The sequence below is a fragment of the Strix aluco genome, chromosome 2 (genome assembly GCF_031877795.1).
Source record: "Strix aluco isolate bStrAlu1 chromosome 2, bStrAlu1.hap1, whole genome shotgun sequence".
Taxonomy (NCBI): domain Eukaryota; kingdom Metazoa; phylum Chordata; class Aves; order Strigiformes; family Strigidae; genus Strix; species Strix aluco.
In genome coordinates this window covers 16468136-16540224 of record NC_133932.1, presented here as the reverse complement: position 1 = coordinate 16540224, position 72089 = coordinate 16468136, and positions in this window count along the sequence as shown.

Here is a 72089-nt window from a genome sequence, read left to right as displayed (position 1 = left end):
TCCAAAGCATAGGGAAATAAAAGGGAAAGGGGAGGAAGGAAGGATAAGGAAAGCTAAACAAAGAAAGACAGGCATATCTGAGGTAAACATGAAGGGGAAATCAATAAAAAATGTACTCGGTGATCAAGATCCCCACTAATTTGTATGACCGGCAGGCTCCAAATCAAATTAATATACACTGTAACTTTGGCATGCAGTCCTTCAAACACATGGCAATCTTTGCAGAAGAACCTTTGTGATTTGAAGGCTTGGTATTGCTGGCGCAGCGGACACTGGATGCGCTGTGCAGTGATTTGTGGTAAGCATGAATCACTGTCGTGGATCAAGGTAAAGCAGCCAAGCCTGGTAAATAAACACACACATTTAGCCTGTGGTAAATCCTACTGAAAGCAGAAAGAATCCACACTACCACTTTTTTTTTTTTTTTTTTTTTGCTACAGGAGACACTATGAAGGCATAAGTTGCATCTCCACATTTTACAAGCAGCAACACTGGAAACACTACTGCTGTTTCTGAAACAGAAGTAGAAACAAACAGCATTTCTAATAGTAGCCCTATTTATGTTCTCACCTGAGCAGGAAAAAAACCCCCATCTTTGTGCCTTTGGACAATGTTGTATTTAGAGGTGCCCTCTTCCTTCTCTGTCTCTGTGTGTAAGTTCTAGTTGGGAACCCCCCTAAGGACTGCAAAGTTTTCCCTGTCTGAACTTTGAAACTATATGTACAACATGGCATCAATGAAGAGTGACATTTTTCTACAATATGGGTAATAATGTTCAACTTCTTAAGGAACAAAATGAAATTTCATTATCAAATTTTCAGTTTTGAGAGAGAAATTGCTTTATTTCAGGCTATCATTAAAAACACGTGGACCACAGGATCTGCCTGTGTTAATAATGCCCTTCTTTTGACATAAACATAGGAAAATACCTAACTTGCGGGTTTTTACTCCATTCTGTCAGCTGAATGAGTACTGAAGTGTCATGACTGGCCTGCACTTGCTCCACAAGCTTATTCAAATCACACGTGCTCTGAGCCACTGAGGTGTGGGCATATCGCAGCTATGAAATCCCACTCTTCTCCTTAGCCTGGTCTTGGGTCCCATTGTGTGTAATACGTCCTGTCAGCTTCTAAATTAGTCTTCAGGCATATGAAAATGACTTCCCCACTTGCAGAGTGCCGGGCGTATCATCAGGAAACAAGAAATAAAAACCTCAAAGAGGTATTTCATGCCACACAGAGTGAACTTTTTCTACTAGATCCATCACTTCAATTGTTTGCTACGGGATATCAGGCCAGATTCTCAGTAAATCAGCACAGCTTTGCTATGCGTGACAGAGCTGCCCCAAAACTGAGCTGCTAATGTTTATGTGCAGGAACAGTCTAAATGTCACTCTTATGTCTGGCTCATGATTCAGAAGACCATAACTGTTTGACATAGCCTGTGTATTTGTTATTTTAGGGGGCTGCTTGGAAGGAGATGGCAAAGGTTTAGGAGTCAATGATCTCCATCAGCTCTACAAACAAGGCAAGACTGCTGGGCTTTGTTTTCTTTTGGGAACTTTCCAAGCATCAGTACTTTGCAAGTTACCCCCATAGGCAATTCAGTGTCTGTTTCAAGTTAATGTGCTTTGTTTTTCAGGCCACAAATAAAATCAGAACAAAGTAAAAGTTCAGATTTGTTTGAAAACAACCCAAATTGTGTACCGTGTGAAAAGAAAGGTAAAAAGAGGGTCAGGGAAGCTGGGAGTAGAAAGGGCATGGGATAGGGAAAAATCTCTCCAGGGGAGGGAAAGTGATTTTTAATACACAGAAGAAGAATAAACTGAAAATAGGAGAAAAAGATAATAGTTAGAAAGTCTACGTGAAAATCACTTTGAAATACTGTAGAACCCTTTCTCCTGGTGAGGTTTTGGTCTCATTCACAAGAGGATTAAAGGGACCAAAACTGCTAGCTCTCGTATTACCATTGTGTTACAGGTACATGAAGCAGATGACAACAATATGGTCAAGATACCGGGCCAAATTCTGCTCTTGATTACAGTCATTCAACTAATTTGAGAACCTTGTTCAACATGGTCTTTTAATTCTCTGATTCCTAAAAAAGTTATAGCTACAATGGAGGACTTGCATTAATCAGTTATCAAACACACATATACCTTTGTTAAAACAAACATAACTATAGAAGGATTTAGAGTGAATTTTTTTTCATAACAGCAAAGAGCTGTTAAAGGAGGTACCTTTCTTTCTGAATTTGTCAATATGGTGTTGTGTTAGCTGATTTTCCCCATATCTTATACTTGCTTTCATCACACAGCTCTTTTCTCAAGATGGCACCAGAGTTAGGCTGCTAACTTATTGCTTGGAAGATCTAGTTTTACAATTCTCCATCCCTTTACAAATATTGGATGAATCTGGAGACAGTGTTCCCCATCTGTCAGGTAGGGATTACATTTTCCCTACAACATAAATAGGGCAAAGGGAAGAAAATGTATACTTCAGTGACAAGCTCTGTTAGTACCTTTTCTGGATTAGCATATTTTCTCTCCTGTGTTGAATGTATTGCTTTGTGAAGTCAGCCTCAAAAATTTCCATTGACTACCATGGAAACTTCATTGGGCCAGTAGTAGCCATAGTGATACCAGATGGTAAGAAGCTATGCATATGACTGTGATAGAGAATTGCTCACTGAATACTAAATTCAGATTAGTGCACTGGATCCAAAGCAATCAGAGTTGAGCACAAATGCAGACAAGGAACAACCCCTCAACACAAAGCCTAGTTAAAAATGATGCAAATATTTTGTGAGAAATTAAAGCAGGGTAAAATTATATTCAGTGATAAAACCACTTATCCACTTTCAGTGGGGTAGTTTCACCCTTTGATTCACTGGACAGGGTCATCTTTCCATGATGTTATGCAAAAGAAAGGAAAAGAGAAAAAAAAGGCAAAAAGAGCTGATTTGACTAAGATGAATGCTGAGCAATGGAACTGGCATGCTCAAAGATCTGTAAGAGATGGAACTTTTGAAATCGATGTCACTATTTCAAGACTGGCTTCAAATCAGCGGTGACCCATAGCCATTATAATACTTTGGTGAGATTTTGGTAGCCTCCATCAATTGAGTTTGGGTTCTTAATCCAGTTAATAGCAGATGTTCACATCAAGCAATCCAAAACCCAAACCTGCACTCTCAGGCAGTTGGAAGAAATGAAAAAAATAAATCTCAGTTGTGAGAGTGAAAGGAACTGTGTCCTTGTCCAAAGCCAGAAATTAACAGGGCCAAGACTTCCTTCCTATGCTGCTCTGTTTAATAGTAAACCTCAGTGCCTGGATATTACAACAAGGTTAGTCAAAGAGAAATTCAAGACAGATGAATGTGTTAACTGTCACCTGGGATAAGAAAGTTGGTAGAACGGAGAGAAATTTTTATTGCTCCTGTAAACTGTGTGACTATGCACTAGTTTTTGGTTTTGTTGTTTCTTTTTCTCTGAAAAACTCAGAAAACTCTGCTTATGTAGAAAAGCAGCACAAGCAATGTAGGCTTCACCAGGCAGAGGAAAATTTGCAATGTCCAGTTATCACCTTGCCCAAGCATTTTATTTCCTTTGCAAGAGACAGAGAAACAAGTCCTTACCTTTCAAAAGACCTCTTGCTAGCACCAATGAAGAAATGCAACTGAAAAGCAAAGCAACATTTTATATCCTTTCTTTTCATGATAAAGTTTCAAGTTTTCTTGTATAAGTAAGAAGCAGTGGTAGACAAGGAGTGAAGCATACAACACTCTCCTCTCGGACTAATGTGCTATTAAAAAAATAATAGAAAAAGAGCCATTTCAGTAAAGCTGCAATAAGAAAAAGAAAAAAGGAAGCTTTATGTGCCATGGATACAGCTAGAGGAACAGTCAACAAGGTGTGATTAACAACAGTTTGAAAATGTTTCTCGACACACAAATTAAATGCGTGGAGCAATATATTTTTGGTATTGCTCTTAAAATTAATCTGTGAATGATCTCCTCAGATGAGCTAGGCACCTACCCCATGTCTAAAGGTATTTATTTCCACAAGAAGAGACACTGATATAATGGCAATTTTGTGCAATGCAAATCACACTAAACCACTGATTTTTTAAGTTCAGCAGCTGATCTTGCATGGTTGCTTACAAATGCAGGCAAAGAGACCACACTGATTGCAGCAGTAAACTGAACTCATATCTCACATTGGCTTGAAGATGCAGTTTGACAAGTGCTGTTTAAACAAACCTGAGCACGTCAGTTATTTTCAAATGATTTACTCATTATAGTCTCTCACAACATAAAAGCCAACAATCAGTCATTAGCACACAGCAAAGGAAATTTTCCCAGGGTATTATGTATCGTGTTTGGACAGTTAGAACTCACTGCTATTATTTATTCACGCCACTATAAATTATTCTTCTCAAAATGAACCCGAGTCACGTTAAAGCTGACTTGGAAAGTACCAGAGGCCTCTCTTTTCCTGCAGCATGTATATTTCCTTTCTAATAAACTTCCTGCCTAAAAATGGAAAACCAAAGGCTAGTGGAGCTTAGGTGTCTAAAATCAATGCCCTGGCGGCAGAGGGGAAAGCAGTTTGGTTAAGATTTGCTGTATCCCTTTCAAGGCTTTAAATTTGTTGGGGGATTAAATTGTTCCAGTGCTGCAAAACAGCACTGCTGAAACATGTGAATAAGTTTCATACTGGTGTAATCATCAGATTATTTTTTCACAGGCTTTTTCCTTCCTCTTTTTTTTTTTTTTTTTTTTTTAAAAAAAATACGTATTTTGTCTTGTCAAACAATACTCAACCAGGCATTCTAGATACACAGTAGTTTTGAGTAACTGTGCACGGTGTCACTTACAACAAGGAAACCAGAAGCAGTCAACCAGACCGAGTCAGCCCTCTGCGCAGTGAAAAGGCTTTTGGGACACAGATGCTGTTCACATTCCCTGTGTGATGCAGTCTACTAGAAACTGTGCTGTAACACCAGTTCATTTTACGTAAGCCTCCTAATAGGTAACGATGTCTTCTCATGGACATTGTTAACAGAGGCTGGATTTAAACCAGGGAAAATGAGGTCTGAAAAGCTCCCTGGGAGTCGTTATAACCAGCCAGAATCTGGTACTGAATTATCATTAAATTGAAGTGATTTCAAGTGTCTCTGTGGTGGTTCATTCCCACAGATGCTTCCACAAATAGTGGATGAAAAAGTTTTCCCTTGACAAAAGTAGGGAAAAAAATTTAAAAAAGCCAACCAAAAAAAAAATCCCGAAAAACATATTTTGGAAGGACATGATTTTGAAAGACAGCTAGCCAGAGGTACCGAGGATGAACTCACAGGAGAGAAACTGAGTTGCACTCATAGGTTCAAGGGCTCTTCTTGGGCTCATCCTGCTCCCACTGCAATAAATGAATAATGTAATGCCCTCTGAAGTTACCAACGTTGTTGCAGAGTTAACGTGTTTTTCAACAGATTGCCCTTAAGCACAGACTATGTTATGCCTCTCAGCTTCCACAACAGTGGTACCCAGCATGTTGTGGGGACTGAGTATCCTACAGAGGCTGGTCCAAACCATGAACAAGTTAGAAATTTTCAGTAAAAAGTTGTATTTTTCACTGTGTTCAGTACTTCCCCTAAATTACAAGAAATGTAGACATAAGCGAAATTTTGGTCAGAACGCAGCAGACCATCTCAGCTCTAATATGTTCCGAGATATTTGTGCTACAACTTCTGTATCTGACATATGCAAACACACAGGTCAGAAGCACTGCGTACTGGGGCTAACTGCCTGCTCAGATCTGTGACAGCTTTATTGTCATACCATGGGAGAAGTAGATACCTCCTTTGAAAATAAATTGAAAATGACTTTGTTGTTATTTTAGGAATCTCTGACATTTCTTTGGGATTTTCTATTTGCAGCTCCACCAGACGCTGCTGAGAGAGAAGCAGTTCTATTGACAAGTTGCCCCTGGAGCATGCTGTAAATGGGATGTCGCACCTCACTTAGACATTCTGGAGATACCTTCTTGTTTCATTTATTTGGCAAAATTTATATCACAGATGCAGGAAACATACACATTGAAGAAAATTATTATTGTTACTTAACTCACATAACATAAACACTGCTGAAGGTATTGGTAAATAAGAGTGGCTTCCACTGATTGCTGCTGCCATAAAACATCTTTTGAGAATTATTTCTCCAGAGCCTTCAGCGATATGAAACAAGCAGTTCTGATTTAATCTTAAATATGTATGTATTTTAATGTTTTGATAATTTCTTCTATGCTAAGACACATCTCTCTCTCCTTTTTGTTTCAAGACAGGGCCAAAACCAGCTGGCCATTGTCCAACTCAGGTTATTCTAGAGTTATCTTTATCTGTCATTAAAGTTTGAAGAGACAGAAGCTCCTACAGACTAAAATCAAACAAGATCAATTTTTGCAAGCTCAAGAAAATCAAATAATGTGAACAAGCATTGACAGACAGATCTTTGATGGATATAAGTTGTAACCAATGGTGTACACAAATTAAGGGCATGGCCCTTGAGCTTTGGTATTTTTTCTGTAGGACCTTAGCTTTGAACTCCTGAGGTCCTTATTTACCCATTTCCTTGCGGAGAATGTTTCCCACTTAAATAAACATTCTCAGGGCTCTTTACATAGGACAGAAAGTCTAGGATTCAGATTCACTTATGATCTTGCTGAAATTAGTCATTTATTCTTTCAATTAATTGTTCAGCTATAGTTATATGTTTCCTATCATTCTACTGGGTTTGATTTTTTTTTTTTTTCATTCTCAGGACATGATCTTTGCAGGAAAGGGCTGCACAACTAACACAGCTGCTAAAGAATGATATCACTCATTAGTTTCACACCGGAAAAGTAAATATGCTAGCAAATGTCTTACACGTCTGTGTTTATTTGTGAGCAATAACTAGTTTGGAGAATGTCTAGGCTGTGACTTAAGTGCAATAAACGAAAACAAGACAAATGTCAACACCTTGGTTGACAAATGCAAAGCAAAGCAAATGGCTTTATCCTGAATTGAAAGTCACTTTTTGCGTGTAGGAGAATGCTTGCAGTTCCACTTGCTGCAGAGGAAAGCCAGGAGCACAGTAACTGAGATCTCCAGCCACATCTCACAGTTTGTCCCTCCCATCACCAACCTGGGTGGGATGCAGCTGCCTAGATGTTTGTTTATGAAACTCCCAAGCTTTGCTCATCAGGCTATGCTGCTTGAGTTTACAGCCAAGTCCTCCCCTGTGACCCATCCGAGTGACTGGTGGAGCCTGTGGGGAGCCAGGAGAGGGAAGACTTTTTCCCCCTGTGCTGAATAACAACGCCATTTTCAGCACTTCATTAACTATTGCAGCTGCAGTAGAATCACTTTAAGTGGGGAAAAGAAAAAAAACAAACACAAACCCCAGCAGACCTCCAAACTGAACTACATGCTCTGAAAGGTGGTTTAGCCAGTGGCTCTTCTCCCTTCTCTGTTTCCACTGCTGAAGAGCTCTCAGGGACAGGGTGGAGCAGGGCATGCCTGGAGCCATGCAGAGCTCCGTCCCTGATGCTTGCTCCTGTCACACAAGAGACCCTTCTTGGCCATGCTGTCAACTGGGACAGATGTACTGGCAGAGAAGTAGAGGACATTTGGTAATATCCCTTAAAGAGATGTAAGCAGCATTTCTAGCTTTATTTCTGAGGTACTAGGTGATACAGACACTGCCATATAAGCCCAAAGTTATCTCAAATGAATTTGTTTACAGAGAAGATACCATCGATGCTGCAACAGTAGCTGCCTCCATCACTAAGGAGATCACAGTTACTCACACCATTTTCAAACCTCTTAAAAACACTCTTTTCATCCCAGTGTTTACAGCTAACAGACATACCAGATCCAGCAAGACACCACCTTCCCTCATCTCTCCAAGTTTCAGTATCAAATCAGTCACTGTGGTCTGGGTTTCTTCAAAATTTGAATTTTAGAATGGACCATAACTTTCTGTGATCTGCCTGCCCCACTGGCACATGGCCCATAGTCAAAACCAGCTCTTGACAGGCCTGTTATCATATCTAGTTTGCATGTCATCTGGTTTTGAATTTTCCCTAATCACCTTGACCTCAGGCCATGAAATAACACTGATCACTATGGACAAAGGCAGTGCAACAGTACATACTTCTCTCATATTCTCCCTCTAAGGCAGCCCACCTTCGACCTGTGAGCATCATCTTCAGAGGATGCAGAAAATCAGGCCATAGTTTGGTGTATGCAGCCATTCCAGCCATGGCTCCTCCATTTATTACTGTCAGTGGAATATTAATTCCAGAGTTTTAATAAGAGGGTTTTGTGATTTCCTGACTACTGTGCAGCTGAGATAAATTGGAGCTATGAGTACATAATGGTTTAAAAAAACCCCAAACCAAACAAAACTTAGATCAAGCGATTCCAATGAGTTTGGATGGTCAGAACATGAACCATAAGTAAGTAGCTTGTTCTCAGGATAATGAAACTAAGGGGTTTACCTCGGAGCACACAATAGATTGATATTCATGCAAGGAAAAAAAAGTACGGAGCTGTGAACTTTCAACCATTTAAATATTTTGCAAAAACCCTGGGGTTTTTTACATTTTTTGTGGCTTTTTTTTGTTTTTTGGTTGGTTTTGGTTTTGTTTTGGTTTGTTTTTGTTTTTGTTTTTTTTAATAAGAGCTGTGCCTGGACCATTCACTTTGCATTAGTGAAAGAATTATGCACCCTAGCTGAGAATTACACTGTGAAGCGAAGCTTTAAATAGAATACAGGATGCGCTGGATTAGGGAAAATTTAGACTACACAAGATCTCAATTGTTTCTTTCAGTGAATTTGCTGCAACAGGACTTTCTTCCTAATCCTGCCAGTTGAGACTTTCTGAGTCTGCATCCTTAAAGCTGTTTTTATTATTATATAATAATAATAAAAAACCCCTCATAAACCTTGATTGAATACAGAACTAGGCAATTCAGGGATTTTCCTGTCACATATGAGCTCACCTTTCTAAACAGTTGTTAAAGCATCCAGCCACGCATGGTGTCAGGATAGGAACCTGCAGAGCCAATATCTTACAGCCAGCCAGTCATCAGCAGCAGCAATAGAAGAAAAGAAAATCAGTGAGGTGGTTCTCACAGGAAGCTTTCATTTGGTGCTCACCTCTAAGTGGTTACAAGTATGTAATCGCAGTTGTAGATACACACCTGCCAAATTATGGTTGGATAAATGAACTACTCTTATAGGGAGCCACGCCATTCAGTGAATCTACCAGGATGAAAGATGAAGATGGTGATGATAATTATGGAAATAAACAAAGACAAATAAAATATATACTAAAATTTGAAAGGGACCCAAATGGACAGACACTTGTTAGCTGTTCTAAGCTGTGGAAGTGCCCCTTTAATGGAAACTAAATATCTTCAAAATGTCTATTTATTTTTACTCTCTCTTACACACACACACAAAGTCCCAAAAAATCAAGCTGTGTTTATCTCTACTAACTTCTTTTGGATTTTGACAGTCCAGTTTTCTTTATTTGATTTTGATATTTGCTAAGAGCACCCAGCTGGCAACTGCAGAAAGGCAAGTATCCTGATTCCCAAGCAAAGGGACCACATCGTGTTGGCAATGGCTGTCTTTTCCACACTGACCTAGAAGGGAGAGCTCTTGGGAAAAGAGGGTTGAACGTAATGTCACACGAATGTCGTATTTTTGCAGCTGAACTGTACATCATCCTCTGCACAGTGTTTTTGCAGCTGGAATACCTAATTTATCTTATTATCCACACCATATAGGATCTCATGCAGAATGTTGTTATGGATGTATCAGGGCAATATGAATGTATATAAAATATTATAGTACATTTTGCCTTCTTTTTTTGTTGTTGTTGAGGGGAAAAAATGCCTCATTCAAAGTGATGCAGGGCAGAGAATCACCTATTATAGATATGTGTCTGCTGTAGTGACACAAACAGCCTTACCATCTTACTGAGCTTGCTACCCCACTGGGTAACTTAGGTACTGGTAGGTAGCTGTACTAGTTATGCAAGGATTGAACACATGAACTGATGTGGCTTAACGGGGGCCAAAATCTCAGTGAGGGGCTCTAAACACACAGTTCGACTCTCAGCTAAACAACAATAGGGAACAGGATTGTTGGCAGAGGAGCACCAGTCTCAGTGCTCAGACCCTAAAGCTGCAGTTTTAACCACGTGGTAAATGTGGAGGAACCCGCTGCAGGCAACGCATATCAGTGACTGCAAATTTTGCAGACTGAAAGGCTATGAGTTTGGAATTTGTTCCTTCACCTCATGTTGAATTAAAATGTTTTAGAAAGCATGAGAAATGCTGTTTTTAAAGGCCAGGAATTTTCTATGGCAAGTTCAGAGTTTTCCTGTGGCTTAGAAGTGTCCCATTGTATTCAGCCTCAAGGGTGCCAAAGGGGAGCACAGTGCCAGTATTTTGGGGGAAATTTCTCTAAGCTCAGGTTGATACCTGTGGTTGATCTTCACAAAAACAATACAGAATATGTGTTTTTTGCATCTCTGATGCTTCATCTGCACAAACAACCAAATGTTAATCACAATTTTCCTATTTCTAAAGGGATGTCCATCGATCTGAGCACTGCACAAACACGTTATAGACTGCAACTTAAATGTCACATTGCAAAAACCATCTGCTTACCTACCAAAACTCAACATTCCTTGCCTGCCCCAAATTTCCGGGCACACTTTCCCAGCCCTTAATTTAAAAAAAAAAAAAAAAATCAACAACAAACAAAACATGAAGACAGCTATACCTATTTATCATTGCTGCAGTGGGCTCATCACACTGATGGGACAGTGGCACCACTGTGGGATGGAGGTTGTGTAACTGGGTCCCTTCTGCATTGCAGGGAGCTTCATTTGTCACTCAAATTTCAGAGAAAGACACAGATCATAGATGTGCATCTGATTAAGCTGTGATGCCATAAGAAAAAGATCTGGTGAAGCTACATGGATAGAAAATGAAGAATAACTTTTCCTGGCCATTTACCCCTCTGAAGCATTAGCAGAGAATACTGAAGAGAGCCCAAAACAGTTTCACACCAGGATCTAGCTGCCCGGTCATTGCCAGAGATCTTTTGAGTCAGGATTACTGCCTGTTCTTCAAAATACACCTTGGGATAAAAAAAAAAAAAACACAAACCAACCCCAAACTCATTAAAATATCTACAGTTCTATCTGCTTATCTTCACTTACATCAGCTAGTTTTCCCTCAGATTCTCATCTTGTTTAGGTCACTATGGAAACTGCATAGTTTTTAATTTGCAAAGAAAAGACTGTAGTACTAAATGCTAATTGAATATTGATAGCTTCGGAGCCTCCCAAATGTCTTTTTACAGACTCATAGAAACATTTACTAGACATGGGAAGAGACTGAAACTTGTGGAAAATGGAGGGAAAAGAAATCACCTTCCCTACTCCCTTGGCTTCTATTGGAGAAGATGAAATACATTTTACTTTACAAATAACTAGTTTGAGAAACATAATCAGGTTTGAGTTTAGGTTTTTTTCCTTACCCATTTCCAGTGTTTTCCATTTAGAAAATATAAGAGTCCCATGGACATAGATACAAAAATCCTCAAACCCGGAAATGATAGCTCTTTTTTTTTCCTTTGCTCCAATTTGACAGTGAATTTCTCTAAGGGCTTCTAGATTTAGCCTCACACACTCTTTTCCCCTAGATGCTCTGCTATGCCTCTGATGTGAATTCAGAAGCTGCATCTAATTTTAGATGCAAGAAGAAGAGACTGTCTGAAAAAAAGATTATATAAAAAAGGGCAAACGAGTCTCCTTTAGCACCTGAAAAAGGGATGATGGCTCTTAGACCATCACATGGAAGACTGAGGGATGCAATGCACAGGCAAACCAGGAGATGTAACAGCAGGTTTTCACTTTCTATACTATGACTATTAATCTCTTTAATAGAAGCAAAGCCCTTTCAGGGCTGACATTGATATGAATTTTGCGGGACACTCTGCTGTTCCTGGCTTAGCACCACTAATTAATAGGTCTTCGGCTAAGTGGCAGGCTAAGCCCCTGTGGTTATTAGCATGGCAGCTCTAGCTTGAGGAGGTGGTGCCAAGTCATTAGGTACTGTGATATTACAGGCTCAGCGTCTCCAGTGCGTTGGCCCGATGTCCAGGAGCTGAAATCTGAGAGTGCTAACATCAGCAAGTCTGGCTCGTTAGTCTGATGCCAAAGCCATTGTGTCGTTATTGGCTCAGCACTTCTGCTTGCTGAGATAAGGTCCACACACACATCTCACTGAGCTCCCTTGCTCAGCACAGTCATCCTGCTGAGTTAAAGCAAAGTGTGTGTGTGGTTTCTTGCTGAACATGTGTAGTTTACTGTTTTGATGCCAAGAGGCTAACAAACCTAGACAGCTCAGCTGGTCCTTCCTGAAACCTGACAAGTCCACGGACATGACTGGCACAAGCCCTCTTTAGTGTCTGAGGGCAGGACTTACTGACAATGGATATGCTTTCAAGCCAGAAACCCTCATTGCTTCTAAGGAATTTAGCTCTTACACTGGCCTAGGTAGAAAAAGAAACCCTGAGCATGAACTGCAACTTGTACTGCACTCTCTGAGAGGTGATTACATCACCTGACAGTAGGATTACCTGAAAGCTACAAGCCTTTCCTAAAACAGTTTCTCAAACTGCAATTTTATTCCACTTGAGACTGAGCAGACAGACCCCTATATACCTGTGGCAAGTCCAATACCATGTCAGAATGACCCACGCCCCATCAAGTCTAGACATGTAAAGCCCTCTGTACTCCTTGCCCGGGGTCACTTGCAAGTGCCCCTCCAATCCATTCTCCAGGGCAGCTAGCCTTGCCAGCAGACTTTTTTTTTTTTTTTTCCTATGTATGTATGCCTTTACCTGTGCTGTAGGGTATAATATTTAAGATGTAACTTATATGTTCAAAACAAAACATTACCTTTGCTATGTTTACATGCTAGTTTTCAGCAAAAGAAACAAGTGTCAAGTGTCTCTTGAACTTTTAACAAAGCAACAATACCAAGCACATTTCCTCTGACAGCAGGGAAAAGCAAAAACCTGGAGGACCTTTCTCCTTCCTTGCTTGCTTCTGATGTTTGATGGAATGAGTAATTATCTGCATTCATTTGTTCAGTCTAAACTGGGAGAAAGGCTTCCTGCTTGCAGGGGGTGGATGGATCATGTTAGGCCATGTCCTGCAGGTCTGGAGCCTGCCAGGGGCTGACCGCTGAACGCGCCCACTCCTGCTGACCACCATCAGCGCAGCCTCTCTGTTCACCTCAGTCAGGAGCTGCTACCACCCCCGGCTAGAGGTAGTTTTTCATCTATTGAGAATGGCTGGATGGAAAAATGCCTAGCACTTTTTAAGGCCAGGATGGGCTGTTACAGCTGTCAACTCTAACTCTGTGAATACCACCTCAGGCCCTGATGGCCACACTAAAAGTCTTGTTTCAAGATGATGATTTCTTATTATAGAAAATCTGTTAGGAAGTTATCAAGTCTTGCTGTAAATAAATACGTCAAGTGAAAGTGAATAGACTAAGCATCCAGGGAGGTTGTTCTGGTAGATATTTATATTCAACATTAAAAATTCACACCAGATTTCAAGTTTGAACTTGCATTTCCTAAGCTTGCAGAAATTGCATCTTGGAATACCTCTGCTAAATTAGACAGCTTGTTAGGATCAGAGAGATCCTCTACCAGGATGGTGTTATCTGCCATCTGCTGTGAAAGAGGCAGGTCAGGCATTTTGCAAGTGCTCTCCAGGCTTGGGGAATCATGTCTGAAGCTGCTTGCTCATGCACAGACAGCTATCACCAGGCTAGAGGGTTACTCACATGCAGGAAAGAAAGACGACATTGCAACAAACTGTAGCATTTCGTGGGGAATTTCAAGACATAAGGAGAGAGAAGGGATGAAAGGCATACTAGTAGTCTTTTTTTTTTTTTTTTTCTTTTTTTTTTTTTTCAGGGCAGAAAGAGAAGCATTCCATCCACAAACCTTTCCTGGGCAATGTGAGACTTTCAGTCCTTTCCAAATATTCTAGACCAAATATTCCTCACTAAATACCTGCATAGACCAAGCATGAATCTGGAACAACCCTAAAGCTGTGAAAGGAAGATGGGTACCCATTCCCTTTCTTGTTCAGCTGGAAGTGCAGTGCATTTTGGGGGAGAGGGGGAGAGGAGAATGAGGCTTGAAAGTGAAAAGTAAAATGTAGTAATGGAAAATATTTAATGAATTCCAGATGATTCACCAACCGCTCGGCTAGAAATGCAGAGGGGAGCTGACAGACAGAGAAGGAAATGCAAATTAGATAAGCAATAAAGCAGCAGAACTGCACGACCACAAATTCTCTTCAGATTTCTCAGAAGCCAGAGTGTTTAGACTTGACTTTGAATTGACATAATGGGCACATTTTATTTGATGTCTTACTAGCAACCGAGCCAAATCACAGTGCACTTTAGCGCTCCAGTGTTCTAATAAGCATTTGCTTCAAAGCAGCAGTTCAGATCTCCCTGTGAATTTTGTCAAGTACACATCATATCAAAAGATAAGCATTTGCCAAAGCCTTTCTTCAGCCACAAAGAAGAGGGAAGGTTTGTTTAAAGAATGTCAAGTTGCACCTGCTGGCTCACACTGGGAGGATGAAAGGAACGACTGGAATTTCTGTCACTGTTGAATTTTATTTTTCATTTCTTAAAGTATTTTTATCAACGTGAAAAGACTTGGTGTATTGCAAAAGCGGAATGTTGCTGTAAGCCTATTCAGAGCCCTTCAGATGGGAAGATAATAGATTAGGGGCTAATAAAGTGGTACTAGTCTGTGAAGCAAAAGAGTGGAATTAGGTTGGCATGTTAATAAGATGTGGATGCCATGCATGCTAAAGCAGCCTAAAGTATTGCACGGCCTTTGCTATGCCTGAGCTCAGACTTTCAATACATTAGTCCATAAATTTACAGTAAATATGAGATTGTCCTTTTGCCCGCATGGGCAGAGCAGTCGGGGCTCACAGGCCTTGTGGGGTAGTTAACTTCCCACTAGATATGATGGGTGAGAGGAAGTTTTGTTCCTATGCTTTAGCTTCACCCAGAGTGATTTTACCAGCACAGAAGAGGAGGCAGCAGGGAGTGGCTGCAGACGGCATCCTCCTCCCAGGGCAGGCAGGGAAGCACGGCTCTGTGATAGAGCATGGCTGAGACCTGCCCTTTGTACAAAATAAATTCAAAGGCATGTAGCGTAAGCCAGTACACAAATTCAGATGTCCGTGTTCCCTGAGCTCAGTGTCTGTTTGTGGTATAAATTATGAGCATGTGCACAGAATAAAACAGTTGTTTCTATAAAACAATAGCTACTAGGGGGATTAAAAAAAAAAAAAGGGGGGACCTACATAAGGGTAGATTTGTTTGAGCACAAGTGTGCTGCATGGGCTTAGTCCTTCTGTGCCTGTTTCCATTTTTGCTAGCCAGGGAGAACATCACCTCTGTTCCTAGTGGGGGGGTTTGGCAGTGTGAACTCTAAAAAGAATGAGGTGCTGAGATCCTTTTGCAGCTGAGCCCAGAGCCACAGCAAAGACTAACATTAAGTAGGATAGTCTACAGTGAGATGCAGATACTAGACCTATTTAATAAACCTAAGCTATTATCTCAAGAGCACATGGAAGGTCAGGAAATAGAAAACGGGGCTGCCTTCCCTGCAGTCCCAAACCACTTTCCCTTTCACTGTGCAGCAGGGGATTACAAAGAGTGGAAAGTAACATTAGGCAGCATAACTCCAATCAGCTAGTCTGAGAACAAGGGACTCAAAAAATCAATTAGAGAGGCTTCTCTGGTTTTTGTCATCTACATGAACAATTGTCTTCAAAATTGTTTCCCATGTTTTGTCCTTTTGCTGTTATGAAGTCTATTCTCAAGTTATTGTCCCTTTTCATCTATGCACTACATCAGGAAAGAACAAGTTGCTCCTGATTTGCAAACAACTGCTTAAAAGCTGCTGATTACTTCAGAAGTTACCTTGCTTTCACTTATCAGGAGATTGTTCATAGCAAGTGTCTCCTAAGTCCAGATGGTTATAAGGAGATGAAAAAAAGTTACCAATTCAAACATAATTTTTTTCTTTTGTGGTGTTAAAATGGAGTGCTATAAGCAGCCCTCAGAAACCAGCTGTGCCCTGGAGATAGTTTATCTTTTCTAAAATATCAGCAGAGGAGATAGGTAACACAGAGCTACCGATGGCAACACGCAGAGCATTTCTCTGTTAAGTTACTAGCCCTAATTAGAACTTGGCTCAAGCCAAACCCTTGGATCAGGTACAGCAAAACTCTGCTGCGGTTTGAATCCAGACACAATGTTTAGACATGATCCAATTCCCAGTTCAGCCTAGCATCATTGTGCTCACTTGGAAGGGGATGGGACTCATCTCTAATTCAAGCCAGCCTGATCGGAGGCTATCCAAAGTTGCCATCTGCTGCCTGATCTGTGGCCTGATGAAAAGAGTTTGCTGTTCTGTCTTGCTCTTCCAGAAGGAAAGCAAAGCACCAGCAATTTCTGCAGCCGGTAAGAAAAAAAATAAAAGTGAAAACCCCAAACTAAATAGTACCTACATCCAGTTTATCCAGCATTGTTTTTTACTGTTTCAGACTTATAAACAGGCTAAAACATCTCACACATACCTCCTTGGTGTCTTGAACCCATTCCCAACATGTTTACATTTCTAACCATATATGGAAAATTTTACAGAATTCACCCAGGAATTACTCATTTCATTCATCCACGTGCCCTTCAGCTTTTTAAGTAAACATTATTGCAAATGCCTAAACTGAGGACTACTGCCATGAACTTGTCTAGCTAACAATGTTACAGGCTGTCACATGGTGGACAGCTCTTGTCATCTCTCATAGCCCATTGCCTTAAACCCAGCACAATGTCCTGCACCACAGGAAGATTTTGCAAGACATGATCTTCCCTGGGCTCCCTACAGGACAAAAAAACCCCTCTTTTCGCCTCACCTCCCAACCCATATCACCTTGCTGTTTGCTATGCACTACACCATACAGTCTCATTTACACTTCACATTAGTTTGCTACACTTTACCCTAATGGGTCTGCCAAGAGGCACAACCCTATCCCAAACAGCAAGCTTCTGCCGATTTTCCAATCTTAGGTTATGGAGATGCAGAAAACCCTGTGTCCATCATCATAACCCTGGCAATCTGCACCCAGATGTACCACGCTAATGGGAACAGGATGAGGAGCTTCTAAAAAATACTTGTAACAGAAAGTAAGGATAATAGAGGTGGAAAGGGGAAAGGAAGGAGTTTGAAAACAACAGAATATACCAGAAACCCAACCACTCTTCCTGCCCTGCTGTTCCTGGATGTACTGAGAAGCAAGCAGAAGAGTAATAAGCTCTCCTGCCACTGATTTTTTTGGTTTTGTTTTTTTGTTTTTTAAGTGCAACCATGTGTTTTTTCTGTTTCTGATGAACTCAGATGTTTTTAGTAAGTCTGTTTGATGCCGAATCATTTTCATTAAACTTTTCTATTTATGACCTGAATTTCTCTGGTTATAAGTTTTACGTGACTCAGTGTCCCCAGATTGCTTTTAGCATCCACCAAACAGTTTTGTCAAGCTGTGCCAAGGATGCAGGAAAACTAAAGACAATGCCGAAGTTGTATATTGTAGTAATGACCTTCATTAAATAGATAGGAAGATAGAAGAGACGTTTTATTAGCATCCTCATTAAGAGAAATGATGCAATGTCAGCCCACGGTTTAAAACATACCATACAGCAGAGGAACCTTAGCATGACTCAGACATGGGATAAGCTTTGGCTGAAGCTCACAATGTGTTTGATAATCAGTTCAATCAGTCAAGGGGTTCCAGACAAATCTGCAAGTATTTTAATTAACCTTAATCTGCATTGAGGGGAAGGGGTGGGAAAAGACCAAAAATTTAATGGGAAAATACAAGCCGGTTCTGGTTTGCTCACATGTTTTGTGTTAGTTTTCAAGTTTCTCATCATGGTAACTGAATGCATGACTCAATGGTTTTTGTTTGGGTTTTTTTTTTTGCCCCTCCCCCCCTTTTTTTCTTCTCTCTAGTGACAACAGTTTAAGCAATTGTGTTTCCCATCCCCACTCCACCTTTTAAATTACATGTGCAATTCTGGAGGGTCTTTCTAAAGAGGGTTGTTGCCAACATTCTAGCTTGTAGCATCACAGAACAGCACATCTCAAGTCCTGACACAGTTTAAAAGTTGACAAACTGCAGCATAGGATCTGAAATCCATGAGCCAGCTTCTTTAATAAAGAAAATTCCCATGGAAGAGCATCCTGTGACAAGTCCACCGTCCTAAGGTGTTCTTAGCTTGTATGAATTACTCCACTTTTAATTCTTTTTAAAACTACTATATCTTCTTTTTCACACATTTCTGGGCTTGGGACCTTCAAAGCATGACTAGTTTCGTTGATAAGTTATGGAAGTAGATAAAATATCATGATGTTCTAGCATTTTCTTTTAACAGTTTCCAAGCATTTATGGAAAATTTTTTTCTCATTATATCCTTTAAATCCTGTTTGGTTTTCCTTACAAGTCTCTAACTAAATAAAAAATATTTAGCTCAGTCACACACTCATCCAACAACCTTTTTCTAAATTATGACAGAGCGATTCTATTTCAATTGCAACTCTTTCAAGGACCTTATTTACAGCTACTTTACACTGGGCTCCTACATAGTCATTTGCACATTTTTTGACTTGCTCGTGGCAAAGTCAACCTACATATTCAGAGGGACCACTCATCTACCATTTCTGGGTGTCCGGCAAATGGACCATGGCAAACAACAAAATACCTCAGCCTAGACAAAAGTTATATCTGGAGACTTAAGTAAGGAAGCCCTGAAAGAAGGATTGCCATATCTACACACTGGAATGTGCCTACATATACAAGAATGCCTGATTGTGCACATAAATCAGACTATACACCCACACAACCAGCAAGACTCCTGTATGTCCTACATACAACAGATACACAGATACCTGCTTATGTAAGTTAAGAGCATGCAAGGTGAAAATGAAAATTAAAGGGCCTGTCCCAGAAAATGTGGCTTGTACTGATTATCCTATACAATTTCATTAGGTCAAGGCATTTTCCATTTTATCTTTAAGAACATCACTTCTGATACGAACTATTTGTTTTCTTTTGGTCTGGGATAATGGACCCATGTTGGGATTAAAACTGAAAAACCAACGGATGCACCTTTTTTTAATTATTATTATTCTTTTAAAAACATTGTAATTAGAAGAGTTGCCAAGCTCACAATGCAATAAAAAAGTAATTTGTGACAAGACATAGGAAGCATTGCTAAATTAATTTTTATGATCTAAAAACCCTAGTGACACCAGGGGGACCAATCAAGGGACACCACACTGTTTGTCACTGTTGTACAGATTTTAACACAAAATTATGTCCCTCAGAGAGTTACTGAGAAGCTGGTTATTTTGTGAAGTTGTCATTGCATAAAATAAAGAACGTTTCTCTGTTTCAGTCATACCCATAGTCTGATTTCAGTTATTTCCAACATATGTGAAGAGCTTCCTTCAGAGATTTGTTTGTTTTGCCAGCTTTTCAACAAGAAAATAACATAAATTCAAACTTTTTAACTGAAATGTCCAATTTTCTTCTGGTTTTAATCTCAAGAGATCTTGCAGGGAGCTACTATCAGAGGATGTTATGAGCAACTTTAAAAGTCCAAGTGAAAGTAGGGTGGTTAAGTGATAACTTGGAAATCTGATGGGACAACTGGTGGCTATAATCTCCAAATACTTTCAGTGTTTGTAGGAAATTTTAAGAAAGCAGAACTGAAAAAAAAACCCCACCCCCATAATAACTATTGCCATATGTGTGAGAAAACATGATAGATGCATTGTGTTTATGATTTCTGAAGATCATATTGCCTCTAATTTATTTTTGGTAACTTAATGGGGACAAGTACTTACTGATTATTTATCCTATTTGAGATTTGCTGAAAATGACTGTGCTGCAGCATAGTTTCTGCTAGCAACTGGCTCCATAATCATCAAAATCTATTCTAGGCTAAATTACAGAAATTAATGTTAATCCTTTCTTTGCAGAGAATTTCTTGCCTGGTTGTTCTTCAACATCTGTACCACAAAAGCATGCATTTTTTTCTTCATATAGAATTAGATATTTTCTGCCTCCTTCTTAAGGATTTAAAAACTTTTAATGCAGTTTGGACTTTAAAGGGAGCTATAACTTTTACACTGACAGCATATTTGCTGTGGGCAATTTATGGACCAAGATCCTTCTGTGCAACTCAAAGAGGTTTCAAGATTTTCAAAATGCTACTAGCAGCTGTATCAGCCTTTCTGTTTCTTGGAACTTGATGAGTGTGGACAGATTGGGAGATGCTTGGAAACTTGCTTGGTGAGTTCTGATTCAGAAAGCTAGTATTTACCAGGTTGGGAAAAGAAGAAAAAAACCAGAACGGTGAGTTTTATCACTTTTACTGCTTTGGCTGGATAATCCTAGAATTAATACTTTCAATCTGTAGTAATTCTTTACTGTTTGATCAAAACACATGCTTGTTGTTCTGTCTTAATGTAAATAGGAATTATACAAACGTGTTAAAAAAAACCCCAAACACCCAAACCTACTATTGCAGCATTAAAACTAAAAGTGAAGTATCTGAATTACAGTTCCCTTTACAATATTGACTCATATTTGCATTATGATACAGTCTGTAATTACATACCCAATTTTCTCCCCTAATAGAATACCACCTATATTCATTACACAGGACAGAGGTGTCATTGAGGATTGACTATTTGACATTTTCCTGTATCCTTGTTATTTGGAATGTGGCCGTATGTTGCTTTCATTGCATACGGTTTAAATTCTCCTTTTAGTCTATTTATATTATCTTAAAAAATCTTTGTACTTCATTAAAACACATTACTAGATAGAGATTAAAAGATCATCAAGGCTAGTCCACTACTGATGCAGGCATTTAGTTATTTTAGCAGTGGTATGTCTGTTTTTGTCTCTTTACTTCTACTGGAGGGTATTGCATAATTTCACCACTTTCAGTTTTCAGTCAAAATATAGACAGTTTATGTCCATTCCTTTTTGTGCATTGATCTTTCACCCTAAAGAAGTTTTTTTCCCTCCTGGATTCAAAGCAAATAAAGTTATAGACAGCAAGAATAGCTTCTGTCAAAACAGCAAACAAGATTAATCCCAAAATTAATCTAGAGATCTTCACCTCTAATTTGCACTGTAATCTACCTTTCACCAAATCCTGTCATTGTATCATCTGTTTATGATTCATTTACATCACAATTTATCTTACAATTCTCCTATTAAACATGCCTTTTCCAATATTTTGCTAGTTTTCATGACTGAAATTTGTGAATGTCAGGCTGATGCTAGACAAAGGATATATAGTAACTGTATGAATTTATCAGGGTAATTAATCTGGTTTGATCTACACCTTAAAGCCTGTGCTATAATGAAAGACATTTTCTATGTATTTCAATGTGTTTAATTGTTCCTTCAATATTTTATTTTTTTTTAATCCCTCAGTAGTATAGATGCATGTAGATACATGGATCTTTTTTGTCTTCCCATTTTAAATGTAGGTATAATTGCTATTTTCCAGATGTATCTGGCTGTCTGTCTCAACACAGTCCTTGCTACCAGGCCTACATCTTCCTTTTCAAATTGTTTTACACTCCTGGGACAGTGGTTGTTCAGTTTACCTAAGATGATTACCTCCTTTAGTTTTGAGGAGTGGGGGAAGTCAAGGCAAACTTTTTACTTCTTTTTTTAATACCACATCTAAAGCAACACCTGTGCTGTCCCTGCAGCATGAAAGTAACTCCATTTATTTCTTTATTTATATATTTATACAGCTGAAAAGCGTTTTCTTACCTGTTTTAATATGCAAATTCTAGCTGAGTTAGACTTCAGCAACTCCTACTTTATATAAATCACCAACAAAGATTTTGGAGGTAAGAGTCTCCTCATATCCTCAGAACCTCATGTGAATCACAACATTGGGGTAATTACACACATTCTGGGTCCACCCAATATTACAATGACAAATATTAATTTAAACTTTGAGCCATTTAGCCTACTAAAGTTTGCTTTTCTCAAAAGAGTGGTCTGTTATTTATTAATTTTTCAATGTAAATTAAGCAAAAAACAACCATCAATGATTTAATCCAAATTTATTTTCTACATCCAAATCTTTTAATGCCTTCATTACTGTATGGCAAAGGACTATGAAGTTTACAGACAGAAGAGCTTTCTCTAGGCACCAACGACACAGAGATTATCCCTATTTTTAAACTCAAGATACTATTTATTCCTGAGTACTTCATATCCTGTGCTTAATACAAGAGAAACAATGCTCTTACAGTTTAATTCCACCTACAGACAAGGAACGGAGTGTGAGTAGCTGGGCAAATTTTCTTTAAGAGGAAGAGTCTTGAAAGTTACAGATAGGTTCCCCAAAAGAGTATCACACATCTTTACACGTAGGTGATAGCAGAGACCATGACAAGCATCTAAAGAATACAAGAGAAATGCAAAAGACCAATATAAATTGCATACAACACATACCCTTCCCTCAAAGTACAAAGAAAAAAAAGATTATTTCTATAATCTTTATGTACAACCCAGGGGTCACAATTTAAATAAGCATTTTGTTGTGATGAACTTCATGTAAACACACAGTGAGACATAATTTCCCCCTAAGTGAAATTTCACCTCAAATGAAGTGAAAGACAAAGGGCTGGAGGTCAGGCAAGTTGTAAAGGCCACAAGAAACTGGGCAGCATCAAGGTGGCAAAACCCAGCTCAACCCATCATTTTGGTGCCCTACTCTACATGCATCCACAAAACATGCAAGGTGCTGTCGGTATTAGAGCAAGCAGAATGCATGTGAAGTACATGTGCTTTCTCACTGGATAATTTATAGATTCTGCTGCCAGGTAATTCAAGTTTTTTACATGTTGTCAGTAGCATTGCTCAAAAATGTTTGTAAAAACAGTTGACATACAGTACCTACTCTATGTGTTTCTCCCCTCCTCAGTGAGGTTTATTTACTTGAGGGAAAGTTAAGTCAATTAAAGGAAACCATCCTCTTTTCCAGTGTAACTGATGGTATCCTTAATACATTCCAGGAGTAAACACCATTGCTCAAACCATTCGTGAGAAAGCTCGGTTGTGGCTGCCTGTTCATTTCCATTTTACAGCTGATATTTCTATTATTCCCTAGCTGTTATGGTCAGGCATGGTCCTGTAGAGGGAAGCAGCTCCTCAGATATCTAGAAACAGTATCCAGAAGGGTTTGGAACAGGACCCCATTCTTTTCACTCAGATTTTATCTGGTGCTGAATAAGATGTCTGTTGTGATTTTTGCATTTTAATCTCATTGTATTTGATATACTGCTGTGACTTGACTGTCTCCCTTTACAGGACATAGACACAGGCAGAACAACCTTTTATAAAAAGACTATAGTTTGACTCTTTTGCAGGATTTTTTTCCTACGTTAAAAATCTGGGTATCCTTCGCATTCAGTGACTAATGTCATAAAATAAATGTGTGGAGTATTAACTAGCTCAACAGACGATAACTTGATGAGACAAGTGGAATACTGTTTTCCCTCTCCAGGAGGGAATATTACTTCCCCTACTCTGAGAGCTGGTATAAGAAAACAAGTATAACTCTATGTGTGTACTTGGTGAGGCAGGGTAGAGTTGCTGTCAGAAGACTGCATAATGCCAGAGTACATGGAAAATAATACTGTTCACATGCTAAAGCATAACTTGGGCCAATGGTCATTGGCAGTGTAAAGATAAACAAGAAGTCGTACATCAAAAAGCATGAGAAACTCTGGACCAATTGTCTTCTGACCCAGAACCTAGGAAATTAGTTTGGCTCCATCTATATGGTCCTTGCTATCCTCAGGAGTCCCTGTACAGGACAAGAGGAGGGATCTAGAATCACCTTTAGGACTAACACACACAATTTCCATGTATGCTTCAGTTCACAATGAGCATTTTATGCAAGGAAGTAAATAGATCACTAAGCATAGCAAACACTTGCAGAATTGGCTGCTGTGTGCACTATCCTGTCACATTTTATCATTATTACAAACCATATTCAATGGATGGTTAAAAAGAATTAATGATTGCTCCCATTTCAGACTTCTAACTCAAATTTAGTTATAGCTGACAAAATCGAGTGTTTGCACCTGTAAGCTTCAGACCACTGTGTATCTCGAAACAGAACAAGAACTCAAGTCACAGATACTGCATCTTGTTCATATACCAGTGTTTCTGACAGCAAGGTTAAGAATAACTGAAGCTAATAATAATAAATAAATAAAAACAATAAATCAAACAAGCCCTAAGACATCCCAATAAACCTTGTACCATAAAGAGAAGAATGACTGATCAGAGCTCACCTTCACAATGAAAACCGAAGAGTTGTTTACTAAAGACAGAGTATAGAAAGATTCTCTTCATTTCATTTCATTTACCCTTCTGTTAAACTCCCAAGCTAATTTTTCCCAATGAGGTCTAAGAAGAAAAATCTCAGCGATGCTGATTCTAAGAGCAAAAAAACCTACTTATCTTCACATGCACACACATACATATACATATTTTCATATGTACATATTTTATGTCATTCTTTTTCTCCACCACCTTTGCTTTTCCTGACATTTAATTAACAGCATGTCTCTGATGTCAAAACAAACAGAAAATACAGCTGCATGTAGGGAATGCAAACCCTAGTTAAGATGAAATTTTGGATATAACATAAGACAAGCTTTACATTTTCACTGTGAATATACTCCAGTTTATAAAATATTCCCAGATGTGCTTTTGACTCTCTAAATCTCTGTCTTGAAAAACTACAGCTTAAATTAAAAACTGCAATAGTCATCTTCTGTGAAGGAAGTTTCCTTCTTGGAATTTTAGACAATATTTACCACTGGCATGGTTCCACTGACTTTGGTGAAGCTCAGGGTGAGATGGAGCACACCATCTTGAAACCATTAAAGTTGTGGGAAATAAATTCAGACAGAATTAATTTTTCTTTTAATTTACACTAAGGAGCAATGATCTTAATTTTGGACAGCTTGAATCTACCCAGGAAACTTCAGAGATAAGAAATTTGAAACAATAAAAAAGTCAACTTTTATTTATGGTCCGATTCCAAAACCTGATACTGAATCTACTTCCTCCCTCCCAGTTCAGTAGGACTACTTGTCAAATAAAATGTTACTTGGCACGAGTACATCAGAAGCTAGTCTGTGTCATTTTACCATTAAAAGAAAATACAAAAAGATCTGTGCAAATATTGGTAGTTATGTGTATATAATTAGTTGCAAGCACTAGGTAAAAAATAAACCTGACCCCTCTACTCCAAAGGAAACCATGGAAATGGGCTTCCAAACTTTCCTCAAGACTCCAGAATGAATCCTCTTTTTTTTTTTTTTTTTTTTTTTTTGAGAAATGTGACAAAAGCTTTTATTTAGATTCCTCGTATTTGTTGTCATAATGCTGTAGCAAATCTGAATGTCTGTAGAGTTCTGTGCAAAGATCGCTTATACATTATTAAAAAACACCTGTGTGGGTACTCCTGGTAAAATGCCTTCTAACGGAAAACACTTGTGGTAAACATAGTGTGCATCCCAAAGGAGGAATAATTAAAACCAGTTACTTGCCAAAAGTAAATGGAAATTTTTAAGGCAAATCATCCAGAAGACAGCGTGCAGCCTTTGTTTTCATTTATTCACACTGGTATGAAGCGGCAATCTTGTGCCTCCTTTAATATGCCAAGACCACCATCCTAACCCTGAGAAAGCCCTGAGCCCAGAGAAGGTACAAAAAGGCCACAGGACTAGCTGCTTTTGCTTCTTCTATATGAACTAAGTGACATTCAAAAATTTTGCTAAGACAAAGGTAGTAATAGCTCTGCATTTCTGTTTAAATTTTTGTGCTGAAATGTCAAGTAGCAAATATACTGAGATTTATTAATGCGTTCTCCCCTTCACTTGCCCTTCGGATGGAAAAGTCAAAAACTCCACGGAGACAAGATAGTGCCATCAGCAAACAGTCTGAGCTCTCCATGTATGCTTCAGGATACCCAGTCAATCCAGCAATGCAATTGTCTGAGCATCCCCAAGGGAGCCTAATAATTTGATATGTGCCCTATACTGTTCTTGTGAAAGTAACTCATGCAAAGCTCTGTTTTTCATCAAACCTAACAGGAAATTTCCCAAGTCTTCAAAGAGATCTTGGTTCTGATGGGAACCCTTGTTGAGAGCAAGGGTTTAAGAACAAGGCATGTGATATTAAGCTGCGTGCCCTAGACAGGCTTTGTATATACTTGTTCTTTTACCTAGTATTTTATAATTGGAAATGGAAATCTGTTTTTCCCCATTGCTGTACACCATGGTATGGCAACTGCATAACATTAAGAACAGCTGAACTAAAGGGACCTTTTGGTCCCAGCTCATACATATAGACTTCATCTAAGCTGGAAAACCAGAGACAAATACGCTTGTCTTATTATCCTGAGCTGTTGCTGCTCCTCTTGGTCAGAGGAAAGCATACATTTGCTTCAACCTTGTCTTCACAAATTGTCCACCTTGCCTTTCATGCAAATTGTGGAAGAGTGATTCCCAATATGCTGACAATTTCATAATTTCATGGGATTTTTAAGCATCTGTAAATCACATATGTTAACTCTGAACAATGATAAAAAGCTTAGAGACATTAAAATACAAATCTACTGGGCATTTTCAATATTGAACATTTGGCTTTGTGTAATTGATAACTTGGGGAATTCTATAAATTAATGAAGGAAATATAATTTGCGGTTAGAAAAGCTTTAATGTTCACTACTCAAGATTGCCTAAGGATATAGTTTAGTTTTGGGTCAGATTTGTAGACACTAGATCTGAATGCTATTGTCACAGACAGTGACCTAAAATAGGATAATTCTGATGAGATCAGGTCACACAGACAGAATTTGGTGATCTCAAACCGAATAAACTAGTTGTAAACCCAACTTCTTTCATAAAGCTTTGAGCACACACAGATGGGATTTCAGATTCTCAGGCTTTTAAATTCAAAAAATGTAATAAACAGACTCAACTCTTAGCTTCACTGTAATAAAAAAAAAGTTTTGATTTCAGATTCTGGTTTTGATCCATCAACGAACTGACATTAATCAAATGTAGTTCTTTTTCCAAGATCAGCTTTTCAGCTCACTCTGTCTCTTTTAAAAACATACTGGAAGACTGCAGGAGAAAAATATTTACTAATCCAAATTGACTCTAGACAGCAATATTTTATGCCAACTATACAGAACAGAAATACTAACTCTGTGCTGAATAACCTACTGTTCAAAACTATTCTGAATTGAACTGGGAAAATAAACCAGTAGGGAATTTTCTAACAATTGCTCTTCTACAAATTCAAAGATTAATGTCAGGCTTCAAATTATTTTTTCATTCATTCCTCTTTGAATTAATACCAAAGGCACTTGAGAACATCTCCTACAGCTACTTCTGTAATCTTCATATAATTGAACTTCTCAAAGGAACAGTGAAAACTCTGCCCACAGACTAGAGGACGATTATAAGAGCTGAGTTAGAGAGACCTAACTTCTCCCTCTCTCTGTCCCTCAAAGCAGATAACTTTTGCAATAAAAAGACAGTCCTTAATAGGGGCCCAACACTAGCCCAATCAAATTTAAGTTGTTTAAAAAGCTATTTTTTCATCAGGCTCTTAACTGCGCAAATACCCAACGTAGAGCACCTAACCCCTCAAATCACTGTGACTCTTCATGCCCATCACCTGCCTGATGGCTGGGGTTTTTTTGCTGAGAATGCTGAAGAAGCACAAAGAACAAAATGTACCTTGAGGTGCAGAGCTGGTTACTTTGCCTCATTCTAAGGCAAGATATCATCACGTGCTGAAATACAGTAGCCACTGTTTCCATCAGAAACAACTTCGTAGCTGAACTACAAAATACATTAGCAAAAATTATGTGTGTCACAAGTGTCCCTAGCTGCCTACTGTTTGGAGTCGAGGCTTATGGGCCAAATGAAGGCAATTGTTATGAATACTCTTGTCTTATGTTTTTAGGATATTTTCAAATTTGGGTGTCTCAAATTTTAAATAATTTCTACGAAAACTCTATCAGCTGTCTTTTTAGTAATGAAATTTCAAGAAGACACCTTGCAATACTGCAGGGCAATTTCAGTTAGGTGTTGATCTGAGATTTAAATTCATTGTACAGCCAATCATTATACACTCAACCACTGGTTTATTGAAATTTGCCTCTTATAGGTGTGTTCTCTATTTCTTAGAAGCATCGGTGTCTTGTTAGCGATCTCAGTTGTGTTCTGTCCTGCCACAATCCAAGCTCAGAAAAATAATTAAATCTCTATGGATTATCAATGAATTTGAGGTATAGAGATCCACTTTGCATGCGTTGAAGGATGAGGGCAGAGCCATGAAAAAATTTAGTCAAACTTCTTGTTTAATTAGTTTATTGTTTGGAAAAAAGAGATTAAATACTGATGACATCACTCATTCAGCTACCCCTCCACTTCTGGGCAAAAAGAAAGATCTACATCTTCAAGAACAAAACAGATGCCTAGAATAACATATTTAATTACTCCTAGAACACATAGATTACATTTAAAAAAGTTATGTTCATTATTGTACCTTAGTGGCTCAAGTTCATGTTTTAAAAATTCTGATCTTTCAACTATGGATTAATTGTATCTTCAAACAAAAACATCTCATCTCTAATTACAGAGAAAGGAAACTAAGTCTTTATTAAAATGACAAAATGGTCAATGAGACAACATTTGTGGGAAGACATATTATCTTTTACTGTATTGCGCAATAAGTCAAAAGAAAGGTGAGCCTAGCAAGTCATTCTTCAGATCTTCTAACTGTATCAGTAGGTCTGGTAAAAGCATATTCTTCACTTGAAATTTTGTGGATCTTCAATCTATCTCGGATATGACAATTTAGCTAACACAGCATGGGAAATAATTGTCAGAGAAATTACTGACTAATGATTGCAATTACTGTCTGTGTAAGGGTCAGGCAACACATGCAACTTGAATCAATTTACAGACTCCCATGATCCATATTACAAATGAAAAATTATAAATTTTCAGATATAATTTACTATGAAATAAATTTAGAGGGAAAAAAGTATTTTTTTCAATGGTCAAAATAAGAGATTAATGTATCATGTGAATATCTATCATTTGGCTGATGGTAGAGACAAAATCTTCCCAGGTGGAATAAAGGATTGCATTGTCTGGCTATATCTCTAGAAGAAGGACTACATGCATTTTCCTTTTGGTTAGAAAGAAAATTGGTAAAAGTTATTTTCCAATGTGAAATTCATGGTCATCAATAATGGTTCTTAGAACTTGTCTGTGGCCTTATTTGGCTTAAGATCATATACAGATTTGACCTGTGGCAACAAAGTAAAAATGTCGAAACCAGACTTTCTTATTTATTCCTGTATTTTGTTTAATTGTTTGGGGAATCGTCAATTAAAAAAGGATTATATTTGCTTATAAGCAAGTACAGGGCAGTTTCCTTCAGAGATAAAAATAGGTTGGTATACTCATTACCCCTTTCAGGTATCCTCTGTGGAGGTGGAAGTCTATTAGAACAGCGATCTAGTTTCGGTAACTGGCAATACTGAGAAAGTCAAAAGTTGAAGACGTAAATGTTTCAGTAAAATGCTCTGGATGAGAAGAACAGGAACAAAGCACCATGTCTGAAACCACGGTTCTTTCAGTATGTCTTCTCTGGTCTCTTTTAGAGTACTTGTCAATCATACCTAGCAAATTATTCTCAGCAATCATATGTGGGATAAAAATAAATTGCTTTTACATTGGTGAGGTCTACCAGGTTTGACTGTGAAGACATCACCGTGTATCAGCTATAAAGTCAGGCCAACACAGCCCACTATCTTGTCTCTCAGGATGACCAACGGTGGATACTTAAGGGAAATATTGAAGAATCAGAACAGATGTACAGTGTTCCTTATCTTATCATTGAACAGTAGATTTGGGACTCCACTCAATCAACTAGTGAACCATTTTGTTTAATAGTTCATGACTCCTTTGTAAGTTTGCCTAATCTGTTTTTTGATCCCATTTATGCTTTTGGTCTCTAAAATATCCTGATGTGATGAAGTTAATTTGCATTCAACAAACTTACCTTTGTTTAGTGACAGTAAAATATGGAGAGATCCAGTGCTATCAAAAGAACTCTATTCCATTAATTTAGTGGATGTCCCTATATTCAACCCAATCTCCTTATCAGAAAAACAGACAATATACCAGAAACATTTGCACTTGAAAAAGTAAGTGTAAGAACTCAGGAAACTGGAAACTCTAAAAGAACAGTACGCTTCCCTTTTGTCCTTTGGCTTGATCATCCTCCACACAGGTATATACATGGCAGCATTAAGAAGAAAACTACAAACTGCATAACTGATTTCATGTCACTCTGAACATGGGGGGTTTACCCAGTTTAGCTGTTGCCTTAAGTAGTATTCATTGCATCAAATCAAATTTTACTTGAAATTGAAACTTCATCACTTCTGCTGCTGTTCCCCATTCAGTTGTGATTCTTTGTGATCATTTAACTTCATAGTTTAGGGCAAAGGTTGCAATTAATGCAAAAGCAAATCCATCCCCTGATGCCAAAGAAAGAGTAAATTTATGCATAAGAGTGGACTGAGACACATGAGACTAAGTTTATTCAGTAAAAATCCATAACATATTAAGCAACAGATTTTAGGTGACACCAGGAGTGTACCATATTACTTTGCACATTCTTGAGGGTTTTACTGGATCAAGCAAGATTGCTCAACAGCTTGTTGAATTAATTTTTAAGTAGTACTATTGGGAGAATTGAAGTAGATGCCTCAATACTTTGCTAACCAGGTTATAAAATGTAGCACGCAAGTGGTTTGTTGTATCAAAAATTAAAATTAAGTTTTTGTTTTGTTCTCCATATTGTACCTTCTCTCTATAAGATTAGTTATTAGCAGTTGCCTGCTTTCTAAATAACCAAGGACTTGAATAGTTTGTGAAAATATATCCATAAATAAAAAGTTTGCCACTGGCTGCTCCTTCTTATTTTGACTCAGCATCTCTGTATTTATATAATGCAAAATCTGATCATTTTTTTCTCACTTTCTTTGGACAGCTTCACTGGCAGCTTTGGGTTATAACTACCTCATCTCCTTGGGAGCAAAATGATCTGGAAGATGGCAATAGATCTGGTTGCTATCTTTTGCTATCTATTGCATTTGCTTTTTCTGAAAACTTGCTAAATTATGTGTTCAATGATATTTATATTATATAAAAATGTACAGTTTATTATTTATTACACAGATCTGATTTGGCTCAGGTTCTAGGAATGTCATAAGCTTATAGAAAAATATTCTGTTTTGAGACTGCATATCAGTTTAGTTAGAGCTTTTGGGGTTCTCAGATTGCAAAAGTAAATTGGGAGAAAGCATTTAAGGTTTCTATTTGCATTTAAATAAGCTTTAATGCACAGAGACTAGAAGCAAAGAATTCCACCCCCCATCCAATTGTCAATTCCTGTGAAAAAATTGGATATGGGATAGACAGCATCAAAATTTCAGCAAATAACACTTATAAACAGTTAACACTTATGTAACAGTTAAGTTAGCTTTCTTTGTTTTACTCATCACTCTCCTAGAAAATCCTATGTTTTGATATCTAACAAGCAGGTATGAGAGTAATCTAGTCTGAGCATGCTGCAACTGTATGGCTGGTGGCTATCGGCACTGCCAATGCCCAAGTGGGGAACTGAGTAGAAGACAGAAAGACCATTGCTATCCGGGTGCCCTTTTCCTCTTCCTTTTCAGTATAATGAAGCTGTTGTTCTGATCGTGATGGTATTTTCCTTTAAAAATTTTAGTGTTTTCAAGAAATGGAGGGGTTGGATTTCTTTAGATCTGATCTTAATTGCCTGATTCTGTTTTATTGGCTGTAAAACACTAATTGTCTAATAAAAAATATTCTCTTTTCCTTTTATATGTTTGAATAAAGGTTTCTCGGCACAGCACACCATGGTCTTTTGGTCCCTTATCTAGGTTCTCCCTTCTCCACAAAATCCTTCGCATTTCAATTTGTTTATTCCAGACTGTTTTCTTCATTATTTTCCCTTTCTTGCCTACTTTACCTATCAGGAGGCAAGAGTGGATCTTACAGATGGTCTTTGTCAAGCAAAAGAGAGGGATGATATTTCCTTTGTTTTCCATTTCACAGTCTCCCATATTTATTCTTTATTGAGAAAATGAACTAGTGGACTCCCATCGTTGAACAACACAAACAGATCTGTTCCCCAGAAAAAGACTGTAGTTGCTGAAATCCAGTATCTTTGACTACTTTGGATCAAATGCAATCAGTTTTTATTGTATATGTTGGCTCCGAAGTAAAGACTTTCAGAAACTGTAAAAATAACAAGCAAAAAACCCCAAACAAATGAACAGACAACCCCTGAGCGAACAAACGTAATAACATTAAACTTTTGGGGAGAAGCATTTTCTGAATCCAATACTCTGGTGTTACAGGGAATTTGAATAACCATGTTAATATGTATGCTCTTTGGCAGTACAGCTACCCACGAACATGACAACTGTCAGAGCCTGGAAAGTCACTCACTCACTACTGTCACAAATCTGCCTAAAAACAAAGCCACCATATGTTTAGGCAAAGAGATGAGTTACTCTCTTGGCTCAAGTGAATAAAGATGAAATATAGAGCATTCATCAAAAAACTGTAACATAATGCTTGGCTCTCTCCCTTCTTCCTCTATTAAATTAACTTTTTTTTTTTTAAGATTAATATTTTCATCCCTTCTGCAGCATGTCATAAAATATGGAGTAGTGCGTGCTTCTAGGGAAACAAAGATCATGGGTCATGGCATGCAACAATTATTCAAAAAACAACAAGAAAATCCAGATAGCGCACGATTCAGAGTGCTCTGTAGCATCTGAAGTTCTATTCTGCAAACACAATGCCTGAGTAACCTTTTACATGAAATTTAGGTGCCCTATTGACTTTTTATTTAAACAAACATTTAAGCCACTTCAACTCACCAACTCCAAGCTTACCAAAAGGAAGCTGAAAAATAATGCAGTTGAAGAAAAACCTCATCTGATTTTTATTATTATTTATGAAAAATTATTTTCTATTACTTTCTTTGCTTTAATGATCATAAACATGTATATATGTTCAGAACAGGCTTGCATTGCTTTGTTACAACTACTTGTTTCCATCAATCCACAGGAACTAAAGCAATAATAATACGCTGTCCGAAATGATTTATGATCTCACTTCACTTATGCAAATGCCTAACTTTCAAATGTGAATCAAACTACTGTGGTAATGTGTCAAACAACTTGCGAAGTATTTAAACAGCTGACTACACCTGTTTCCACTTTATGAACGCTTTCAAGTTTGGGCTCCTTTGATTCAAAGTAATATGTTTAGTTTAGAGCATTACTATTCAATATGAAAATTAAAATTGCCTTCTCTTGGGTATAACAACGTGATGAGGTCTAACAGCACACAGATCAATTAAAATGCTGAGGCTCAACTGTCTCAGACTAACTGGGTGGTTCTCATCAGAGTAAGTGAAAGCTGCGCAGTTTTCACAGCGCACACAGCTTCCAGAAGCACTCGCCTGCCTATGTGCAAAATAACCAGCAGACTAAGGTGTATTTATGGGCCCAACTTGACGGGCAGTTACCTTGAAATCTTACAGCACTAAAATGGGAGTGAAGACTAAGTCCCAATTAACAGTCTATCTCTAGCTGAACTTTGATAATAGAGGCTAATGCCCAACATAGGTACCAATAATCTACTTTTACTATATATGAGAGAGGGAAGGAGGCAGAAGCTATCCAAATCACTACCATGGCTTTGGTTATTGCCGCATTCCTCCTCTCAGTGAATCAGCGTGGGCCTCTGAGAGCACTCAGTCACAACTGTCTGGGTAACCACTTTCATGACAGCCCCTGGAGCCCTTCCCTCTTGTGTGGAGAAGGGGCATAAACCACATGGAAAGCACCATTCAGGTAAGTGCTGCTGCTTAGCTAACACTAGAAGTCACCCAGGTAAAGGCTAGAGCTTGAAAAATAAGCATGCCGATGTCCACAACTGTATATACTCAGAAGAGGAGACTCGAGGTAAATTGCATTGCACATGTAATCTTAGGCTCAGATTTAACAGTAAGAAATGAATAGGAGTGATTTAGCCCTGACTGTGACATACTCCTTATGTGTGTTGCTGCTGCTGCCTTCAGCTCTGCGAGGTCTCGTGTACCTCCCCATTTTGCATGCATGTAGGGACAGGTTTTCAAAGCTGACTGTTTGGTCATACTAAAGGCTGAGGATGTAAGCAGAGCAGACTGGACACAAAATATACAAGGAGGTAAAACACCTGCTAATTAGACAAGGCATGGCAACTGCTATGTCACCCATCACATTGGGTAACAGTGCTGCTATGTCTAGTGTTGGTTGCTTGAAAGCTACTCTTTCTGGAGTACAAAAATAAAAATAAGGCTTTCTGAAAATAATATGTTTTCAGCTTTCATGCTCAGGGACATTGTCCAAATGCAGTCCAAAAGACTCAGATAATAGAAGGCAAGAAAATAAGTATCAATGTTTTCCAGGACATAAACAATCTAGTGTTTAAACCTCATTTATGATTTTGAAATACTTCACTGGCCAATGCTGGAGTCAGTTGGGCCACTTATGGAAGCTACATTAGATTTTTTCCAGTTAGGCTAGGCTAAATGAATATATTTCTCTTGCAGAACAATCAGAAATCTGTAACCAAGTTTTATACTCTGCATAAGCCTTTTTAATTAGATAATACCTTCCTCAAGGCAGGTTAGGCACAGCAAGATCCTTGAAGAGAGTAGAGAACACAACAAGAAAATCAGATGTGAGAAAAAAAATAAAAATATACTATATAACATACAAAATGGATAGACTCCATTTTGATTCATATTTAAGAATTTTTAAGTTTTCCTGGATTATTATATTGTTGTTTCTTGTTTGGTAACAACTGGGTTACTGTTGGGCTAAAACTGGTACCCTGCCTTTGGTGGAAAACCTTACTGTATTACACTACACTAGCTAGTAAAAAAAAAGTAAGATGAAACTGTTGGGCCACTCTACTTCCCACCAAAGTTTAAAATTATTAATTTCATTTTTTCCCCTGTTGGGCTTAGTTCTATGAAGTTATTCAGTATTTAGTCATTAAACTTCAGTATCTTCTCCCTTGTGGGAATCTGGAGACATTACCCATTTTTCTTTCAGCTGCCACTTGGGTTCAAATTCATTCACTGAACAGCCACTAGACAGTTCAAGCCTCCTGTACTTACCCCAAGCAGTTTACAACATTGAACACAACAGCTACAACACAGGCCAAAGCATCAGATCTCCCACAGAACAGACAGGGCAGGAAACGTAGCTCAGAATAACCACTCTCCTCAGTCTGGCTAGCAAACCCTCCTGAGCAGCTGAGCCCAGACTTTATATAAGAAAGGGGAGTGACAAATCCAAACATCTGACTCAACTAACTTTAGCGGGCCAAATGTATATATTTCTTCCAAACTTATTTCTTAAAGACTGCCTCTGGGGGTCAAGTAGTTCCAAGAGAAACATTCAAACTAAGGCAAAGGATTTCCACATAAACACAGTCATTGCAAACAAGCACTTATTTTCCATAATAATTTGGAATTTTGTCTCGTGGCCTATTTGTAAACCCCATGACTCTGAATGACCTCACTCTTCTCTCACTTGCTCTTGGGTGAAATGTTCCCTCATTACAGAGGGTCTCTGACTTCCACTGATTTTTAAGAGCCTAGAAGACTGAAAATGACCCCTCTGTAATCCCACCTCTTCTGAATACAAGGCATACCGTTTCATACAGCAGTTTCTGCTTGCAGTCCATAAACTTATGATTGAATTAGAAGTTGTTCTCCTTCCCCTGTTCTCCCATGGGACACTCAGACTTGGTCGAGATACTCTAAACAGTATACATTTCACCACTGCTTATTCATTACAAGGGCAAATTTTTTACTGCTGTAAGGGGACTCCTTTCAAAGTGTGTCCTTTGTTTCCAGCTCTGCTTCAGACAACTGAGGTGAGCATTGGTGAGGACACAGCACTGACTGTATTACTGCAATCCAGAAGTGGGCTTTCTAGGTGTTATGGTCATATAAGTAGATAGGGCTTCTACCAGTCCTGTATGTGAAGAAAAACTGTCTCTGCTACTGTAATGAAGTGTAGCAGAACTGGTCCTTATTTAATTGATGTAACAGAGAAAATCATGATCTATAACCTACCTTTTTCCATCTCTGATTTAACAACTATTATAACCACATGTATGATGTACATAAAACTTAGTGAAATAAATAGTGGGAATCCTTATTTTATCATAATATAGTCACAGAGTTCAAAGAGTTGAAAAAGGGAAAAAAGATCATGGGTTTGATGTAGCATTAGGCTGACAAACACATCCAAATCCAGTCCCCAAGTCCTCTATTACCATATGTTTTTTAAGGAGGAAAAGTTCATGTTCCCCTAAAGCTGGAATTTTAAGTGGCTTTAGCTTTTAATACAAGACCATTTAAATTGTAAACTAGGTGGATTTTTTTCATTGCATTACAAATATCTGCCTATCATCCTTTCTTCTTCACAGTGAGACCTGAGCAGCTGTGATTAGTGGAAGGAATAGTGTACTTCAATATAAAATTAATTGCTTCTACCTACATTGTTCTCCCCAAGTTTATAGCTCATTTGCTGCTGGGCCCTGCACCACCTGCTCCCCCCTGTACCTAATTTTCCCTCCCACATGGCCCAGAAGGCAGAACACAGAAGGGAATCAGAGCCTGGGACTTTGCTTGAGAGCCATTAAGCAGGTTCTAACAGATCTAGGAGGGTATGGAAATGTGTTATTGCAGAGATCTTCTCAAATATAACAGGAAATATTTGTCATAAAACTTCATTCTAAATCAAACTCTAACAATCCTTTCTCATAAATCACCATACTACAGACAGCTGGAAGAAGTGCAGAGTGGTAAATGAATTTCTTGTTAAATAAAAAAAAAAGCGCTTTGAAAATTCGCTCCATCTTATCAATGCCTATATGTGTGGGTTCACATTTTAGATATAAATCATACATTCACACACAACAAACACACCCACTTGATATTTCCTTTCAGAATTCAAAAGATTGGTGTCTGTTCTTTAAAATTCCCCCTCCATACTTCTGTAGATAAGAACAGGCATATAAACACTTGTCAAAACTGATTAGAACCAAGTGTGAGCATTTTAATACTTCCAGCAAGACAGAAACCTCCCTTTATATGTAGGAGTCAATGTTGTATTCAGAGAAGCATATCCACCCACCTGCAGTCAATGCTTCGTTTGCTCTGTTGCATCCTCATTTTAATATGGAGAACTGACTGAACACAGAAGCAAGTTATTCACCAATCACTCACTATTCATTGAATTAAGCCTACTATTTGTGAAGTTATTAAACATCCCACATAACCAGTAATTTAATACCACATTGAAAACCATTAAAGCTTCAAAAGTAAAACACACACTGGTATTTTCAAATAATAATATCCTATTTATTTACCATTTTATGAAGACTTCCCCATTTGCATTATGTAGCTCTTGTTTAACATGAAGAACATAAAACTCAGTGACACCTAATTTATTCTCAATATATGCAGTATAAGAATACTATGTTTGACTCAAGTAGCTGTCAAACTATGCCACCTGGCAGCATGCAGCATCCCTCTTATTTGACATATCCAGACAAAAGAAACTATTCAAAGGACAAAGAAAAATTAACATTTAAAATGAAAGAATAGAAAGTGTGAAGTAAAAATAATTTTAACTAAAATATGAGCTTGCGTACAAGTTCACTGAATTTTCTCTTCAATTTGATTTTTTTGGTGTTTGGTTTTTCCTTTTTTTTTTTTTTTTTGAGTACTTGTTTGAAACATCAACACAAAAAAATGCCTGGAGCATAGGACTTCACACCCATCTAACACCTGATCAAATGGCAATTAAACGCTTGACAATGGTCAAATCCATTTCAACTTGTTTCTAACAAAGGCATAACTACTGTCTTTGCAATTCAGTATTTTTAGATGTTACTGGGAGGTATTCCAACATCTTACTGTGTGAAACAATACCTGCAGTGCCTTAAGAAACAGAAGAAAACCATCCTCCAAGTAGGGATAAGCAGGTGTGTTGCTTTTGCAGGGGAATATTTCTTGCCATAACACCAAGATACCGGTCAGCCGTATGGCACCAAGTCCACTGGGAGGGTGGGGTGATACTTAACAGGAACAACACCAGGGCTGATAATGGCAGCATTATTTTCAGTTTCAAACCCAAAATTTCAACTGGGGAGGATCGCCAAACATAGTGGATAGTGGAAGTGAAATGGACTTATTGGAGTGAGTCCAGCAAAGGGCTGTGAAGATAATTAAGGGACTGGAGCATCTGACATACAAGGAAGCTCTGAAAATACTCAAAGGGATCGTATCAGTGTGTTTAAACCTCTGACAGGAGGGTGCAAATAAAATGGAGCTAGGCCTTTTTCAGTGGTGCCCCAGGAAACTTCAAAAGGCAATGGGCACAAGTTGAAATACAAGAAATCATATACGCACAGGAAAAACGTGTGGGGTTTTGTTTGTTCATTTTTGGGTTTCTTTTGGGGGGTGGGGGGATGGAGTTTTATGGAGATTGACTAGACACTGTCACAGGTTGCCCAGAAAGGCTGTGAAATCGCCATCCTTGGAAAAATACCTGAAACCTGACTAAGTATGGCCCTGAGCAACCTGCTCCAGCTGACCCTGCTTTGAGTACAGAGCTGAGCTCGAACACCTCCAGAGGTCCTTTCTTGCCTCCACAATTTTATGATTCTTTGAACTACCCTCTAACACAAATGTGTTTGAAATTTTCTCCCATTACTAATCCTGCTGTACCTGTTTCACATACAAATGAAAGCTTCATGCACTGAATCAACCAACCTGGCATCTTTTCTTAGTGCTGCACTTAAAGCTACCCTAACAAATATACCTCCATAAATGAGTGTTTATGTCACCCCAGTACTTAAGAGGGATGTGTGGGAGGGTAAATCTGAGAAACTTTCTCTTATGGTAACACCATGAAGAGGTAAGGAAACTAGCAAAAAGGGAAAGCGTGCAAAGGAGTGATTGTTGTAGAAAAAGTCTGTCTAAAAGATCAAGATAACCTTTTTTAATAGATAGAAATGAAGGCACAAGCATTACAGGTGGCTATTTTTTGACCTGCTTCAAAAGGAAAATGTTCTCACACTGGCTTCCATTGCAGAGAGTTTTATCTGCCTTAAATCAGTCACAATTCACTGCAGTTATCCCATCTATTTAAACAGAGGCCTGGGTCAGTTTTCCCTGTACATTAATGACAATACCAAGTTAGATGCCCTGCCTTCTTACATGGCCCAGTGGAAAAAACCAACCAAACAAAAGCAACCTTACTGAAAAATGTACAACATGTACAAAAATGTACAAAATGTACTTCCATAAATGGTTTCACTTATGTTTTAAGAAGTAGTGGCTTTGCATATCTCCATGCTTTTTCTTCTTTTCTTTCTTCCTCAACTCTTTCTATCTCCCAGCCACTTTTTTTAAATACAAGAATATAAATAAATTAAGTGGAAAACTAAAGATTACCAGGGAAGAAAAGATTAAAGAATAAACCATATAAAAAGCAGGAAAAAACTCTCTTGACAATCTAAGTAATTTTAAATTGAAATTTTATTAGATTTCAAAAATTACTGCTTCCGCTCTGGAGGTAAACACACTGCATTGTGCAGTTCTGCCCACTCAAGGCACATCCATGCCAAATGAGCAGCTGGCAGATTTCTTCATTAGGAACCACAATCCTGCTTGCACTTACTGAAACTCTGTGAAAGCTGCACTTCAGCTGGAGAAGAGGAGCAGGGGAAAAGCAAAGTTATCAAAATTAAAAAAAAAAATCCTTGTAGCTACACACGCTGACATGTTTTTTCAATTTATGTAGTTTTAAAACCCATCCTGTAAAAACATAGAGTCAGATGAGGAATTCTGAAGTAAAGCTTAATAACCACAAAAATTTACCTCGTATTTTATATTTTCAAGACATACTACAAATACAAATTATACCTTCAGATAGCTCAGCAGCCCTAAGATTTCTAGATGAGGTTTCTCCATTTTCATAGCAGTCTGCCCACCCTCCCAAACACATGCCTCCTCTGTGGCTGTCCAAGACCACTAGTTTCCTCTTTCACATGAGGTCTCCTCAGATGTCCTTTTCCTGCAAGTATTATTAGGACCATCTCCTCATCACTGGTTACTTAACTTCCCACCTGCACAAAGGGCACTTCTCAGCAGCCTGGCCCCATGCTCCAATACCCAGCGAAGAAGGATAAAAGGCTCTACAATAAAACTGATGCACTGATGACAAAATATCCTTTGGCTTGGGGCAGCTCATCATTTATACAAGAGGGGAAGGAGGCCTTGCATAGCTAGACACCTATTGAGCATAGCACATTATGCCATGTCACACCCTCTGGTGTACCTAAAAAGATCCCAAATCTTTATGTGGCTTCTACAAAGAGAGCATTTCTGGTCAGGGGGATGCAAAGGCTAGACTGAGTTTTCCTTCCTATGATTTCATGTGAATACTCCCCAGAAGACAGTGTCACACTCTCCCTTTCTAAAAATATCTTGCAGGGCCTCAAAACTTTGTTTAAAGCAAGTATCAAGTGAGGGTGGTGAGACACTGGCACAGGTTGCCCAGAGAAGCTGTGGCTGCCCCCTCCCTGGCAGTGTTCAAGGCCAGGTTGGACGGGGCTTTGAGCAACCTGGTCTAGTGGAAGGTGTCCCTGCCCATGGCAGGGGGGTTGGAACTAGATGGTCTTTAAGGTCTCTTCCAACCCAAACCATTCTATGATGATCATAAAGAAAAACTTCCCATTAATTAAGAACTGAGCTGAACTACTTAATCAGTAAAAGATACCTCCTGCATGGGTGTCTTACCCAAGACAGATGTCTTTGCAGCAGAGCACTGCTGCTGAAAGACAGTGACCAGCTGATCATGGCGATTCTGGACTGACAAGAGTGCTGGGGCCTACCTGCTTTATGCAGCAAGGGCAAGGGATTGGGGGAAGTCAGAACTCAGCTCTTCAAAAGTGCAGTGCTGCAGCTATGCAGTGTCATCGCCCAGCGGTGTTCTGCCTCCACCCACTCCTTGAATTTTTCTTTTGCCTTTGGCAGAAGGTTTGATTACTTTGCTGCCAGGCTCATGCGGATGTGCCACTTTGCATGGTGTTTCTGTAATATCAGAAGCAATACTCTGGGTTCCCTTTGAAGTCATATGTGCTTGGCTTAGCAGTATTCAAGATCCAATAAACCATACTGAGTCTTCCTTACTGGGGCTATGCTCAAATACCCAAGCACATCTCCTCTTGCTTCTTTCTGTTATTCATTTCCAATGCTGTACTTATTGAAATAAAAGATAAATAGAGTTATGGATATCCTTTTAAGACAATACAACTTATGTACATCCTGTTTTTCTTAATGGTAAAACAAACCAGTATTTTCTTAGTATCATCAAAATTGGGAAAAGTGTTTTTAGAGATGTTATAAATAACTCATTCTGGCAGAGTGCAAAATTGCTTCCTCAGCATTTATTTGAGCAAAAATCTGTTTTCAATGGAGCCATGGCTTCACATGTCTAATTCATATAGCCTGAGCAATATCATGGAAGACTGACATTTTTTATCTATTGTGGTTTTTTTAAAAAATAATAATAATAAAACCTTTGTTTTAAGACTTGGCCATGAACCAAACCGTATCATGTTCAAAGTTTGTGGAAAAAATAATGAATACACAAAATCCAGACACAGAATATCTTTCATTGATTTAAGCTTTAAATTTTGTCTTGTACATTTAGGAAATGTGGAAAGGAGCTCAGATAATAACCATAAGAAAGAACAGCAATTTTCTAAGCTTTTAGTCAACAGGTTGAGCCTTTCTTAATTAGGATCATCTCTTTGCACATCATTTAGGGACTCCATAAGGGACACAATTAAGCTGAATATGCTGCATGATTTTTGCATGAGTTCATCCTTTCCCATGGCTCAGTAAAGCATTCTCTTTAGCTAAAGTTGTATATGTAACACTAAAGATCTTCCACACATTGTTCTTCGTTTCTAGAGGTGTCAATCACCCCAAGTCCCTGACTTTTCCTCTCTGCTTCACACAGCTGAACTATGAACACGTTTACATTCTCTTGTTGCTAAAACTGTCAGGACTAAAGTTTTAAACCCTGAACTATCAGCTGTACATAAGCAAATATTTAATTTTAAGCACATGCTTAATTTTAAGCACCTGAGGAGTCACAGTGCATCAGTGGGACTTGTCACACACTTAAGTATTGGCTGCATCTTTGTATGACCATAGGTCTTTTTCCTTGGGATTTCCTATCTGGTGTACCTGTGCATTCAGAGATGCTCAGATACTAAACAGCATTAGTCCCATGGACTTCAGTAGGCTTTAGTTTATAGAGTTGTGATCCTAAGAGCCACATACCAAATTCTGATGTTTGTACTATTCCATCCCATTAAAAGATATGTGTCTTTTTTGTCCAAAGTTGTTCTTTGCTGGGATGGAGATGCAGCTGTAAATAAAAAAAGTCTATTCCTGATATAGAATCTCAGGCAACAATTCACTGTGGCCATACAACATGTATTTATGCATTTTACTATGTTAGCAATAAAGCCAATTTTCACTTAGAAATAAGATATGTAAAAAAAAAATAATCTAAACCATCACCAAAGAAATATATGTCCGTCAGTCTGGACATACATACATCTAAGCCGTTGACACGTGATAACTGAAAATAGATGCAGTAATGTACAAGAGATTTTGATTCAAAGACCAAATGGTCTCTTTTTCAGGGACTGTCTGAGGCGTATTGCTGTAATTCCTACAAAGAAATATAGCGCTTCGGTGGTACATGCCATGCATCCAGTTTTGGCTAAAATCTTCAACAGTGCTGCAAAGAGGTTTCTCTTACTTCTTACGTAAAGGAGTACCCCTGCTAAAAACTGACATACTAAAAGAGCGTCCTTTGACAGAGATGTCCTCACTCTTCGACCGACTCATTTGTACTTGCTCACACCCACTCCTCTTTACTATGGTTTCTTGCTGTTAAGGCCCTGCACCCTTGTTCTTGACAAACGCTGGGAAGGAATCTCCTCCCTGGTGCAAGGCAGGCCACCAGAAGAAGCAGGTGGCAGTTGTGAGCAGAGGATGAGAGAAACCCAGAAGAGAAAGCTGTTTGGGAAGTAATGCGTACAAGAGCTAATTTATATTTTAATGATTAAAGAGAGATTAAAGCCAACAGCATCATGATTTTAACTCTGCAGCTGGTGGATTTCTTTGTCTTCTGGTCAATGAAGCTGAATTATGAGACTGAGGGAACTTCAAAAGTGTTAAAAGATGTTATAATAATAATAAAGGGAGGTCTATAATTATAGAGATTATTGCATATAATATGTAAGTGGATTGCACTTAAACAGCCTCATCAAACCAATTTCCACTGTAACTCATTGATGCCACAGATGAGGACTTCAGGTGGGAGGATAAGCTAGAGAAATGGATGAACACTTAAGAAACAAAGTCCTCGTTTTCATGCTAATGTCCTTGTGCAGTTCAGAAGAAGGGGAGAGAAACAGTCTTTGTAGAACATTGTGATAGCAATGCAGCATTGCAGGGGAGGAGGAACCTCCTCTGGTGTGGTGATGAACTACTTCAAATGAACACTCAACAAAGTTGTTCATGAGGCAGCAGCAGCTGTAAGCCTTCTGCAATCCCAGCACATTTTATTATGATTGCAAAATAAAAATTCAGTATCTGTCTGGTATAACCAGAATGACAGATTCATCAGGGATTGGATTATTTTGATGTTACTGTCTTTTCATCCTTCTCTTGTTAGACAGCAAGAACAAGCTATATTCTCATGGGACTGTTCAAAAAGACTTGTCCTTCCTCATGGGGAATGGGTAGTTGAACTCCCTATAATATTAAAATGTGTTATTTAAGTTACATTTTAGGTAAGAATATGAAAGAAACCCTCTCCCAAACAGCCCTCTAGTTCTCCTTTCGATGTTCTTCACCACTGCGATTCCTGCTGGCTTATCATCTTCCACTGCATACTGCCTCAGTGAAACTGCTCTGCCCAGCAAAGGCAGGAAGGCAGGCACAGTCTTCACCCCTGGTCCAAGTGACTGGACAGACATAATAGCCATTGCTTCATAGACTAAATCACTGCAACAAAATGCTATTCCTTCTATCTTCTGTGGTATCATGTACAGAAGGGGAAGGAGAACAGTGGTCTTAAATATCTTGACCTCCCCCTCCCTGCTTTTCAGGGCACATTAGCCTTTTTTCCTGCTCCTTGATCACAGTCATACACCTGGGGCAAATGCTTCAGCTTTCCTATGGGTAGAAGATAATGCTGTAGCTCATGACACTTTTTATTTTTTTTTTTTTTCCTGCAGTGTGGTGGTTTGTTATGAGGACAGAGGTACACAAGCCCTAGAGGTAACCTCAAAGCAAGAGCAGTGTTCATCCACCCCATCACATGACTTATTCATTTTGAGGTTTCATCCAAAGAACAGCACTTCTGTTTAATGCCTGGATTCAATTGAAGCAAGCAAGCTTCTGCTGACTTCAGATAATATCCAGTAAAAGAAGCTGGTATCTAACTTCCAAGCTCCTATGAAATGCGTGGGGGGAAGCAAGTACCATAAACTACAATTTAAAGCAACCATATTAAGAGTTGTCTCTTACTGTACTGTCCCAGTTCTTGATGCTACAATTTGCTGTCTCCATGACTTCAGACATCAGGAATCCAGAAAAATAAGCTGTTTTGTTCTTCAGAATAAAAAAAAAAAATAGCTTTTATGATCCCATTGAAACTAAATTTTTGTTGTTCTACACAGTCTTAAATTATAGTAAGGATGAGCTGAATTTTTAATTATGATTAAGCCATGACCAATCAGGCTCCATAACATGTCTGGGACTGTGCAAGCTTTTTATATGTTCAGAAAGTGCATCTCTCTGAAGTCAAAGGCCTCAACCCCATTCAGCAATTAAGGTAGACAGTGTCCATCACCACCACTTCAGGTTCCCTTGACTCAGGTGGTATTTGACCTGAAGTTATGTGCGTTCCTGTGAAAAATTTAAACCACTGGGGTAAATTCTGCTATTAGCCTTTGTCAAAAGATTGGTTAAATATATATTCTGTCACACATAAAATAAACAGTGGGAATGTGACTCTTCTTTTGCACATGAAGGAGCACATGTTCTTTCCCAACATGACACACAAGTTTACCTTTATGTTCTGTACACAGAGATTTAGTGCACCTTCCTGTCTAGATTTCAGAATTTTCTTCAGTCTCACACAGAGTAATGCTGGTTGTTCTCTTGAGAAAGATTATAACTTCAACAAGGGGCCAAATTCGCAGCTGCTATAAACTGTTGTTACACCAAGGTCAGTAGAACAGCACAGATTTACAGCATCATAGTCATTCAGACATAGGACTCAATCCCATCCATCAGTATTTCATATCTTGCATCATCATTTGACACTCACTTCTAAAGACAATACAAAAATGAATTGAGCCCTCTGGGTTTTTTAGCTACTAGAAGTTGCACTACTTAACTATGTAATTAATCTTTTCTATGGGTTGTTTTTTCAAACTAAAAGAGGAGTTGTCATAACGTCAATTTCTGCTGATTTTTTCTTCCAGTTCTGTCCTTTGTGCATATTTGCTACTTTACACTTAATGTTAATTCCCCTCATTAATTTCTTTCATGCTTTTGTTAGTTTGCTGCCTAAAGTCAAGCTTCAAATAGATAGCTGCATTGAGACAGTCAGTTTAGTGGGGTGAAAGATGTATTTCATAGGTTTTTTTTGTGAGGAATTGACAATCACACAGTAAAGTAACCATATGGTGTCTAGCACGATGGATCTGACTCCTGGCAAGTTGTTCTTAAAGACCACAAAGATAGTCTGAACACTGAAAAATCCAAATATAATCACATTAATTCAAATATCTGCAGACCTTGCTTTTCATGAAAGATCATAAGAAATTGTTAGTTATAAAAGCTATTCCAGCCATTTCACTTCGGGGGGGCAGGGAGCAGGGGGCAATACGTATGACTGCTACAGTCCCAAACAATTCTTTCAACCACTTCATCCAGTGATAACTCATCATGCAACAGCACAGGTAAAATAATAAATTAACACAATGGAGATCAGTTTGGATTTATTTTTGGCACCTTTTGATCCTTGGACTGCTTTTGCAGACTCATTTCCCCCTCCCCTTTCCCATTTCTCTTATTTAAAGACTGATTCCAGATTCCACTCGAAAAGAGAAAACAATCCAAACCCGACTCCATCATCTAACAATTTTGAAGGTCACATTCTTTTGTATATTACCAGGTTTATCTGATTCACATTGAGGTTCACACATAAACCTCTCTTCCAGCAAGATTTGATCATGCTTTCACTTCTATGTATGCTAACACATCTATTAAACTCACAGTAATGCTGATCACACATACAGAATTAAGCCCATGCTTAAGTATGTGCAGCAGCTGGGCCTTAGAGCCAAATTTTTCCCCCAAGGTATTTAGGCATCTCTGTTCCTTAATCATTTTTGGCAGCATACAAATAGATGCAGATTTGCATATATTTACCAAAAGCATACTACAGCCTGCAGCTACTGTAACTTGTAGAAAAAGTATACAGTTTTTTTCAGAATTGCAAAGCATCTCAGCTACCAGGTGCCTTTGTGTATTTAACAAAAGCTAAGCTTGACTTAGAAAGATCTGCAGTGTCTCACTTGACACATGTACTGATGTATCTCCAATCAAAGCTATCTGTAACACCAGCTTAATCAGTTAGTCTCCAACCTTGGAGAATAACTCATTAAAGAGAAGCACAAAAGAGAAGGCAGTTCAATAGCATTTTCAATGATACATAAATAAAGTTGCCTTGTCATGGTAAATTCTGTGTAACTGGGAAAATGGTATAAAACCTGACATTGATCTAGAAGCTTGGTACCTCAGGGCATAGAAAGGGGAAAAGCCATTTAATCACTGACACTGACTGTCTCCATGATCTGGCAAGAAGTTCATGCCAATAGCTGTGACCCACTGGGTGACCCTAAATCAAGAATGAGCTCTATACTCCGAGGGAGCATGGCTGAGTGATAATGAATCTGGTTTGATGGGAAATGAGAAGGCCCAACAAGATTTAATCTGTATTCAAATGCAAAAATATCCATTCTCTACCTATTCTATCCTACCTTGTGTTTACAAACATTTCTGAAAAAAAAAAAAAGTAATTGAGTTTCTGTTTGGAATAACAGACTTCCGAGGAAAGTTCTTTGCAGACCATCTATGTTGGAAGATGACTTTATGCTAACAGTAAATTCATTATCACATTTACTGGACATTTGCATGCACAAGATCTTCATTTTTCAAATACTATTGATTTCTCAGGCACCTTCAAAAGTTGGTCAAAAGAGAGGAGAAGCTTTGTAATATTACACATCCTGACTGATTTCTCTCTTATCCTAGAAACTTCCTGACTAGTTGTTAAAGACTTTGTTTCTATTGTTGAAAAGAGTAGATAATTGAAAATTACTTTTTACTGTGAAATTTTAAAATCAATCCAGGTCAATAATGCACAGTTGGCTTTATTTTTTTCATTTATTTAATTTTATATTTTGTATTTCTGACCATTACCATATTGCTTGGTTACTATTTTGCATCCTTTACCTCAAGTGCTTTGTAAAGCACAAAGCAATAGTGTCTTTAAATTCTGGTGACTAGCCACAGAAAGGATAACTGGGAAACTCAGAGGTAACTAGAAGTGGAGGCACTTCTTGTTTAAAGACAAAGAATCAATGAAGCAATCCTCTATTCAATGTAAAGATCTATCAGTCCTAAAATGACTGTATAGTCATATATCTCCAAAGTAACCCTGTTCACCAAAACCACGATGTTGCTCACCCAAAACAGTTGTGAGCCTGTTCTAAAGGACTGGTCAAACAGAGACTGGATAAAAAGGGCTAATGCAACCTTTATATGTCTAGAAAAGCACAGAGAAGCAAGGACACCACCTTGCCTTTGCACACAGTATCAGGTCTTTACAAAAGCGCTGCACACAGTGTTGACAGCTGCAGGTCAAGAAAAATACAGGTATACAAGAACATCAAAATGAGATCCTAGAAAATAAGCCTTATAATGTAAGGCTCAAGGAACTCAGTCCATGCAGTTTATTGAAGAGAAGGCTAAAAAGGTGGCTCAATTAGCATATGTTGCTACCAATACACAGAAGAGGAACAATAGTGAGGCTCAGGGGTTCAATATCAGAAAGAGGTATATAGCAAGACCAATAGCAGAACTTGAAGATAGACAAATCTAATCTCAACATGAAACACAAAGGTTACGTTTTGGAGAGAAGACAAGTAAACTGCCCTCTTTTTATCAGAAGATTTGTTAAGCTTTCACCCTCACTTAGAAAGGAAAAAGCTTTAGTTTAGCTTCCCAGAAAAGCCTAGATGATGGGATAAGCAAAGAGAAGCACGCTACCTGCTGCAACCTCAGAGCATAAGCTGTGGCTGTGGGCTGCTGTGGTATCTCAAACCCAGGCCTTACATCATCAAGTAGCTCAGCTGTCCTCAAATTCCAAATCATAAATTCAGGTGAATATATGTCACAGAGGTTTACACAAAAGAAGCAAGATCTTTTTCTCATTGCTGTGAACAAGGAAAGCCTTAAATATGGGAGAGCCATTGTACTCCTGTTTGTGTGAAGATTGGACTGGAAACCACACAAGAAATCACTGAAGTCTAGGTACTCAATCCAGCAACAGGGACTTTTAGTTCTGGACATTCATTATTGTCTTAGATATTTATTGTCTTGCAGAATATTCATGCTCATAGGAAAAACTGAAGGCTTGAGAGATACCAGTGGCTTCCTCAGTAAAAGAGGAGGAGGATCCTTCCTTTCCCCCACCCCCCAGTAAAAACATCTCCTTATTCAAACATGGCCCCAAAGGCAGGATTTACCCTCAGATTGCTAACATAAAACGAAAAAAAGTCATGGGATGCCATTCACCAAGGTAAAGCCTGGAGGACATATACCACCTTAGTGCTGAGAATAGAATTCCAAGTGTTTTCTGTTGTTAGTCCGTGTTTCATTATATGCGATTGGACATCATGCCAAGTATAAGACTAGGCACCGTCAGGGGGAGTCCAGGTATCGTAGAAAAAATAATCATAGAAAATTTTCTCATTTGTTTTGCTCACAACAGAGCTGATCAACTAAATTTAGTCTTGTAAACAGCTAGCTTTATAGGCTGCATCTATCTGCCATCGTATTTTCGTTGACTTAGGAACACTCTTTTAAACCACATCTCTTCATCTTCTGTACTTACTGAATTTTGATTCACATTTTGCAGCTGACTTGGCGCACACAAACAGGATCCATTTCAGATCACGTTAACCAGAAGGTCCATTTCAGTACCACATCTAATACAATCCAACTGCAAATGGTCAGTTAAGCCACAGGACCAGACTGCAGCTAGACTGAAGTAGCCCTGTGAAATAGCTAGAGATTGACATCAGCACCAAGTGTTTTCCTCCCCAGTGCTGCTCTTACTGAGCTGCACTACTTAAAGTACTTACAGGCATAGAGATCTTTGCATTTCTAGGGAGGAAATACAATGCAAGTCAAAGTTTCTGCAGTGTTAAGTGACTTGTATGTGTGCTGTGCTGAGGCAGAAACTTCATATCTAAAGGCTCCTGTTCGCCAAAGTCCTGCAATCTTTCTGTCTGTCAATATGCAGAATGTCACATGCAGTCAGATCACTGAATTGCTTCAGGGTGAACACAGACACTGAAGACTACAGGATTCTGTGCTTAAGGTTTATTATAAATTGTGAGAAAGCATGGCTAAGGAGAAACCCTACCCTGAATTTAAAAAAAAAAAAGTTTGTAATGAAGTTATCTTACAACAAAGGACAAATTATGGAACTTCAAAACAGTGTAACTGATTGAGGGCTTTAATTGTGAGACTTAAAGTGTCCTGTTCCAAACCCCATCTTGACTTAAAGGGGTGTGTGTGTGGGGGGGGGTGTTGGGGGGTGGGGGTGGTGGTGTAAACTAATTTTTGCATATTAGTCTTTTGATTATGCCATGGACATTGAATGGAAGTCCCAGATAGCTGCCCTATCAGAGGATGCATAAAAACAAATAAATTACCTAATCACCATCATCTAAATTTCTCATTACCCATTTTGAAATTTAGCACTCAGCTTTCCTTTCAAGTATATCTTCAAGTTGGCTCTTTCACTTCAAGAGCACAATAGAATGCCAGATCTTTTCGAAAAGTCATTTCAACGGATTATTTTCATTATACATCATGCTGGATTGCTTAAATGTCTAGTCAGATATCAATCTCATCTGAGCCCAGCACAATACTGATTTGCTCTCTGACATTACCTAGATCCCTGAGGTTTCTAGCAACAAAACACAGGATGCTGTGTATGCAGGAGAAAGTGACAGCCTAAGGATTAACCTGCTTGTTGATATTCATGTTCCAGCACATCCCCTGACAAATAGAATACTCCAGGGGTCAGGCTTCATCCTAATCAGAAAAGAGAGAATACAGATTGTTTTGATCAGAACTACATGTGTCTGGAAGGCTAATCCAAAATTAATTAGATCTGGGCTGCATAAAATTCATTTGGATTTGTAAACATGGTGACGGGGGTATGAGGATTATGCAGATGGAGAACAGATAAGGTAACTAATTTGTAGGTTGATGATGCTTTAATAATGTCACAAATGTACTCCTTTGTCTTAACAATTGATAAAAATAAGGAATATTTTGCTGTAAATTAGTGTGTGTAGACAGCATTTCATTCAAACATGAAGATGTTTTAACAGTGAGAATGAGATACAGATAGAAATGGTTTTAGCAAACATTATTAAACAATAGTCAAATGGATGTTTCTGTTCTGTGTTATGGTAGCCAGTTCAGAGCAGTACAATCTTTTTAAAACAACTGTTAACTGGAAACAGATACTGAGTTAATTTGAAATAATTATTGCTCACTACCTTTTTTAAACCATGAAGCAGACTTTCATGTGCTGCAGGTCAACATAGTACTATTGATTTCAGCAGTGATACAATACTTGATTAATTTTTAAAGCAGCTTCCCCCTCAATCAACTAAGCATCAACCTTCATGTGCCAGTCAGAGAAAAACAATAATGTTTAATAACGAAAAGACACCCCAACAAAACCAACAGGAAAAAACCCCAACCAAATACTTTAAGTTACAAGAACACCAGGACAGCTGATAATACTGTCTATAGAAACATACAGATTATCTGCCTAATTTCATGTGGCCTGGGAGGGGTGTTGGGGGAAAAAAAATCCTTTGCAGGAGTCACCTGAGGGGATGAGACTCACTGCAGACAGATTCACAGTCTGTCTGACACAAAGTGTTGATCAATTTAGAGGGATGGAATAGGAATGAGGAAGCATGAAAATGGAAACTGCGAGCACTTAGAAATTTGTTAACAAAAGTGCCTTTTCACAGACCAAGGTCATCCTTATTCAGCTGCTAGATTACACATCCTCCCCCGCTCCCCCCCATCAACGCGAGCCGAGCAGGATAACAATCTTCACTCGTGTTATGAGAATGTCACAAACAGACCATTTCTCATTTTCGTTTTACAAATGGATTAGTGCTGTGCCAATTCATGACCCTGTTTCAATCTGTGTTCTGAGTGAAGACTTATTAAAACTGTACTGAGATGTTATCCTGTTACATATATATTAAAGCTCAATTGTTCTACATATAGAGTTTTCAAATGAAACTATAATATAAATATTTCAAAGAGGACTAACTGGAAACGACTTCAGAGAACTGCACATTTGACAAAATGTCAGACAATGGCCCCAAAAGGTAAGAGAAAAGATGAGAAAGATAAAAATTCTTGCTTAATGAATAAATCCTTTGGGACAAATTTTATGCTGTATGTGTAGAATCCTAGTGCTTCTGCAACCCTACTTGTGACTGGTTTTCATCAGTACTATTGCAATAAACAAGTGTGTCACATTAGGAAAATTGTATCAGAAGAAAAAGCAAGAGTTAAGATGTGGAGGGGTTCCTTCCTCGCTACCCACAAGAGAGTAAAATTAATTCGGTAAATATTTTCGACACCTGAACATAGCACCCCTGCAGAATTTGCTTTTGGGAAAATGCATTCCTCAGCATTGTTATACACATCATCAAGAGGTCATTTCCTTTCTCATCTGTTTACTAGTGCTTACTTCAGACCTTTGTAACCAACCAGTTGACAGCTGATCTCCGAAATACCTGCTTCGGTTCTTGGCAGGCTCCAGGCAGACACTGTGAGGTATGCTTAAAGCAGAATACTCAGAGATAAATAGAAAAAAAAGCTAGAACAAACATTTTCTTTTTTAACATCAGCAAAGTCAAGAGAGTATGCTGCTGTGATATTTAATACTGCTGAACACAATCCAAAGGGGATTGTGCAGCATCTGAACAGACTGCTAACAATAAAAAGGGTATTTGCAAAGGAGAATAAACAGACCAGTGATGTAGTAAGGCTTACTGTATTATACACAAGCTAAAAAGAACTAAAAAAAGTGCTAGTCATAAGTTCTTTTAGAAAGAACAACTTCAGAATATTTTTACGCTAACATATTTTACTCTCAAGAAGCCAGCAGATATCAACTCCTAATTTGCTCACAGCTCGCCATCCATCTACATAAAGTGTTTTCCACCAAAGATGCTTACCTCAGTGTGAAACTGAAAACAGATACTGGTATAAAGCAGGTCTGACAATGACATATATTGTTAAGCGCTGAAGCCTAGATTTGTGCAGTTATTCTCTATAGCTCTGCTAGAGTAAAATTTATGCAGCAAATACCCACACAGTTAGGAATAAAACTTAAAGATTCAGACAAGAACCTCAAAGCTCATCAGAAAAATCAAAACCTTGGGGAGCAAAATATGCTCAAACTAATTAAAAATATTTTGCCTCCTTGGCTTAGAAAAATGCTGAATCAGTGTCAAGCAAGGCAAAAGCAGGAAGTAATGTGGTGAGGATTCAGTATCACATATCTTCACTTAAAAGAATATTCCCAAATGGAGAGATAGGATTCTGCTCTGAAAGCTTGAGCTTGTTCTGGGAAATATAATGTTTTGTGCTGCAAAGACTTTTACACGAGTCTAATTCGAAAGCTATGACCTTTCTGTGAAAATGGCAAGAAGTACGGAAGATGTTCATTAAAAGGTCAAGGCCTGATAGTAGGTAGCACAAGCAGCTTAGGAGGGAAAGAGAATCAGGGTTCACTTGATACCTGGTGTTAAGGGAGATGAACCTTACTGGGTCCTCAACCTTATTGCTCCAAAGGCAGGGTAAAGAAACAAAACCAAAAATCCCACCACTGCAGGCCTTGGACTCTGCTTTGGATCCTGGCAAATACTCACAAAAAGGAGAAGCTGGGGTAGTACAAACTTCTGGTCCTCTTTGAGAAAGTTGCTGTTGGGTGAGTGGCTGTCACACCCACCTGCACCAAACAGGACACTGAAAGCCAAACAAAGTGTCACTGATTCAGGCCAAGCACTGCTTAGGCTTGGTTGAAGTACTTGTTTTAAACATCTTCACTTCCAAAATACTATGTGCCTCAGGCTTGGCAGCATCCACAAGTTTACAAAGGATCTACTTTAGGGTATAAACTGGGAACACAGAGCATTTGCCCAGGCCACCCATGAAGTTACTACCTTCTTGGCTGCACATGCTTCCCAGGCCAAGTTGTCCACGTTCACGTGCATTCTGTGAATCCAGGTCTCCTTCAGACTGAAACAGTATTTCTGGGACTGCACTGTCAAATACATAAACAAAAGTAGTCTGAACAAAGGAGATAATTCAGGTTTTAAAAAAATAATAATCTTTATTTCAGGCCAGTCCTATGGAGACCTGTGCCAGCACTCTCTAAACACAAGAGGAAAACAGGCACCAGAGCTGAACACATTTTATCCTCAAAGCATCATTCTAATTTAAGGAACACACACATTTGCTGTCAGACTCTCTGGACTGTAGTTGTTATTCCTCTGTGTCTGGTCCTCTCCGCATGCACACACACAGAACCAACTAGTTAACTGTTACAATGCAAACATTTCTGAGCTAGCTTTAATCTAACCAGTTGGGAAAAGATACCATATAAGATTAGTGCAGTTATACAGAATGCCTGACTAAGCAGAATAAATCCCTTATTTTCCAGTTTCACCAAAAACTTGTATTTCCTTAGTATCGATGTCCTAAACGTGCTACACTTACACCAACCAATGAGAACACAGACATACTTTGGAGAGACAAATCACTTCCCATCAACAAAACATGATTTTCAGTAAGTACAATCAATAATATGCCAACACCAGTTGTTACTAGAATTTATACAAATGATGCCAAACATTATCTGTTGCCACAGTATCATAGCATTCATGCATTCAGGAAGCATGTATAAATAACCTGGCTGAGAAAAGTTCAAGATTTTATTTTGGAAAGTCATGTAAACATGATGCGGGACATATAGAGTGATCTATGACAGCATTTTGCCTTATGGCAGAACACAAGAATTAGTCAGAAAACAAAAAGCATGTGGATTAGAAAGTGATCAAGTAACAGAAACTATCCAGCTGAAAACAACCAAGTTCAAATAGGATACAGAATATCTAGTTCATAGGGACAATATGTAAGCGGGTAGAGGTGAAGATTTAATACTGGAAATCACTTCACAAGCAACTGTGTTCATATAAAGTTTGCATTAAATATAGAGTAACAATCCTAAAATGGATATAGAGACATTTAGCATGATTGTTCTTTTTTGGTAAACATATGGGAGCAGACTGTACATATAAATCTCTTGATACCACATAACTAGATCTACTGAAAGAGAACACAGTACTTTTGCTTTATTGTTTTCTAATCCAACGTGATTATAACAGCTAAAGAACCTAATGAAGTATTTTGTATACGTAAATAAGCCCAGAAAGTTGTTTATCCAGTACCACCCTTCCTCCTCAGCCACAGATTTTGATACAGTAACTGTAACTTTCATCTTATGGCACTCATTTTTTCTGTCTGTATAGGGAAACTGAATTACATGAAAATAAATTCATTAGTGTTTGGAAAGCACTGGGATCCTAGATTAACAAACCCCACTGAACATACAAGAGATACAGAACATTCATCTTCTGAGATGAATAGCATGAACATTGGAGAAAGAAAAAAAGAGATAAACTGCTCAAATACCAAAGACATCTAAATATTAAAAAGCTTCTGTCTGAGCGCTATCCACAGCAAGGAAGGCTTTAACATGAAAACATGCAATAGAACACCTTCATTCTGTATTTGCACATTATGCACAACAGAGCATATTATTAACCTTTACCTTTTTTTGTGCAAACCCAAAGTTTTGCATGCAAGAGGCATAGTGGCAATGTAACAGCTGCAAGCACATATTGCTTCTGCTTTAGCACACTTTAAAGAGAGCAATAGGGACATACTGCAAAACAATCTTGAAAAGTTGTGTGGTGTCATGTCATGTAAATACACAATGCATTTTTTTTCCTCTCACTGAAAACAGAAGAGCCAGATCACCATAAGAAGTTGAAGAGGGGGTTATTTAAAAGAGATCATCAAATCTTAGCAGTAAAATTACATTTTACTCCTGAAATACAGTACAAGGCCCTCTGTCATCTATTTATGGAAAAAAAAATCAAAACCCAACAAAACCCAACCAACAAACTACCTAGCAAAACAACAAACAAGCAAACAAACAATCACACTAAGAAATAAAAGCAAAAAGACACACCCAGCTATATCCAAAACCCAAAACCGTTCTCCAGGCAGATCTACTTGGTATTACTTTTAAAACCATCTTAATCACCTTAGAAAATTGCTCCACTTTCCTATGATATTTGCATAATCTTAGTTAATGACTATTCCAAGAACAAAAGTTAAAAATGTATTTTTATAAGTAAGCCTCAGTCCATCATCCTTTTTTTATAAAAGTTTACGTGTGCATACATATGTATATATAATTAGATGGAAGGAAAAAATACAAAAGCACCTGAACAGATGAAGTTATTTCATAGAGATAATTTTTCTTATCCTAAGAATATTTTTGACATTTCAGAATTTACTTACTTTTCACTATTGCACTGAGACAAGTTAGGTACCTTTTGCAGATAATGAACTAGAAACATCCAGTTACTTTATTGTTACAAAAAACATCCCAGAAAGGGAAAGGTAAGACATGTCCTAGCTTCAAATCATCTTTCCTCTACATGATTTGGAGGGCAGATTTTCAGTCATTTCCCTACACTAGGCTAAATACATCAGACAAGTCTCAATAAGGAGCAGAAACACATAAGAGATCACTTACAGTCCTTGCAGGAGAAACAACCCCACCAATGCAGGAAAAGCCAGGATCTTGGAGAAGGTGCTATTTGTACAACACTGAGATCAGTAGCTTTTGGTGAATTTGCCCTTATTAAAAGTGTTCTCTCAGAACATTTGTGATAGTGTCTCTGAAACCAGCTTGCTCAGGAACCTGAGTAACAAGTCCTCCAAGGGGCACAGGTTAAGGCACTCAGGTGAGGTGCAGAAAACCTGAGTTCAGTTGCCCTCCTGCAGGTAGGGCAGGGCAGCTGTCCCCCACTTAAGTGGGTATTCATAGTCACCTTGTATGTCATCATTGAAAAGCATACTGACTTCTCTCATTTTGACCGAAAATACCTCTGGAAAAATATTCTCAAGAAAGGATCTCACATTTCTGTGGACACTTCCAGTTTTCAAAAGTCATCATAGTCCTCCCAGCAAAAAAAATGAAATGTTTTGCTGAAATTGCTTCAGCCACTAAATAATTTGCCCAGAGATTCCTCTCAAACTAAGCAAACCTGCAGAAATACCCCGTAAAAGGCACAAGAGAGTCATAGCTCTGAAGGACTTATGACAGGCAGCCTGGGACTGCAGGATGGGGGCACTTGAGGTCTGGGATGGTGGTCTTGGGGCACTGCACGTTGCTCAGCTTGAAGGAGGCCACCATGAGAAATCTGTCCAGAAGTCACTGTCGGTCACACCACAACAGTAAATAGAGCATCTCCAGCTACAGTGGTTACTATGAAAAGGCTAGGTTAGTCTCAGCAAAAGTTGACCACAGTTTTCTAATTTCAGCAGAGTACTGTATTAGCAGATCAGTGTGTTTGTTTCCTTTGAGCTAATTAACAGATGCTAAAGATGTTCTTTCTTTGGTAATTAATAAATTGTAAATCGATGTGATATAATTCTATGTGATACTAATATACTATTATTAATAAACTATAAATCTATAGGTGGCATGTGATACTAATAAGCCAGGCAAGTAATGCCTATGTGTTTGCTATTTTATAATACACTAACATAAAATTTCCAATACCACATAAAGCAACTTATTTCACTTCCACTGGTTATTTTTCACTTGTACTACAGATATAAAACAGAGACTGTAAGGAAAGCTCTCTGATGAATTTCTATCCTTACCATTATAAATAAACTTGATAACTGCTCTCAATCCATACTGGCAAATTAAACGTAGTTCTACATCACTGAAAATGAAGGTTTGTCTTCCAAGAGCTTATTTGTACCTTCTATGCCTCTGCCCCCACTCTGGTCTATCCCGTGGCATCAGCTGGTGTAAATCAGTGCTGCTGCTCCTTTGCCATCAGTTTAGCAGCAAGTTTACCAACAACACCAAGCTGTGTGGTGCAGTCAACACGCTGGAGGGAAGGGATGTCATCCAGAGGGACCTGGACAGGCTGGAGAGATGGCCCCCTGCAAACCTCATGAAGTTCAACAAGACAAAGTGCAAGGTCCTGCACATGGGTCGGGGCAATCCCAAGCACAAATACAGGTGATGACTGGATTGAGAGCAGCCCTGAGGAGAAGGGCTTGGGGGTGTTTGTTAACGAGAAGTGTGACCCAGCAATGTGCGCTTGCAGCCCAGAAAGCCAACCGTAGGGGGCAGAACTGAACTGATGTCATTGTTCCAACCATCTTTGACAGAAAAGAGCTATACCACAGTATCAGAGAGACCTATCCCAGAGTTATCTGGGACATCAGCAATAAAAAAAATGCTGGCAATCCCATGGACAAAGACAGACTGGGCAATGAGTGGATTGAGAGCAGCCCTGAGGAGAAGGACTTGGGGGTATTGGTGGATGAAAAACTGACTATGAGCCAGCAATGTGTGCTCACAGCCCAGAAAGCCAACTGTATCCTGGGCTGCATCAAGAGAAGTGTGGCCAGGGGGATTCTCCTCCTTTACTCTGCTCTTGTGAGACCCCACCTGAAGTACTGTGTCCAGCTCTGGGGTCACCAGGATAAGAAGGACATGGGCCTGCTCTAGTGGGTCCAAAGAAGACCACGAAGAAGATCAGGGCCTGGAGCACCTCCCCTATGAGGACAGGCTGAGAGAGTTGGGGTTGTTCATCCTGGAGAAGAGAAGGCTCCAGGGAGACCTTATAGTGGTCTTCCAGTATTTAAAGGGGGCTACAGGAAAGGTGGGGAGGGACTCTTGGTCAGGGATTGCAGTGATAGGATACGGGGTAATGGTTTTAAACTGAAAGAAGGTAGATTTAGGTTAGATCTAAGGAAGAAATTCTTTCCTGTGAGGGTGGTGAGACACTGGCACAGGTTGCCCAGAGAAGCTGTGGCTGCACCCTCCCTGGCAGTGTTCAAGGCCAGGTTGGACGGGGCTTTGAGCAACCTGGTCTAGTGGAAGGTGTTCCTGCCCATAGCAGGGGGGTTGGAACTAGATGGTCTTTAAGGTCCCTTCCAACCCAAATGATTTTATGACATGATACTCTATGATACATTCCATCATTTCTACCAGTTGCAGATATCTGGGCTCTCATGGTATTTTAGCAGTCTTATCTTTCCAGAAACAGAGTAGCAATTTCTTGCATTGACTTTCTGCATCTGAAGCTGTAACCCTTAAACTGCATAGGGAAATCCACCACTGCTCTCAAAAGAAAGCATGTCCTCTACTTCTTCCAGCCTTACTCCTCTCCTCCAGTAATGATATTGGGAGCCTCTTATTTTCTGTGAGGGAGGTTCAGCATGGTAGCACCCATGTGGGAAGACTGCCTGAAGTTTTGAGCTGGGGGGAAGGTGTTTTGCACCTAGGCTCACATCCAAGAAAAGCACTCTAGCTGGGTTGCACCACAAGTCTCAGGGAGGGCAAGGTCTGTGGCTGTTTGCTTCTACATGCTGAATGATGCCCCAAGTTAGGCTTCTATGTAGAGTCAGGTCCAGTCCCCACACCCCCAGGACACATAATGGTCTCTTCAGGAGTTTCCCTCAGTGAGGATGCTCTGGTGTGCTGCTGGGTAGAGGAGTTAAGCGTCAAGCTGAAAGGCAGCAGGGACCTGCTTCCATAAGAGGCAATTGTTTCTGCCACATGCACTTTTCAAATCATACAAGAACTGATCACAGAAAGAACAGTACCTAAAACTGGCTTTAAAATGAACTAGGAACAACAGCTTCAGGCTCCATTCCTTTTATAAACTATACTCATGATTAAATTAATTGCTGTCTATAAATCAAAGGGTAGTTAACAGGATATAAATGAACCTCTTTTAATTAATATTTGATTTGTTCATATATTTCACAGTATCTGTATGCTACAAGTAACTGTTCTAAAATGTTTCCTAGTGTCATCACATGATTTCGTATAAAATAGGGGAAAAGAAGAAGAAAAACAAAACAAAAGGTAGAAAATATAACTAACTGTTTTCGTTTCATACAGACTACAATTTGATCATCACAGAAGCCCAGGTTTCATAACTACTGCTTTGCTATGTGATACCTGAGTCACTGGAGTGAAATCAAAACCTTTCTCTGTCCAGGTTCAACCATTCATTGAAATGGTTTTATTTTACTTAATAAGAAATAAAAGAGTCAAATATTGTCTATTTCTGAGAAAATGCAAATCTGGTTAAAATCACAATTTCCTGTGGTAGTTATTAATTTCAAATAAAATGGTTTTTGTTGATAGATACGTGATTTGTTTTTCAACTCTATTGAAATGTTTGAACTATATGTTATAATGAAACATGAAAAAAAGCCAAATGTTTGCTTTGAGTATAGTAATTCAAGTTACCCAAAAATATTTTTTCAAACATTTTGTTTTATGAAAAATAGTTTTAAATTCAGAATAAAATTGCATGCTGAAATTGTTCATTTGTTGCAAAGTGAAAATTTCTGATTTTGATCTGTCTTCAATAACCAGACTGTGGGCTCTAATAGCAAGATGAAAAAGCAATAAGGTTATATTAAAAAAAAATTAAATCTTCTGTGCTAAAAGAACACTGATGCTCTAAATACACTTTAAGTGTCTGATCCTCACCTGCAGAACAATGAATTATTTGTATGCTGAACTGTTTGTCTCATCTTTGTACTCAAGATAAGTACATCACAAAATCCAGAATATCACATCTTTTCTCAATTGTTTAACTATATCCATTGCCATTCCTCCCATTTGCCACACGGTGTAATCTCCACAGTGCTTCAAGTACTTAGTTTTTCTTCAAGATTCTTCTAATTATAATATAATAAGAAGAAATGAACAGTTTCAAAAATGGCAGAAAAATCTCTCTTCCCTATGTTTCATGTAGGAATCACAAAGAACATCTGATTGACCAGAAGTTCATAGTCAAGGTCAGAGGAGTGGCTGAGGATTGTATGTCAAATCCAAGATGTTTGAATCTTACCTACTCAGAGGACATTGAGAAAACCATCTTGACTTTGCTAATTAGATCCAGCATGCAGTGATGGATGGTTCACTGCCAGGTTAAGGATCTTCCACAGACAGTAGATACCTTCTACACACATCTCAGGAAATTTAGCAAAGGCATTCAGTTTATGAAGTAGAGCTATTTTTTCTGGATAGCTGAAAAAAATCCATTCATCTCCATTATGGCTCTGCCTTTTAAATATTAGCTATAGGGGCACAAAGCTGAAAGTGGTCTCCTGGGTCACTGCAACTAGATCCTGATTATGCAGAGCTGTGTTATTAAATCCCTTTCACAAACTACCACAATCTTAAAAACAATAATGGGTTTTGCTCTTACTAACACTATGCAGAATTTTAATTTAGCACTCAGTCTGCTATGAATAAAATCAAGACAGGTGATTTAAGCTGCTTCTCCTTTTCTTAGTACTTTGACTCTTATACCTTCTTAATCCTTTGTTAGCAACTTAAAACATATGCTCTTCTCTCAGTTGTACATATTCATGCTGTTATATTCATCAGCTTGAATTATTTCTAAAATGCTAAACTCACTAATACTTACTAAGAAATTCCATTAACTGAGATAAAATAGGTTTTCTCTCTGTTTATTATCACGGAAAGGGAATGAAAAAATACGGATCCGCATTGTTGACAGGTTTCTATGTCAAATACTCAGTTATGGACAATAGTCAATTGTAACCTCCAAAATGAATTTAACCTTTTTTCAGTCTACCTATAATCTTTCTACCTGGCAGTGGCTTTACAACAAAGATTACTCTGCATGGATTAACTGTAGATTTGATTTGGCTCCACGGTGGGAATTTAGGTGGGTGGATTACACTTACAGACCCTGTAATCCTTCACCCTGAAGTCACTGCAGGGCTGGAAGGCTTATTCTAGCAGGCAGCTGATCTCTTCTCTACCTCCTCTTGCAACAAGGAGTCGTCAAGCAGCTTCACAAGCACAGCAATGTCAGTGTGCACGCTTGGGTAATGTATGACTTGGATAATCTTCCTATTTTCTTAGGGTGTGTGGAAATGTTCCTGCCAGGGAATGTTCAGTCAGCTTCCTGAACAACACCTAAGTGAGGTGAAGTAAAACTTGAAAAGTATGCCTGCAATGCAAAATTTAAAAAACCCCAAAACACTAGATGTCACATGATGGACAAGCAAAATAGAGCTTCTCAATCCAGGCATAAAAAACCTGAGTTATTAAAAATGAGCAGCCACTTTGGGAAGTATAGCAGCAAACAAACACCATCTGCCAGTTTATTTTCATTCTTCTCTATTAGAGGATGTGGAAAAAAAAAAAACAACTCCAAAACTGGTCAGGGATCATATTCTTTCTAGTTAAAAGAATGAAAAGGCAAAACAAAGACCTGGATCGTTTACTGTCTTAGAAGTCAGAAAATGAGAGAGAGAAAACTCACCATATTTTAATGGTTTTAGACATGACACATTCTCATTCCTTGAAATTAAAGATGGATATCAAGAATTTTAAAGTCAACTCCTTGGTATCACTCAGAAGAACAATGTGTCTTGTTACTTGGGTCAGAAGCTCCAAGAGAACCTTCCACATAATTGTTGGGAACTTTGCTTTCTGCTCCCAGACAATCCAACATGTGAACGTGTGAGGTAATATTTATGGTGTGAGACCACACACTCTTCAGGCAGTCGTGCACAGATGGATTGCATTCTACAGGGGCTGAGCACAGAACACAGGACACGTGTGGAGGGTGCGCGTTTACATAAAACAGAAGAGCTGATCAAATAATTCACACCATTTTAAGTGTTTAATTAATTACATCCTTTTTTATATGTAACTCCCATTGCTATGATCTTGACGAATTTTTCCTCCCTTCATAACTGAAGAGGTTCCAGCAACTATTCCTGTATTATTCCCTTTGGCTCTCCCAAACCTCCAGGGATTTCTTCTCCCATGCTGGACAAGAACACTCTATATACACAGGCAGACCTTCCAGTACCTCTAATTGCAACTGGAGTTGCAAGTGTAGTTTTTATAGAAGCAACAATTCCTTAATTTCCCAAGTTCTGTTTGGCCTGGATCACAGCTGACCCGGTAGCTCTTTCCAGAAGAAAGACCTTTGCTAAGCAAGGTCTTAACATCTGAAGCACCATGTCTGCATCCAGACAGGACTTTTTCTAGATCTGGTGATTTACACGAGGAATATACACAGAGACCATTGTGGGTAGTTGCATAAGTTAATTCATGAAGACAAAAATTTAAATAAAAAATACACGTTCCTGGTGGATTATGAGGTTAGAAACTTGGTTTTGTTCTATACAAATCCAAAATGTTTTAAAAACTTCCTTGAGGTAGAATTTTGTCAAAAGAAATTTTATCAGATTAAAAGCTTGTGCTTTTTATCAGTCTCTTTCTGCCTATTTATTGTTCTTAAGTCTCTCCTGTAAAAATCAGATAGAATCCTTCACTTCAAAAATTACAAAGCTGACAACACCTTTGATCAAACAACCTGAGAAAGATTTTTGAATATGATTAAATACCATAATGTGAATATAGTTTATCTATTTGATAGTGTTTCAAATCAGCCTAAAATTTCCCAACATCAGTAGCTTCAAAACGACTGAATATTCTTCTACTTGAGAAATCGTCTCGTGTTAATGGTGGCTGCATACTTTCCCAGTTATTTCAGCCACCCACCCCAACATATCTAGGTTGCCTTATTTCAGATTTAAAACCTTTTTAATACATTACATATATAAACCTAAATTAATCAATCTAGAGTGTTATTTTGAATAAGAAAAGGAGATGGCTTTTCTGTTTTAATATGCAGTTACACCATTGTTTGGTAAACAAGTACTCCAAAAACTAATTAAACATCAGCTCTTCATCATGCGATGTCCTCAGGAAAGGAGTATATACACTATATGCATACAGAAAGCAGAGCAGCTCTTTGATACTTCAGGATCACCTATCAGAAACTAGGTATAACACAGGAAACTGAAAGATGACATTTCTCTTTACTTCTAAATTCCATTTCCTTTTTTATTTTAACCCTTATTATTTACACATTCAGTATTACAGTAGTTTCACTAGTAAAGATGAAATTGGCCCCATATTCATAAAATAACATTTAATGGAGTTTCTCCAGAATCCTCTGGTCACAACTTTAATTGAGGGTGGTTTCACTGCCTGTGTTTGCTATATCTCTGGGTCTTCAATTAAATTCCTCTGCAGAGAGCTGAATGCTTAGACTTCTACCCCTCACCCTTGCAGTTCCCCAGGACTTGGTTTGATAAAGGAGGCCATTAGAGGCGTCAGCGTCTAATGCTCAATGTGTTTCCTGTCTCTTCTTTAAAGTGTTGTCTTTTTGAAAATAGTCACATTTTCTCTTTACACTTCTTACTGTTTTATGTGGTAAAATACGTGTCCTTTTAGAAATGAAACTAATGCTCCAGGCAAAGTAGAATGGACCAGTCCTATTCAGTGTTAATACAGAAAAGGATTTTTACTTCCTGCACATGAATTTAGGGAGAGATAAAAAGATTTATTCTCTTGGTATTCAAATAGTAAAAGAACTTGTCTTATCTTGTTCTTGTTTAGCCTTAAACCTGGGTTTCTAACATCACTAAAGAACAGGAAAGAAAAAATGAAACCAGGATTACAGCCAGCTCATGGGACTATAGCAATGGTGTGTTAGGGTGAAAAAAAGTACATTTCCATTCTCCCTTTTGTCCTGGTGAATCAAAGGCCCTCTGATTGCTGGTGTCACGTAATACTGATCAGAAAGGAATTAAGTGGCCAGTGAGAATGCGCTTTCTATCAAAGAGCTGGCAAATTGCAAGATGTTAAAGCCCAGAGGTCAGTGTAAATCTCCATATCAGAGGCAGCAGAATGGAAAGGGGGGAAACAGGGGTGGGGGGGAATCTATTACAGGCAACTCAATTCCTCACATCCAGATTTCTGTGAAAACAGATATTCATGATCCCCTCTCACTTTTCAATCATGCTGTGTTCTCCATTTACTTTTTTTTTTTTTTTTTAATAAAGACTTCACTTGGATTTTTTTTTTGTTTTTCCTAATTCAGTGTTTTGGTTTTATCTCATGATATACAGTCCAGCCTGAAGATGAACTGAATTCAGTAAAATAGTTACCTCAGCTGCTGCCATCTCTCATAAAAATATGATTCACAAAACCCTCCTAAAGCAAGATGTCTGTCATCCCCAGCACTCACCAGCAATCCACTCTGCTTCAGATCAAAGACTTGCTGGGTGGGGTAGGGAAAGAGTAGGTGAGGGTGGTCTAGGAGGCTGTTAGTCCTGTGTTGCTCTTCCAGAGCTATGAAGAGCAGCAGTGCAGGTCACCTGTGACAACCAAAGGCACATACATATCTGACTACCTCCATCCTTTTTCCACATGCAAGTGTATAGAAAATTTTATTTTGGTTCCTGGAATTTTGCTTATTTCAATCAAGAAATTCCATGCACTGTCTAGAAATCCCAAGTATTTCAAGTACTCACAGTTCAGGGGAAGAACCAGCTAAGTGTAGCTTGGGTCCTAGAGTTTTCTCCAGTGGAACTAACTGCTAATACCAGTTGAAAAATAAGCACTCCCCTGCTAAATCCCTTCTCAGTTACTGTATTTAATGCTCTTTGAAGAAACAGCAAAACAATTACTCTTACTGCAGATCACAGAAGAACCCCCTTACGAGTCAAACATTTGGATGTTGGTTTGTGTCCTGGGTAACCAGGGCTTTTTGGTAGCATGAACCTTCCTTTTCCAAAGAAGGATTAATTTTCTTATTCTTCATTGAACTGAAGTCCACAGATCCCATATGCTGCAATTTGCATAGCAGTGTGCTGTCAATGGCAAAAGGATTGGGCTTTGAATATGACATCTCAAATTACATATTGTCTGCCCAGATTGCCTAGGGGAAAAAGACATGAAGTTTCCTGCCAAAAAAAAAAAAAAAACAGAAAAAAGAGAAAAAAAGAGAAAGCATTGGCTAAGACTGGATGATCAATATGCTGAATTTGGCAAACGTGTGTATCAATGCCCCTCTCAATAGGAGGCAACAATTCTGTCCTGGAATGATTGTTGCCCCTAGTTTTCTGTTTGGTTAGTGAAGGCGGAAGGGACACCGCAAACATTTCCAGTTCCTTCCACAAAGCCTGCCAAAGTATCTTTAGATTCTGCATGTTGGTAGCTATTTTGCACGTGTTACTAACAAATAGAGGCAGCCAAGCTAGATCATACCCGTACATATGGAGCTTTGTTAAATGCAGATGGTGTAGTTTAAGTTGTTCATAATTAGGACCCATGTCACTGTAACTTGCATGCCTTTCATAATGGGATATAAAGCTCTCCATCTGCTTTGAAGCACACTAATGTAAATAACTTACTGGAGCATCCATTTTGTTTCTTCTAATTTTGGTAACAGTAAGAAATTAGCATGGCTGCTTTGAAAGGGTCTCTTCATACATTCACTACACTGCACTTCCCTAATGACATGGTCATCATTACTGGGCTACAGCTTTGCACTTGTCTCTTGCCTAGTCCTGGCTCCAGCCTCTGTTCCACTTCAGTTACTCAGTGAGGACAGAGCTCATTCTTAGGAGGGAAGCCTCAGTTATAATAGGGAGCACACAGTAATAACAGCCCACTGGGAGCAGCGCTGAACCAATGTAGGCTATAGGTATTTTTCAGAACTGCAGTGAGCACTAAAAGAGTAAGGTTCTCACTGCAAATTAGAGAAGCATCGGATGTCCTTTGGAGATAACATCATTCACTCTATAAGGGTGACTGTTTGACTGGGTTGTGTTCCTGCATTGTGTTTATACTCACATCATTCCATCAACTTCAGTGGAGGCAATTATTACACTCATTTAACTGCATATAACATCCTGTTGTAGAACCAGCCACTTGTGAAATGACTAAAATGTTCAGATTTCTTTTACACTGTTCAGGTGTTTCACTTTGTTCCGCTGTGACTTCCCAAGAGTTTCAAACTTCTGCCAAAGAGCTGGCATTACCGCTATGGACACAGTGTGAAAACTGAGATTTCAGGCACTTTACTGAGTTAAGCCTTGTGAAGACTGCAGTGGGGTCTGGGGGGTGAATACGAGTGGAGAGTTAGGGGGAAACACCTTACCAATCAATATGATCTGTGCCTTTACATTTCCAGGATCAGCTATTCATAAAGATGGTTACCTTCCTTCAAGTCTTCAGAGTTTCAACCAGTGTACCAGGGACGAGGAAAGCTCTGCACAGCTCATGCTTTTCCTCCATTTTTGTTCATTTGTTGTTTTGTTGTTTGTTTTTTTTTTTTTTAAATAAAGATGGCCTTTCCAATTTTAAAAGGTCCTAGGAGAAACCCATATTCTCTCTTTTTTTTTTTCTTCTTTTTCAGTAAAAGTATCCTTGTGGACCAGTCCATACATTCTGCATGACCCTGAAATTAGCTTCTACTCAGTGAAAAAATCACCTTGCCAATGTTCTTTACAAACCCTTATGCCTTCAGAGACAAGGCACTATTTTAAACATTGCATGTCAAAAACACCCTGGTTTTTGCTTACACAAGGCAAAGCTATTTGGATGATTTCCTCATCTCCTACTATCATTAACTGAATGATCAATAGTCCCAGGTGTCTCACCAGAGACCCTGATCAGATCTTAACCTGCCAGGAGAATCTGATATGGGACCAAGGAAACAGAGCATCATCTGTAATTAAGGTGGACTCTGTGGATTCCTAAACATCCTCTCTCACAAATCTGAAGAATGTCTTGATTTTGGACATCTGTAACCACACAAACTCTTTTCCAACTATCACATCACTACAGAGGTGTTTAGGTGTGACTCTATATTATACGATCTTACAGCTTCAATATTCAAATTTACAACAGATGTCCATAAAGAAGAGACTGTTACTGGAAAGACCACTGTTTCTGTGTGACTGCAGATAAAACCAGAAAATGGACTACTACATAACTTTTCCAAAACCAGGATCTGAAAATTAATAGAATGCCAACCTATTATCCCTGGTTTTGTTAGTCATGTCACAAATGTTTGGTTTTACAAGATGAGAAAAACCTTGTACACCATCACAAGTGAAGATTTGGCCTTGAGGGTAAAGTTCTCACCTTATATGAAAATACATTCTGAAATTCTTCCTCAAAATTTACTCCTTTTCAACTGATCCAAAGCAAGAACATTCATTATGTAATTAGATATTCAGAGATTTAAGATCTGGTTCTTAAACTGTTTTTCTGCTTCTCTTTACAGGTAAATATTGTTTTTCAGTTAAAAAAAAATCATGTTCCCTATCCTAACTTATCCTCAGAAGAATATGATAATTACTCACCTGTCAAAGTAACTTAAAACTTAAATTATCATCTTTCAAAATGCCTAAAATTATTTGAAGTCAATACCAGACAGCACATGCATATGTAACATTAGGTCATCTCAAGCACTGGTCCATTTATATGTATGGCTACTTTCATTAGTTTTGATTGATGCAGTGTTTCCATGTACTTCTGCACTGTAATTGTTTTTAAAACTTAATTACATTAATCTGCTACAAGAACTTTTAATATCCAGTCATTTTAACAAGTGGTTGTATTGTTCTAACACTGAGGTAATTGCGTGTTGATCTACTTGTGAAAAACTGAGTAGGCAGGAGGCAGACACCATTCAAGCAACTAAGGAGTTGTTAAAAAAATCCTCCTCCAAACCTAAAAAACAGAACCTAGAAGGCAGTAAAAGAATTTGCCCACATATGTAGAAAGTGTGTCAGATGCCTCTCTTTATTTGCAGCAGGTAATGTCTAATGAAGAGCTCCTGCAGAACAGAAAGAACGAGTTACATTCATTAGGATAATGGTTAGATGTTTTTTCCATACTGAAAACAAATGTGTCAATAGCAGCTGAGAGCAAATGGCAGTCATGACATCATTTGTTTTCAAGAGTTTCCTTTCTGAATAAATGTTGGTAGTGAAGATTAACAAGTTCCTATCCTTTATCGCATTCAGGGCAGAAGCACTCAGAGGCCCAAACAAATTATTCCCCAACTGTAAAACTTTAAAATCAGCAACAGGGAACTGGAAGAATCTAAAACCTCTTCCAGGTTAACACCAAGTCTTGTGTCAGATGCGGGTTTTGTACCCTAAAGCAGTACTACAGACAGCTGTAAAGTTCAGAGCCTGATCTGGAGTGACCGTTCTGGAAAACCATTTTCAGCCATTGCAGGACTTGTCAGAAAAAAAATCTGCCCTTGTTTGCCAGAAAGCCAAACTTTTATCCTCTCATCTACATCCAAACGCAGGCTGCAAATGGTGGCCATCTGAATAATCTTTTATTTTCAGTTTTTTTCAACACAACTGTGCCTTTGTGAGTATGGTGACAAAAGACCAGAAAGAAACCAAAACACACCACAAATTCAAAAAAAAAACCACCCAAACAACCAAGATTTCAGCCTTCCTGAAGAAAAGAAAATCCCCCCTGAACTCAAAACTGTCCACGAGACACAGGCCTCCTGGGAGAGCAGGCCTGCACTGCGATGCCCATGGGGAAAGTGACCGGGGAGCAGGGGACCCAGCTGCATGGCTGCTAGAAACACATTTGTGACAACTGAAGAAAATCCCACTGCTCCTTCACAGCCTAAGGCGTCTTTCCCCAGCCTGGCCCTGACTATGAGGCCCTGCCTGACACCAGGGAGCAGGGCAGCCAGGGGCACCGGGGCAGCCCCAACCCCGGGCATCGGGCACCTCCCTGGGGACAGGCTGAGGCCCGGCTGGGCCGTGGGCCTGCGGGTGGGTCCGGCTCATGGGGCCCATGGCAGGGCAGGGCTGTGGGGAGCTGGAGACCGACCCTGCTGTGGCATCACCAGGGCAGGGTCTGAGAGCCCCGGGGGTCTGACGTGGGGTCCTGGGCACAGGGTGGGGGAGCCCTGGGGAAGGGGGTCAGGGCCTGCTAGTGCCCTTGGAGCCCTGTCGGTTTTGCCTGGTATAACGATTTAAGAAGGGAAATAACTCAGCTGGCAGGAGGCAATTTGAAACCATCAGTTGTGCTGACAGGATGGCACTAGCTGGTATAATATTTTTAAACACAAAACAAAACTCAGACTGCACTGGACTGCTCAGCGGCCCTGCTACAGGCCAGCAAGACTCTTTTGGCTTGTACCAGTGTAAGGGCAGCACAGAAAAATACATGAAAAAACCTTCATCACCTCCTCTCAGAACTTACTTCTAGAAAGTCCTGCCACAGTCCCACCTTTACAGGCACGCAAGCTTTAAAAGGGTGCAGTATGGGGTCTATTGTAGTTGCTGTGTTGTATGAGAACCATTTTGGAATACATGCTCTCCGCATCATCACATATGTGCAAATACATCAATGTAATGTTTACTTTTTTTTTTAGTGTATCAAAACACTTTTAGATAAGGTTACAAGTTATGGCCTGCTTCTAAGTTTTTAAAGCAATATATGCTTTTAAAAGAATATGGTCCGGATGTATAATACCTATTCTGAGCCTCAGGGAAATCTTTTACAACTTAGTTTCATGTTGAGTAATACTGTTGTAGGAATTAATTTCTGGAGGGCCTGGTCTGTCGCTTTGAGACAAATTATTAATGACACTAGAACAATCATGAGGTTCCCTGGTTTTCTAAAGTGATAAGCATGCTCCAAAAGAGGTCAGGTTTTTGGGTTTGACCAATAACAAGACAAGCCCCAGTGAAGATGGCTCTTTAGGAATCATTGTTGTGCCTCTTCCTTTCCAATTTTTCTGCTTACATGATGCAGTCTTACCACTGATATACTGGTCTGTTTTACCAACCTGCTAGCCCCATCTAGAGAGGCACTTGTTTCTAAACATAAACTATACTTGTAAGCTGAATTAACTAGATACTGAAATGGGCTGCTGGCTAATACATGAGAAATTTTTAAATGTGTGTCATGATGTTTTCTTCTTTCTTACTGCACCTCTGCTCTTCTCTCCAACTGCTCTTTACAAACTGATCACATCATTTAGAGACACAGCACAACTACTATGATGAGAAGCAAAATATACTTCCATTGCCTGAAAACTGGTTTTCAAGAATGAAAATCCTATTTCTCTTTTTCAAAAAGAGACAGAGTTTGAGGCAAATTAAACCTCTATGATAACATTACCAAAATAAATCACCAAGAACTGCAATCCAGTATCATCAGTGATTAAGAAATCACTTATACTGGCCAAATCAGAATATCTACCCTCCAAGGAATTCCTAAGTCACAGGACAAGAAGATACTGCATAATATCCCCCAGAAACCAGTAATAACAATAATCCAGGCTACCCCTATGCATTTCTTTTATAAAGTGATGAAACTGAATGTTGCGAGACATCCAGTACACCTTGAGTTAATAATTTCCATGAAGGTGGTCAGGATCAGCACCAATGATTCCATAAACATGCAGATTTGGGAGTAAGAGAGAAGAAAAATACAATATATCTACACAGTTATGTTTAAAGTGTTCTTTGAACTCAGTCATCAATGTTAGATCTGTCCTTGTCCCCATCCATTGTGCTTTAACTCTTACTCAGGTCTACTAAACTGGTAAAAGCAATGCTACTGTAAAAGTGGAGATGGCATTAGTTATACTATAGAAGCATAAAGAAGATAGCATTCTTCTTACAATGATTAGTAAGAGACTTCCAAACTTTCTGCACAATCTGACATTGGCTAGGCTTTTTTTCTGTTTGAAACAGGAGCCTATATCACAGACTTTCCTTTGTTTATGCTTTTATTAAATTGAATCACTTGGTCAAATATTAGCTGCAACGGCTAACCCTCCTATCCTATGCTTACTGTTTATGAGGCTAAACATAAAGTAACATT